At 42.0% G+C, this 72,089-nt stretch overlaps 2 non-coding genes across 2 annotated transcripts; both read right to left on the reverse strand.

Moving 5' to 3' along the window:
• Positions 1–44,360: 44,360 nt before the first annotated feature.
• On the reverse strand, positions 44,361–44,435 carry Trnat-ugu. The gene has a single exon. It is a non-coding gene; the product is annotated as a tRNA-Thr (tRNA).
• Positions 44,436–44,802: 367 nt separating this feature from the next.
• On the reverse strand, positions 44,803–44,877 carry Trnat-ugu. Its single transcript has one exon. It is a non-coding gene; the product is annotated as a tRNA-Thr (tRNA).
• Between the last annotated feature and the right edge of the window lie 27,212 nt (positions 44,878–72,089).

Raw genomic sequence — 72,089 nt, forward strand, 5'->3', positions numbered from 1 at the left:
GTATGCAAAATCCGATGCTTAACTGCAAGATAATAACTAGTACTTCAATTTCGAAAATTACAGTTAATACATACACTGACAGCGTCTCGCCGCGTTCACCTGGGCGGCGCCCGATTTCAGGCGGCGGGTGGAGTCTGGCCGGTGGCCGGTGGCGCTGCAGCGCGAGGAAACGCTCGAGTGTAAGCTGTTATGATGGCGACGCAGCCACGAGCTGTCCTCCGGAACTGTTTCTGGAAGTATTTGTTATTACTGGTTTGTAGAATGTGAAGCGAATTATCTTTGATGTTCACTTCAGACGAGGGCCGAAATGTAGTAAAAAAAAAAAAAAAAAAATACGGTTGGACGCAAATACGCAACTATAAGTTTAGAATGCACGTTGATTGTCACCAGACCACGGGCTCACACACTACGACAACACTTCCTCCTGGCACTTCCCGATATTACAGTGTTGCCATATTGTGCAGATGGACGGACTAAACGTTGTCAGGGGCGGTCGGTTTTATTGAGCACCTAAAGTGAACGACTCGGAATTAGTCTCTGTGGCAGCCAGCTGGCATCAGTTTTTATGTCTAAGGGTGCACTTCTTTACGTGGGAAATACGTGCTTCTGACGGTCATTCTCATTGTTTCAGCGAAGTTGATTAGCCTGACACCGTTCTCATTGCTTGTTTCATGGCTACTATCAGGGCCAATTGTTGGGCGGTACTCCTTTTCTCTTCACACTTTGGCATCGAAATCTCCTATTACCAATACACAGAAGAATGGTAAAAAGAAAATTGAGGATGTGTTAGATGATGATCAGTGTGGCTTCAGGAAAGGTAAAGACACCACAGAGGCACTCTGACATCACGGTTGATAATGGAAGCAAGGCTAAAGAAAAATCAAGAGGCGTTCATAGGTTTTGTCGACGTGAAAAAAGCATTCCACAATGTAAAATGGTGCAAAATGTTCGAAATCCTGCGAAAAATAGGGAGAAGCTAAAGGGAGAGACAGATAATACACAAAGGGTACAAAGCCAAGAGTGGACGATCAAGAACGAAGACCTTGGATTAAAAATGGTCTCAGACAGGGATGCAGTATTTCGTCCCTACTGTTCAATCTGTACATCGAAGAAGAATACAGAACTACAATGCTGCTGAAAAATAAAATAAATAGGAAGTGGAAGGAAGCTAAGACGAAATGGCTGCATGAAAAATATGAAGAAATCGAAAAAGAAATGATTGTCAGAAGGACTGACTCAGCATACAGGCAAGACAAAACGATCTCCGCTGAAATTAAAAGCAATGGTGGCGACATTAAGAGGGCAACGGAAATTCCACTGTGAAATGGAGACGAGAGAGCGGATAGGTGGAAAGTATACATTGAAGGCCTCGATGATAGGGAAGACTTGTCTGATGTGATGGAAGAAGAAACAGGAATCGATTTAGAAGAGATAGGGCATCCAATATTAGAATCAGAATTTAAAAAAAAGAACTTTAGAAGACTTAAGATCAAATAAGGGAGATGAGATTAATAACATTCCATTAGAATTTCTAAAATCATTGGCGTTAGTCACAACAAAACAACTATTCATTTTGGTGTGTAGAATGTATGAGTCTGGCGGCATAACATCTGACATCCGGAAAAGTTTCATCCACACAATTCTGAAGACTGCAAGAGCTGACAAGTGCCAGAATTATCACACAACCATCTTAACAGATCATGCATCCATGTTGCTGACCAGAATAATGCACAGAAGAATGGAAAAGAAAATTGAGGTTGTGTTAGGTGACGATCAGTTTGGCTTTAGGAAAGGTAAAGACACAAGAGACCCCATTCTGACGTTGCGGTCGATAGTGGAAGCAAGATTAAGGAAAAATCAAGACAAATGGTTCAAATGGCTCTGAGCACTATGCGACTTAAGCTCTGAGGTCATCAGTCGCCTAGAACTCAGAACTAATTAAACCTAATTAACCTAAGGACATCACACACATCCATGACCGAGGCAGGATTCGAATCTGCGACGGAAGCGGCCACTCGGCTCCAGACTGTAGCGCCTAGAACCGCACGGCACTCCGGCCGGCAAAATCAAGACACTTTCGTAGGCTCTATCGACCTGGAAAATGCGTCCGGCAGTGTAAAAGGGTGCAAGATGTTCGAAATTCTGAGAAAAATAGCGGTAAACTATAGGGATAGACGAGTAATACACAATATGTACAAGAGACAAGAGGCTATAATAAGAGTAGACGACGAAGAATGAAGTGCTCGGATTAAAAAGGGTGTAAGACAGGGATGTAGTGTACACCCGTACTGTTGAAAGTGTGCATCGAAGAAGCAAAGATGGAAATAAAAGACAGGTTCAGTAGTGGAATTAAAATTCAAAGTGAATGGATATCAATGATACGATTCGCTGATGACATTGCTATCCTGAGTGAAAGTGAAGAAGCATTATATGATCTGCTGTAAGGAATGAACAGTGTAATGAGTACAGAATATAGATTGAGAGGAAATCGAAGATAGACGAAAGTAATGAGAAGCAGTAGAAATGAGAACAACGAGAAATTTAACATCGGCATAGATGGTCACGAAGTAGATGAAGTTAAGGAAATTCTGCTACCTAGGCAGCAAAACAACCAATGACGGACACATCAAAAGGAGGCTAGCACGGCAAAAAGGGCATTCCTGCCAAGAGAAGCCTACTAGTATCGAACACAGGTCTTGATTCGAGGAAGAAATTTCTGAAAATGCGCATTTGGAGCGGAGCATTGTATGACAGTGAAATGTGGGCTGTGGGAAAACCGGAACAGAAACGAATCGAAGCATTTGAGATGTGGTGCTGTAGACGAATGTAGAAAATCAGCGGAAAGGAAAAGAATATGCTTAAAACACTGACAGGGAGAAGGGACGGGATGATAGGACATCTGTTAAGACATCAGGGAATGACTTCGGTGTTACTAGAGGGTGATGTACACTACTGGCCATTAAAATTGCTAACGCGAAATTTAACCGACAGGAAGATGATGCTGTGATATGCAAATGATTAGCTATTCAGAGCATTCACACAAGGTTGGCGCCGGTGGCGACACTTACAACGTACTGACATGAGCAAAGTTTCCAACCGATTTCTCATACACAAACAGCAGTTGACCAGCGTTGCCTGGTGAAACGTTGTTGTAATGCCTCGTGTAAGGAGGGGAAATGCGTACCATCACGTTTCCGACTTTGATAAAGGTCGGATTGTAGCCTATCGCGATTGCGGTTTATCGTATCGCGACATTGCTGCTCGCGTTGGTAGAGATCCAATGAGTGTTAGCAGAATATGGAATCGGTGGGTCCAGGAGGGTAATACGGAACGCCGTGCTGGATCCCAACGGCCTCGTATCACTAGCAGTCGAGATGACAGGCATCTTATCCACATGGCTGTAACGGATTGTGCAGCCACGTCTCGATCCGCGAGTCATCAAATGGGGACATTTGCAAGACAACAACCATCTGCACGAACAGTTCGACGACATTTGCTGCAGCATGGACTGTCAGCTCGGAGAGCATTTCTGCGGTTACCCTTGACGCTGCATCACAGCCAGGAGCGCCTGCGATGGTGTACTCAACGACGAACCTGGGTGCATGAATTGCAAAACGTCATTTTTTCGGATGAATCGAGGTTCTGTTTACAGCATCATGATGGTCGCATCCGTGTTTGGCGATATCGCGGTGAACGCACATTGGAAGCGTGTATTCATCATCGCCATAATGGCGTATCACCCGGCGTGATGGTATTGGGTGCCATTGGTTACACGCCTCGGTCACCTCTTGTTCGCATTGACGGCATTCGCATTGACAGCACTCTGAACAGTGGACGTTACATTTCAGATGTGTTACGACCCGTGGCTCTACCCTTCATTCGATCCCTGCGAAGCCCTACATTTCAGCAGGATAATGCACGATGGCATGCTGCAAGTCCTGTACGGGCCTTTCTGGATACAGAAAATGATCGACTGCTGCCTTGGCCAGCACATTCTCGAGATCTCTCACCAATTGAAAACGTCTGGTCAATGGTGGTCGAGCAACTGGCTCGTCACAATACGCCAGTCACTGCTCTCGATGAACTGTGGTATCGTGTGGAAGCTGCATGGGCAGCTGTACCTGTACACGCCATCCAAGCTCTGTTTGACTCAATGCCCAGGCGTATCAAGGCCGTTATGATGGCCAGTGGTGGTTGTTCTGGGTACTGATTTCTGAGGTTCTATGCACCCAAATTGCGTGAAAATGTAATCACATGTCAGTTGTAGTATAATATATTTGTCCAATGAATACCCGTTTATCATCTGCATTTCTTCTTGGTGTAGCAATTTTAGTGGCCAGTAGTGTAGAAGACAGAAACTATAGGGGAAGACAGAGACTGGAATACGTCCAGCAATTAATTAAGGACGTAAGTTGCAAGTGGTACTGAAAAAAGACAGCTTGAATTCAGAACCAGAGCATGTTTGAGGAAGAGGAAGGTTTCCTCTATGGTCCTGCTATTGCTGGCAAGTGATAGTCGAAGCGATCGCTGTGTCAAAAATCTACAGAAGCCAGTAACTGAATGCTGGTCCCTATTTCGACTGGACCAGAGGTGGGATTCTTCCTACGCATTGATCAGGGGGCCTGACGGTGGCGTATTGTATCGCTGAAACTGTATGCTCAAATAAAATAACAAATGGAAATTTAGACGGCTAAAGGTATTTTGATTCGACTTTCCCATTAAAATTCGTCTAGTATTTTCGGAGAACCGTGTTCAAACAGACAAACGGACAGACGCGACAGTTTCACAGATTTGTTATTAGTATAGACAGAAGATAGGTGATCTACAGATGATGTAGAGGAGGTATTTGGTAAAGATACCAAGGTACTGTGTGAGGACATAGCTAAGTTTGAATGATATTTGTTCCAATGCTTTTCACTTTACTCACATCTTTGCTGGTTCACATATTTTTTAGTGCAGTATAAAGTTTGGCGGTCCATTGCTTTTATTATGTTGTGATAAGAATTTTCTGTTGACAAGTTAATTTTCATTTTTACGTAGGCAATAATTTTAATTTAGCAAAAATCTTTGTAGTGACTTCGATAAATGTAGCGTTTAAAAAGAAACTACTATACGAACAAGGAGAGTCGAGTGCATTATAGAAAGAGTGTGGAACAGAGGGAGTGACCGTAGCCGCTATTTCACGTGTGAAGCACTGAGCAGCGGGACGGCGGTGGAATATATCGTATGGCAAATACTGCCGAATACTTACTTTCCGAAAACTGCTTATATTTAATAATAACATGGTTATAGTGAAAAGAAAGTATTGGACTATTTCGAGCGGTGCGAGCCTTATCAAGCTCTGCAAACTGGATTGATATTCACAAGCGTGCAAGTAGTGATTTTTGTCTGCTGGACTGAATGATTACTGCAGCGTCTGTTCTAAAATATTTCATCACAAACTGTACACTGACAATAATAACTGTATCGTGCATGTACGAATTTCGATCTGTATACCTGTAGTACCACTTGTTTGCGACCAACCTACACTGATAAGCCAAAACATTATGACCACTGCTCACCGTGACGTCGATGCCGCCGGTGGCGTTACGGGCACATGACGCAGTACTAAAAGTATGTAAACGGAGCAGACACGGACGGGGATCACACTAGCGAAGATATAGGCTTAAAATCGGGAAATTAATTGAGATAAGCGACTTTGACAAAGGGCAGGTTAATATTACTCAGGGCCTTGAACGAGTATCTCGAAAACGGTGAAGATGATCGAATGTTCATGTGTTAGTGTCGTGAGCTTCCACGGAAAGAGGCAGAAGGGCAGTGAAACTACCACTAGGCGCTAAATGGTTGGACGTCCATAGCTCTTCACAGAACGAGGAGTTCAGAAGCTTGTCTGCTCTGTAAAATAGGACAGATGCTTATCGGTGACGTCTCTGCCGGAAGAGCACAATGCTGGTGGACGCAGAAATGTTTCGAAGCACACCGTTCATCATACGTTGTTGAACATGGAGCTCCGCCGCAAGATCATCACTATGTGTTCACGTGTTAACCCAAAGACATCGTCAAATACGATTGCAGTAGGCACGGGACCATCGGGATCGCACAACGGACGCAGGATGGTGGGAGCAGTTTTATTCTACCGGAGACATTCTCTTTGCACTTACATGGGACGTGTGGTAGTAATCGAAGACACACTGACAGCTGCGAGCCATCTCCATCCCTTCATGCTTGATGTCTTTCCCATCGGCTACGTCATCTTTCAGCACTGTAATTGTTTTTGTCTTGGAGCCAGAACCGTGTTACAGTGCTTTCAGGACCAATATATTGAACTCACGTTGATGTCTCGGTGACCAAATTCGTCTGATGTAGATCCTAACGAACCATCTGGGTCACTATCGGACAACAACACCTACGCAGATCAGCAACTCGTCGTTTACGCGATTTATATGAATTGCGCGTAGACATCTAATGACACGTAGGGTGTACCTCCACAAACCTACCAACAAACTATCGCATCCCTATACTCAGAATCAGTGATGCACTGCAACCTACATCCTTCTGAATCTCCTTTGTGTATTCATCTCATGGTCTCCCTCAACGATTTTTACCCTCCACGCTGCCCTCCAATGCTAAATTTGTGATCCTTTGATGCCTCAGAACATGTCCTACCAACCGGTCCCTTCTTCTTGTCAAGTTGTGCTACAAACCCCTCTTCTCCCCAGTTCTATTCAATACCTCCTCATTAGTTACGTGATCTACCCAACTAATCTTCAGCATTCTTCTGTAGCACCACATTTCGAAAGCTTCTACTCTCTTCTTGTCCAAACTGTTTATCGGCCATGTTTCACTTTCATACATGGCTACACTCCATACAAATACTTTCAGAAACGACTTCCTGACACTTAAATCTATACTCGATGTTAACAAACTTCTCTTCTTCAGAAACGCTTTCCTTGCCATTGCCAGTCTACATTTTATATCCTCTCTACTTCGACCATCATCAGTTATTTTGCTCCCCAAATAGCGAAACTCCTTTACTACTTTAAAAGTGTCTCATTTCCTAATCTAATTCCCTCAGCATCACTCGACTTAATTCGACTACATTCCATTATCCTCGTTTTGCTTTTGTTGATGTTCATCTTATATCCTCAAGACACTGTCATTCCGTTCAATTCCTCTTCCAAGTCATTCGCTGTCTCTGACAGAATTACAATGTCATCGACGAACCTCAAAGTTTTTATTTCTTCTCCATGGATTTTAATACCTACTCCGAATTTTTCTTTTGTTTCCTTTACTGCTTGCTCAATATACAGATTGATAACATCGGGGAGAGGCTACAGCCCTGTCTCACTCCCTTCCCAACCACTGCTTCCCTTTCATATCCCTCGACTCTTATAACTGCCATCTGGTTTCTGTACAAATTGTAAATAGCCTTTAGATCCCTGTATTTTACCTCTGCCACCTTGAAACGCGTATGTATTCAGTACCAGCGATGTTGGACTCGGTCGGAAGTAGTGTGTGTGGAGTCGGCAGAGCGAGTAGGAAGTTGCGAGCTGCAATGAGTCGGTAGTAGTCAGCCGACTGTAGTAGTGAGTGGACGGTAGTACTGAGCGGGCGTCGGCATGGATCGGCGGCGTGCGCCCATACATCTCTGGTCAAGGTTCGGGACGAGGTATATTGTTAAATAAGGTAATGAAGCAGCATTGCGCGCAGCCAATAACATCTGTTAATTGTAATACATTTGTTCAAGAAATGCCCAAATAATAATTTTGTTTTGAAAGCAATCGTTTTAAGAAAAGAATCATTCCAATTGAAACAATATTTCCTATGCTTTTCCTCCCAGAATCAATTTATCAGGTTAATTATTGCACAGGGCCTAAGGTCAGCGATGCTGCCCTATTATTGTAGGTTTAATGATTGATCTTGATTTTTTTAATTTTTGTGTCGAGTTTACATTTGGGTCATTATTATTCCATAATGTTTGTGGGGAGGAAACATTTGGGTCATTTTGATTATCATAGACTTTTCTTTAATTTTTGCTCGGAGGTTACGTTTAGCACGATGCCCATTCACATTAAATTATTGTCTTTTCAAAATTCTGCGTGGAGGTTACACTTGGCGACATCCGGACCAGGATCGTATTTCTTTGAGAATCTTCTGAAAAGTAGCCAGATATCTGCTCTTATTTACTAAAATATAATTAGCATTTGGAGCAACGCTTTTACTAATTTTGTGACTTTCTTTCCTCAGATCATCGGCAATTCGTTGCTCTTTGTTGTATTTTTGTTTGTTGGATTTTGCATTGTCTTTGTGTCATTAGTGAATAATTGTGATTTGTGTAAAAATGCCGCGAAAAACTATTAATAGTACATTGCGAGGTGTAATGAATGAAATTACAGACTTAAACATCTTCACCGATAGTACTTGTGACACGCAGTGCAACGATGAAAATCCTGCGTTTACTGACAATCAGTGCGTTCCAACCACTAATGATGATTATTATCTTAATGATGAACAAACGAACTCAATTGTGTCCTCTGTTAATTTGACGACAATTGATGATGCGCAGCGTTCTGTTGCAATGAGCGCTGCCCGGCTTAACACAACCGGTTTGCTAAATTCACGTGACGAACAGACAAATTTTTCTAATGAAAATGAACAGTGTACTGAAAGTACGACAGATTTATTTAATTCAGGTGCAGTGACTAACAATGCACATCTGATTAGCACCCATTTTCAAGAATCACAAAATAACCAAATGGTTACAGAAAGCGTGACAATTGTAGGTACGCCATTAAACAACACAAAGAATACAGTAGCGAATTTTGACATGGATCGAATCATAGCATTGATGATACAACTTAACGAGAACAGTCTCAAACAACTTAATGAAAAATTAGACAAAAATTCCAAACAACTTAGTGAACAGAAGAAACAAAATAGTGAAAATTTCCAACAACTTAATGAAAATAATGAAAATCTCAAACAATACTTTAATGGAAAATTAGACAACAATTCCAGACACCTTAGTGAACAGATTAGAGCCGTTGCCGCGCAGTGTCATGACACCAAGGAACAGTTACGCGAGGAAATTGAGGCTTGTTCAAGAAAAAGTAGCAAAGAAATTAGAGCTGTTGCTCAAGAATTAAGGGAAATGCAAACAGCTACAACAGAAACACTTAGAGACGAAATTAGCGGAGTCGCTAAACAATTGCGCGACGAGTTTAAATTAATGACAGCAGAACTTTCGTGCACAATGGATGCAAAGATAGACGCGAAATTCGACCAACAGAACACTCAAATTGACGAATGTTTTAATCTTCACCTACAAAACAATGATACGCGTTTCCGCAAATTTATACAGGATCAAAATAAAGTAAAACGTCAAGTCATGGAAACAATCACTGCACAGAGACAAGAAGATAAACGTAAAATGTTTGCGAAGGCAAAAACATACGTAGACAACAATATTGCTACAGTATCGGACAAAATTAATACCATCGAACAGTTGAACACAGAATTAAGTGATGAAATTTCTGATCTTAAATCAAAAACAGATACACACACAGTAGATATTCAAACAGTGACAGACAGACTCGAACAATTAGAACTAACACAGGATTCCGATGACATCAAAGCTGATGTTAAAAAACTGAACGAAACCACACGTAAAATGCAAAAACAGATTAACGCCTCTGACACTAAAACCGATGATCAAGTAAAAATACTGACTGAAAAATATGATGAATTGGCCAGTCGTATTGACTTTATTGAAAGTAATAATGACAGCAAATCAGACGATACCTCACCGGTTTCATTTAATCAAACACCTGAATTTCAAAATATACAACAGACAATCAATGAGATCGATTCGTCTAATAACACCTTACGTAGAAAATTGTCATGCTTACAACAAGAGGTAACAGAGGTAAAAAATGTTTCAGGGTTTAACACATTACAGCAGACGCCACTTTGTGAACATTTGTCAGACTCAGGCAGCGCATAGAATTTGGGTAATCTACAGAGAGTATGCGACTTAGATTCCGAACAGACACAGACAAATAGATTCTCTTACAATCGTGAACCTGTTCCATCATACAGAGACGATAATTTTGATTACAAACATTTTCTGTCAGTGAGAAAATTTAAAGTGTTTAAAAATGACAGAACACAAATCCATCCGCTAGATTGGATACAACAATTTAGCTTTGCTTTTCCACCGACTTGGCCTGTAACACATAAACTTGAATTTATTTGTAGTTTTTAGGAAGGCGAACCGGCAACTCGTATGAGACCGATCGCGAGACAATGTTACTCGGTAGAAGAGTTTCAGAATGCTTTTCTGTCAGCGTATTGGTCGAAGACGACACAGCGTGGAATTAAAGATCAGTTAATTAGTTTACCAAATTATGAGAACTCAAATTTTCCCAGTGTGACGGAATTTTTTGAGCACATGGTGCAACAAAACCAGTACCTAAGTGAACCGTACAGTGAATCTGCACTCATTCAATTATGTATCTCTAAATTACCATGATCATTAAGACTGTCACTTCTAACGGGTCAGCAAAAAGAAAACATTTCGGCATTCAGAGATCTGTTACAGCTTTTGGAAGTACAGCAATCGGATTATTCCTTTGTAAACAAAAATTTTTCATATAATAACCAAGGTCAACATACATACAGCTATTACGATCAGCCACGTAATTTCAATAGTAAAGGTATTAGACGCTCCAGGAATGACAACCATCAGAACTTTAATAACGGACAAAATTCTAATTATCAATATCGTCAAAATTTTCAGCAACAGGAACCATATTTTGGTAACAATAGACGTTTTCCACCGCAACAGCATGAAAGTCATCCGGTTAGCATACCTAACCAACAATGTAGTGCACAGGGTCAACCAAGCTTTAATGTTTCGCCGCATGCACGTATAGTCCAGGGTACAACAAATGGTAGCGCACGGCAGCAAAGAAACAACTACGTACAGAAAACACAGTACTTCAATTCCTGTCGCAATGCACCATATAGGAATGACTATCACGACAGACGTAAAAACAATGAGCACAATTATCAGCGTACGTATAATAACAGTCGGTCTTAAGAGCAGCAAAATGATCAGCAACAACATATTCTCATGAATGAACCCGACAGTAGGTATCATCCAGAGCGTAATACGTCTGGAAGAAATAATAGAACAGTTCAAATAGTCGAAATGCCACAGAATCCTCCCGTAAATAATAACACATCAGATAGAATTTGACTAGATACTGTACAGGTCGCCTCATCCAGTAACACAAGCACAACTTTAGACACGCAGAATGTTATTCACGAAAATGTTATTACTTTTGACGACATACGAGACACTCTTTTGCAGGAAAGACCAGTTGTTCAGAAAACCATTTCACATCCTGTCATCGAAATTAAAATTGGTTCATCGAAATTTTCAGCAGTAATCGATTCCGGATCACCTATGTCAGTTATAAATGAAGAAACTTTCAACGAGTGTAACAAAGAGAATACCTATCCTACATTACCATTAGGCAAAACGAAAGTGAAAGGAGCAGTATCGAGTAAAGGAGTAGACGTTAAATTACAGACACATTTATCATTTTGTATTGCAGGTCACACATTTCACTCAAATTTTTGGATTGTTCCTTTATTGACAACAGACGTTATTTTAAGTACGAATTTTCTGGTACAACACGATGCAGTCATTGATTTTCAGAATTCCTATTTAATGTTGAAGGATGAAAATGTACAATTGGTTTAGAATTTCAGCACTCTTTATCTGTGGAAGAACAGACAATTAATCGCACAGAGGTCATTTCCGTATCACGTAACATAGACTGTAATCCCACATTGTTCACAGATACGTACGTACACAACTATAATACTCCAGACGAAGCCGACTATGACATTATGCAGATGATTTCTGATAAAGTTAAGCAGAGCAGTGCAAATACAGACGAACGGACGCAACTACACAATATTCTTTTACAGCAAGCTCCAGTTTTTGACAACATTCCTGGCACCATGTCCGGTTTTATGTATGAATTTCAAGTCAAACAGCACGACAAATTTAAAGCAAAGCATTATCCCATTCCATATATCCACAGAGAACAAGTTAAAAAAGAGTTGCAAGATATGCTAGACCAAGGAATTATAGAACCGGCAGTTAGTCCGCACATAAACCCGCTACATATTGTTAAGAAAAAAGATGGCTCACTTCGCCTCGTACTTGATTCACGTCACATCAATGACAAAATTATTAAACAGATCGACCACAGACATTAGAGGAACTTCTACAGAAATTTCACGGTACTGCTATTTATTCTACATTACATCTAAAATCGGGATTTTGGCAAATTCAGCTCCATCCGAACTGTAGAAAGTACACAGCATTTATCTGCTTTGGTGACTGTTATCAATTTTGCAAATTACCATTCGGTTTAACTATTTCTTTTGCAGCTTTTATTCGCGGTTTGAACACAATACTTCCGACAGAACTTAAAGACAGAATCACGACGTACGTAGATGACATTCTTATTGCAGAAGCTAACTGGACGGAACACAATCTGATTCTAGAACAACTGTTACAAACTTCTCGTGCACAAGGACTCACAGTTAACCTCAGTAAATCGCATTTTGGCAAAACTTCTATAAAATTTCTTGGACATGTAATTTCAGCAGAAGGCATTGCGCCTGATCCGGAAAAACTTCAAGCTCTACGTGATATTACTGCTCCTACAACGAAGAAGCAACTACGCAGGTTTTTGGGCTTAATTAACTTTTTTCGTAAATTTGTTCATCACTCTGCTTTAGACACACCTAAATTATGCCAATTGACAGGTAAAAACACTATTTGGTCCTGGGATAAGCAAGCACATTCTGAATTTATGAACCTGAAACATGCTTTGTTGAATGCACCACTTTTATCGCACCCAGATCTTACCAGAAATTTTTCCATTGCCACCAACAGTTCCAACACCGCTTTAGGCGTACATATTTTTCAGGGAATTGAAGAAGATGTCTCTACAATAATTAAAAACATCGCATTTGCAAGTCGCATTCTGTCACCTGCTGAACGAAATTATTCCGTTACAGAACTGGAAACATTATGTGTTGTATGGGCTTTTACGAGATTTAGGCACTTTCTTTATGGCAGACATACCATCGTATACACAGATCATAGAGCGATACAATTTTTACTTTCAGCTAAATTCACTCACGACAGATTAAGCAGATGGAAACTTTACTTGCAGGAATTTAATTTTACAATACTTCACATTCCCGGCACACAAAATATTGTAGCAGACGCACTATCTCGTTCTCTCAGCAACAATCAGCAAGACATCGCAACCAACTTCTGCAAAGCAAATTTCAGCGTCATGTACATTCAACAAGTTGCATTTGAAAATTTTATTTCGTCGTCATTACAGGACATAGCAAAAGAGCAAAATAAAGACAACGTGTGGAAAGAAATTAAACACCTTTGGCAAGATAGGAATAATGTTACGATTAGAAACCATTACACTGTACGCAATGACATTCTGTTTCGCCGCTCTCATCCTGACAGCAACAATTGGTTATTATGCATTCCTGACGAACTGGTTAACAAATTAATCTGGTATACTCATTTAAGTTACGCACATTACGGAGGCAGAAAATGTTTTCTTATACTGAGACAGAACTATTATTTTACCAACATGGAGAAACGTATACGACGAGTTTTAGCGTCATGTAAAATCTGCCAGAAAGCTAAGTCAGACACAACTTCACATATTCCTCCATTATATCCCATTGTACCTGTTAAATTGAGACATATGGCCGCTGTAGACATTTTTGGTCCGATTCCCAGAACTAATAGAGGTTTTTGCTACATCTTTGTCGCTGTTGAACTCACTTCAAAATTTGTTACCTTCACTCCGCTACGCAAAGCTACTGCTAAAACCGTTTCGAAAGCATTTGTAAAGCATTTTCTATTTCATGTAGGGCATGTGTTGAAAGTAATTTCCGATAATGGATCACAATTTCGTTCTGCTATATGGACATGCATGTTACGAGCTAGAAACATTTCTCCGATCTATATATCCAAGTACCATGCTTCTTCGAACCCTTGTGAACGATTAATGAAATAAATTGGTAAACTGTGTAGAATATACTGCCACAAAAGACATATTGATTGGGACACACACATATTCTCATTCCAGGATGTAATTAATTCCATTCCAAATGAATCCACTATGCTATCTCCGTCTGTTATATTGAAAAATGTTGAACCACCTAACAAAATTACAGAATTAGTAAACTTTCCTACATCTCGTCGATTACGACACCACGAAATAATCGACATTGCGCTGAACAACATCAAACGTGCCGCAGAGCGCCGGAGAAGACAGCAAAAACAGGTTTGTACACGCCGTGACTTTCACATTGGACAGAAAATATTAGTACGTACACACTATTTATCCAACAAAGGAAACGGTAGGTGCAGTAAATTTTAGCTTCTATACGCAGGTCCATATCAAATTCGCAGCATTCCTCACCCCAATGTTGTACACGTCGAAACTTTGAGAACCAGAAAATCCAAAGGCAACCACCATTGGTCAAACATCAAACCTTTTATTGAATGAAGACACTTTATGATTTAACATGCTATAATGCCATTTTGCTAGTTTTATGATCACTTATATAATTATATTCACATGACTAATTACTGATGATTATCGTATTTTTTCTTGGCAAGTGCCTGGCAAGGTAAGGTTAGCAGGTCGCTCTTCTTGTCGTTACACACCAGACCGTGCACATTTTTCCAGATGAAGTTACACATTTTATGACTATTTCTGCAATTATATTCACATGACTACTTATTGATGATTATCGTATTTTTTCTTGGCAAGTACCCGGCAAGGTAAGGTTAGCAGGTCGCTCTTCTTGTCGTTACATATCAGACTGTGCACATTTTTTCCAGAGAAACTTACGTATCTTATGGATAATTATGCAATGTTATCTAGTGACATATAAATTTTATTAAATTTTCTCTCCATTAAAGTCTTTAATTCTCGCCTCTATTAACTACACAACATACAAGCTGAACACAACGAACGTCACAATTTTTGTCTTTCTTAGGTATATACGATTGTTTCATGTTTTGTTTGTATGCACTATGAAATAGTTAAGATATAGCAAACACCAGTTGACTTTGACATTTTGCCTTGTGATATCTCAACATCGTGACTACTTTACTGTTACATTGTGATACACTGAGTACATTTTTGCCTCTGAACACTATATAAGTTTTTCACATATTACGTTTTCTGTCATGTTATGCTGTATGCTTAATTATCTTACCATAAACCAGTCATTATTTAATGAGTATATGATTTAAATGCAAGACATTAATCTCTGTTCATCATTTCAGAAAGAAATGATGCGTGAAAGAAATAAATTAAACAGAAATGGGAATTTCACCTTCGGAATGATCGAAAGAAGATGCAAACCTCGTGAGGAAGAGTAAATGGATCAGGATTAACAAGCATTAACAAGAATATACTATACACATCGTGGAATAGCAGTCTTAACTAATTTTTTCTTTCAGAATACAAGGCGATTGATGCAAGCTGTCAGACAGAACTACACATCTTAGTTTTAGTGATGAAATATGCTATAGATAAGGAATAGTTATGTAATGAGTAATGAAGTGAATTTTTGCAGATGATAATGAATGCTGATGAATAATGATGAAGAATATGCTACTATGTATAATGAAGTTTTTCTTTACAGGTGATGATAATAATGGAGTTATGATAATATAGATAAGGAAGTGATGGATAATGAAGTTTTTCTTTACAGATGAGGATAATGTGGAAGTTATGTATTCATGCTATGTAGTTATTTAAGTATTTGTTGCAGTTCGCTTTGACAGCAGGTGTTATATTGCATAGTATAATGACTGAAGGTTTTGGAAAGGACAGCTATGGAACACATCTTTATACACATTTCACTACCTGTTAATTCGAAGTTCACTACTTTTCAGCATAAAATGCGTTTCTTCTTTCAGCTTAATAATCCATTTTTTTAATATATTTTTGCGGGAGAAATTATTTATGAACTTAATGTGCTATAAGCAGTTGTTCATTAAATCTATGTCATTTATGAATGTGATTACATATACTCTACTTGTTTCATAACCTTGCTACAGCTGACTCATGACGAATGACGTTACACATTTTCATTTACAGGAACAATCCAGAAGCAAATTTCTTCTTTTTCTCTTCTTGCTTTCCCCTATAAATACCCAAAGCAATGCATTGCTAACAAAAAAATGTATTACCAGTCCCAAATAATGATACCAGTTTAAGAGAGTTCTGAGTAATTCTGATTAGCTCTGAATAGTATGTCACTTGAATAATGAATGCATAAATACTATGCACATAATTTCATTACTCTATTGAGATGACCAATGATTAATTAATAATGCTTTGTAACTGGGAAATGAATGCTACTGATTACTGTATTGGGATGACCAATGATTAATTAATAATGCTTTAATGAATGCTACTGATTACTGTATTGGGATGACCAATGATTAATTAATAATGCTTTGTAACTGGGAAATGAATGCTACTGATTACTGTATTGGGATGACCAATGATTAATTAATAATGCTTTGTAACTGGGAAATGAATGCTACTGATTACTGTATTGGGATGACCAATGATTAATAATCAGCATTATTCTGTAATACTATATTATTGACTACCTCCTGTTTTAAGTAATGACTTCTGATGATTTGTAATTAGAGAATGAGTGCCAATGTTCTCTGTAAAACAATTAATGAACATTTTTCTGTAATACTACATACATGGTACAGAAATGTTCAATAACTGGACTATGAATGCCGCAAACTACTAATGTAATTCCCAATGAAGACTAGTATGTGAGTTAATGTCCTTCACCTTCTGACCTAACTACCCTGAATTACTGCAATATCCATTTGTCCTGTATATCCTCTTGATCATGGATCACTATATTTGGTTTTTGCACTAATTCTACGTTGGTGTGCCTTGTAAGAGCGTGGTGTTGACACGACATGCTGTCCACCACCGTGAGCGATGGAGATGTTATTATGGTCCCACTGTTTGGTGTACCTGATGTACTGCCAAAATGATAACATGGAATATTAATACGACATTTTAGTGTTTTGGCTACGCTGATAAACACTTCTGGGAAAAGAACTTCAGATTATCTCACTTGGTGTTGTACTTCTGTGGAAAGATATGGACTTTCAGTGCAGCTGCGTGCAACCTAAAGTGCTACAACCATGATGCAATCCTTCCCTTTCCTATCCTAATTCTTGTAACATAGTGAAAATAATTTTTTTTTGCTAACATCATTTGTATTCATGGCCTATACATTTTTTCGATATATTCTGAACTACAGTGCGTGTGCACTTTTGTCATTTTTCTACCATGATTTATACTTATTGTATATACATTTTGTGATTTGCTGATATATTCTGAATTTCAGTGCGTGTGCACTTTTCTCATTTTCTAACATGATTACTACTCATTGTATGTACATTTTGATTTGCTGATATATTCTGAACTACAGTGCATGTGCACTTATGTCACTTGTCAACATGATTTTTTGCCATTATGTTCATTTGTTGTGAAAATACTAAAGAGTTTTTCAGTGCACGTGCACTTATGTCATTTGTTAATATGTTTTGTACTCACATTTTGTTATTGTCTAATATGTTTTGTACTCGGTGCATGTGCACCACATTTACTTCATGTTCTACATCTGAATATTCTGTGATTGTAAAGTTAATTAGTTAAGAAAAAATTTGTTGCTCATGGCAAGTCCAAATGACTCACCATCGCTGCCAAATTTTTGCCCCCCCCCCCCCCCCCCATTGGAGGATTACGAAACGCGTATGTATTCAGTACCAGCGATGGCGAGGCATGACAGAATCTCTGATCAGAGAGTTGTTTATCGTTGCTAGTCTGCGCTTGACCGCGCGAGAGTTCAGTTGCGAGTTGGACTCGGTCGGAAGTAGTGTGTGTGGAGTCGGCAGAGCGAATAGGAAGTTGCGAGCTGCAATGAGTCGGTAGTAGTCAGCCGACTGTAGTAGCGAGTGGACGGTAGTACTGAGCGGGCGTCGACATGGATCGGCGGCGTGCGCCCTTTACATCTCTGGTCAAGGTTCGTGACGAGGTATATTGTTAAATAAGGTAATGAAGCAGCATTGCGCTCAGCCAATAACATCTGTTAATTGTAATAAATTTGTTCAAGAAATGCCCCAATAATAATTTTGTTTTGAAAGCAATCGTTTTAAGAAAAGAATCATTCCAATTGAAACAATATTTCCTATGCTTTTCCTCCCAGAATCAATTTTTTCAGGTTAATTATTGCACAGGGCCTAAGGTCAGCGCTGCTGCCCTTATAAAATTTATCAGGTTCACCTTAACGTTAATTTTGTGGGGACTTAACATTTTTGCACATTTTTATTATCACTGAGTTTTATTACTGTGGGAGGCTAACATTTGGCACTATTTGCAATTCTATTCAATTCTTTTCATTTTCGATATTTTCACGGGGAGGTTACAACCTTCAGAATTTGAAAGAGAGTATTCCAGTCAACATTGTCGAAAGCTTTCTCTAAGTCTACTAATGCTAGAAACGTAGGTTTGCCTTTCCTTAATCTTTCTTCTAAGATAAGTCGTAAGGTCAGTATTGCCTCACGTGTTCCAACATTTCTACGGAATCCAAACTGATCTTCCCCGAGGTCGTCTTATACCAGTTTTTCCATTCGTCTGTAAAGAATTCGCAGTAGTATTTTGCAGCTGTGACTTATTAAACTGATAGTTCGGTAATTTTCGCATCTGTCAACACCTGCTTTCTTTGGGATTGGAGTTATTATATTCTTCTTGAAGTCTGAGGGTATTTCGCCTATCTCATACATCTTGCTCAAGCTGCTGCTGGACATGCAGCTATTAAATAGGTTGTCATATTGTTTTGACTCATCAGTGTATAACCAACGGGAGTCGACGGATGAATAATAGTACTTCCAAGTGGTCACACATCCGACAAGAGGATCTCTGTTCAAGAGTCACAAGAGGAGGCGGTATACTTGGAAAAGCCCATGAGGTACGGGAAGATTGTGTTGGTTTACATCATGGTCAGACAGAGATTCCCAAATCAGATATTGGATTGTAAGGCGTATCCAGCTGGAGATATAGACTCAGATCACAATTTAGTAGTGATGAAGAGTATGCTGGAGTTTAAGAGACTAGTCAGGAAGAATCAACGTGCAAAGAAGTGGGATGCGGAAGTACTAAGAAACGAAGAAATACGCTTGAATTTCTCTGAGGCTATAGATACTGGGATAAAGAGTAGCTTAGTAGGCAGTTCGGCTGAAGAGGAATGGACCTATCTAAAGAGGGCAATCACAGACGTTGAAAGCGGTTAGCACATTGGACTCGCATTCGGGAGGACGACGGTTAAAACCTGTGTCTGCCCATCCTGATTTAGGTTTCCTTCATTTGCCTAAATCGCTTGAAGCAAATACCGAGATAGTTTATTTAAAAGGGCACGGCCGACTTCCTTCCTCATCCTTCCGTAATCTGATGGGAACGGTCCTCTCCCCCAAATCAAACCAACCAAATAACAGAAGTTGGTTGGAAGAACATAGGTACAAAGAACGTAACCGCAAAGAAACCGTGGGTAACAGAAGAACAACTTTACTTGATCGTTGAAAAAAAAGAAATACAAAAATTTTCAGGCAAATTTAAGAATACATACATACAAGTCGCTGAAGAATGAAATAAATAAGAAGTGCATATAAGCTGAGACGAAATGGCAGCATGAAAAATGCAAGGAAATCGAAAAAGAAGTGATTCTCGGAAGGACTGACTCAGCATCCAGAAAAGTCAAAACAACCTTCGGTGGAATGAAAAGCCAAGATGGTAACATCAAGAGTGCAACGGGAATCCCACTGTTAAACGCAGAGGAGAGAGCGGATAGGTGGAAAGAGAACATTGATGTGACAGAAGAAGAAACAGGAATCGATATACACTCCTGGAAATTGAAATAAGAACACAGTGAATTCATTGTCCCAGGAAGGGGAAACTTTATTGACACATTCCTGGGGTCAGATACATCACATGATCACACTGACAGAACCACAGGCACATAGACACAGGCAACAGAGCATGCACAATATCGGCACTAGTACAGTGTATATCCACCTTTCGCAGCAATGCAGGCTGCTATTCTCCCATGGAGACGATCGTAGAGATGCTGGATGCAGTCCTGTGGAACGGCTTGCCATGCCATTTCCACCTGGCGCCTCAGTTGGACCAGCGTTCGTGCTGGACGTGCAGACCGCGTGAGACGACGCTTCATCCAGTCCCAAACATGCTCAATGGGGGACAGATCCGGAGATCTTGCTGGCCAGGGTAGTTGACTTACACCTTCTAGAGCACGTTGGGTGGCACGGGATACATGCGGACGTGCATTGTCCTGTTGGAACAGCAAGTTCCCTTGCCGGTCTAGGAATGGTAGAACGATGGGTTCGATGACGGTTTGGATGTACCGTGCACTATTCAGTGTCCCCTCGACGATCACCAGTGGTGTACGGCCAGTGTAGGAGATCGCTCCCCACACCATGATGCCGGGTGTTGGCCCTGTGTGCCTCGGTCGTATGCAGTCCTGATTGTGGCGCTCACCTGCACGGCGCCAAACACGCATACGACCATCATTGGCACCAAGGCAGAAGCGACTCTCATCGCTGAAGACGACACGTCTCCATTCGTCCCTCCATTCACGCCTGTCGCGACACCACTGGAGGCGGGCTGCACGATGTTGGGGCGTGAGCGGAAGACGGCCTAACGGTGTGCGGGACCGTAGCCCAGCTTCATGGAGACGGTTGCGAATGGTCCTCGCCGATACCCCAGGAGCAACAGTGTCCCTAATTTGCTGGGAAGTGGCGATGCGGTCCCCTACGGCACTGCGTAGGATCCTACGGTCTTGGCGTGCATCCGTGCGTCGCTGCGGTCCGGTCCCAGGTCGACGGGCACGTGCACCTTCCGCCGACCACTGGCGACAACATCGATGTACTGTGGAGACCTCACGCCCCACGTGTTGAGCAATTCGGCGGTACGTCCACCCGGCCTCCCGCATGCCCACTATACGCCCTCGCTAAAAGTCCGTCAACTGCACATACGGTTCACGTCCACGCTGTCGCGGCATGCTACCAGTGTTAAAGACTGCGATGGAGCTCCGTATGCCACGGCAAACTGGCTGACACTGACGGTGGCGGTGCACAAATGCTGCGCAGCTAGCGCCATTCGACGGCCAACACCGCGGTTCCTGGTGTGTCCGCTGTGCCGTGCGTGTGATCATTGCTTGTACAGCCCTCTCGCAGTGTCCGGAGCAAGTATGGTGGGTCTGACACACCGGTGTCAATGTGTTCTTTTTTCCATTTCCAGGAGTGTAGAATAGGGGATCCAGTATTACAACCAGAATTTAAAAGAGCTTTGGAAGACTTAAATAAAAGGGGTAGATATCATTCCATAAGAATTCCTAAAATCATTGCGGGAAGTGACAACAAAACCATTACTCACATTGATGTGTAGAATGTGTGAGACTGGCGATACACCATCTGACTTGGAAAAATATCATCCACACAATTCCGGAGACTGCAAGAGCTGGCCAGTGCACAACCAGCTTAACAGCTCGTGTATCCAAGTTGCTGACATGAATAATATACAAAGAATGGATAATGAAGTTGAGGATGTATTAGATGAGTATCAGTTTGGCTTTAGGAAAGGTAAAGAGGTAATTCTAACACTGCGGGCGATAATGGAAACAAGACTAATCAAGACACATTCATAGGGTTTGTTGACTATGGAAGAGTCACTTGACACTGTCAGATGGTGCAAGGTGTTCGAAGTTCTGAGGAAAATAGGGGGTAAGCTTGCAAAACAAAATGGTTTATTGTATTGTCGAACGCAGACACCTCTGCATGAAGTCAAGATACAGTAGCTGTTGGGAACCTGTGAAGCATTTTAGACGCCGTTAAAAAATTGTTGGAGTTCAGCCTGAAAACATTACTAGAGAACAGTCATTTATTCAAGATGTTTACAAGTCTTTGTTCTTCCACACCAGACTTGACTGTTGCTCATTTAGATGTGTGTTTGATTCTATCTGACATCCGTTTAGCGAGCTAAATGTCTGTACACCCAGAAGATGATGTCAGTGACCCTGGCTCCTCAAGGGGCAGCCAGCTGGAATGCATGGTCATTGCCCAGCGCTAAATGATACTTGCATTGGCTGCTGGAGTGTCCTCGGTACCACTCCAAATTCTATGACGACTCTTGATGACTCATCCGTGACGTACCTGGTATCCGTAGTCGTGTGGTTGGTTGATATCCTCCCTACCCCTGGCAGGTTTCAACACTCTAGGGTGCCTGACTCTTGAACAGGAACGTGGAATCCAAGAGGCGCTGTTGCTGGCTTCCACGTCAAAGTTCCATAATGGCAACACACTGTAATGTGGTATTGTTAGAAGACAATCAGTTTCTCCATTAGTTGATGGTAGGTAGCGATCAGCATGAAGTTCATTAGGTGGAGGCCATCATCTCAAGTACATTTTCGCCTAATTCATATGCTGCACTGGTGCCTCCAGGACATAGATTCGCTAAAGTATCATAACCATGAAATCGAGTGCTATTAGTATCAACGCCATCAATCCTAATGGTAACTGATGACAAGAGGTGAAGAGCTGGGGTATTTAAAGGGAGCTAGCATGAGGCAGTGACACAAGGCTTGGTTTGGAATGACCACACGTATCCTCCTTATTCTGCCATATTCACTTAACAGGCTGTTAATTGCTGTGTCAGTTCCTCGCTATATTCTCTCGTGATAGAGATACGAGTTTCTTGCACCTTATGTTATGACCTAACGAATAAGTTTATCTCACGTCCTTTGTTTTTCTGACACAATTTACTTTTTGCCGAATCCATATTTTCACTCTACAGACAGTGTCGTAATGTGTTGACGACCCAACCCACTTGCGACATATTGGCTTGATTCCTGCTTCTACCTCTGTCTCTAGCAAGACTTGATTTTATCTGCGGTAATGGGCATGAGTTTTAATAAAATTTTTCTAATTTTCATCACCTTACTATTCTGTGTTGTAGCACATCCATCCTCATTAAAAAATATTCATGCCAATATCCCGTTTCTTTCACTTATTACTAATTAGTCTATACCTGCCTTTTATTTTAAAACTTACCCTATCACTGCTTTCTGGGTTGCTTTTTAATCTAGGTCTCGAATGTTAGTCAGCTTTTTTCATTCTCTACCGGTTGCATAGACTATTTACAGGTTCCATTTACATTATCTATTACAAGTTTTACTGGAGGTGGACCCTCTCTAAAAACATACCTGTTATTAGTTCGTATCCACTCCACAGGTATCTGCTGGATAGTTCCCTGATTTGAACGAGATATCTTACGCTTCACACAAAAGTAAGTTGCGCATATGGACACTAGAACCAAGCTTATGCTCATCATTGATACATTGAAAATAACTGTATTTTGTCTATGTTTCTTGCAGTATTGTATCACATGTTGCGTTATTTAATTGACTGAAATTTGTTCTTTTTTGAAGTTATAATTTGGCTAGCAATTGTAGCAAAGTGGGATCTAAGGTTTCTTTAATAAAAGTTAGGTTTATTTTAGGTCATATGTGTGGGTCCTCTGGTCAATGGATGATGATCTGGGACACGTGAATCATTGTTGCGCCTGGTATGGTAGCTAGAAGGTGGAACTGTCTTCCTGATATTTTACGACTAGTTCCATTAATCAACAATCTGTTGCCCTGTGGTTCTAGTTTCAGGATAGCTGGTTTACCGTTTCTACAGCCAGTGACAATTACTGTTTCAGATGCAAATATGAAGTAAATCCAATGATTTACTATTTTCTGTTGCTTCCATTTTCCTTAAGAAGAATTACATTTCACATAAATGACAGGTTATTCGTTTGTTTCACCCTTATTGTACAGATAATAAATTTCCTTCGATACAATCTTTCAAATCTGTTACAGACATAATGATATGAACATTTCTCCATCTAGAAACTAATAATACTTTATGAGTTTGTATCTGTATCTATTTCCCAATTACGCTGTTGAAATTTTGGTGTCTTCATTATACACTATTTCAAACAAAGTTCTTAGCAGTTTCCCTCTTGGATCTAACCAATCTCGTTTTTCATGTATTAGCATTCGTGGTACTAATTTTGCTCACTGTTGTAACTCAATTTGCCATACAAGAGCTTCAATTCCTGAGAGAAAAGGAAGTACCATCAATCCCCTCCCTCCTTTATACGTGTAAATAAACATAGACCATGACAAGTAGAGAAAATTAAGATTAACATAACTAACAAATATCATTTATGCATTTTATATTAAATTTATACCATTTCCTAGACCTAAGTGCATAATGTAGGGGAACTCGGGGTGGAACAGGATACTTAATGTTTAACAATTTCTATAAAATAAGGGAACACAAGGAAACACTTCTTCAAGTGATAAACAGACACCTTGTAGTGTAACCTAATGTACCTTATTTTAAAATCACTTAAAACAATAGAGTTTGCGTTTTTTACAATTTTTCAAAGAAAGTCTTGCATATTTATAGCCCTTTCGACAATAGTCACAAATCAGTATTTCCTCTTCATCTTCCTGTCTATGCCAGCGCATGAATTGTGTGCCCACTTGAAACACCTCTGGCATGAGACCCAGCCCTCATTAGAAACGGAGTAGAAGTCCCCACAGTAGAGACACTCAGCATCCTCTCTCTCTGATTCTCTCTTGTCCATCATCTTCTTCCTTTTATTTTTCTTAAGGTCTTTGATGTCCTCTGTTTTGGTTTTTTTGGATGCGCAGTTTGATATTTTTGCCTTAGTTGCATGGCACCTGACGTCTCTGTCCTGACAGTGTTTATATTTGTGCACCCTCCTCCTTTTGTAGGCCTACTTTATGTGCAACAGCATTCTGCAGTTCCTTCTTATAAAGAGAATCTGTTAATACGACTGTTTTTCCTTTTCGTCTTGTAGTCCACCTAGTATTTTGACGGATTAGTGGGATTAGAATGATAGCCTCGGGCGATAACTGGAAAGCTGAGTTGTTCGGCGAACATAGCTGGTTGGGAGAGTCTGGCATCCATGAACATCCAGGCTGGGTTTGCTTTCTACTTGCATAAAAATATGACGGTGCAGAAAGGGACACTATCCCATTCTGCCCCGTCCCGTTCCGCCCCAAGAGCACTTTTGTGGTTAATAACTTTTATGGAGTGTAATAACTGATGTATTTAAACGCATTAAATAACTAAAGAATAACAAATGCCATGTACTTTAAGGGAATGTGTCATTTTAGGGTTTACAGGTAACAATTAATAGCTTACCTGGCGTTGAAATTCACCAAACATTAGAACAACGCAAGCGGAAACGTAACGGACAACAATTCACTTAGATCTCGCACTTCAAACTAAATCAGAATGGTTATCCTCACTTCCCTTCCATTCGGAGAAATAGTTACATGTCCATACAACAGGTTGCAACGCTGTCCAGTCTAGAAAAGAGCAATTTCCCATTGTGCCCCGCTATCCCGTTCTGCCCCGAGTTCTCCTACTTTTCTCTTCTTTATTTTTCTTTGGTAATTCTTCTTTTCCCAAAACGGTCGGAGGAATCTGTGACAAAACATCAGTCTCACGTCTGTACTGTTTGACTCTACTTACATGGACTATAGAAGCTCTATTTGGCAATTGTAGTTTGACACTGACTGTCGAAATTATTTCGATAACTTGGGAAGGTCCATGATATTTTCCTAATAACTTTTTCGTTTTGTCCTTCCGTGTATACAAATTAGCTAGTAATAACCACTGTCCTATTCTACACTCCTGGAAATTGAAATAAGAACACCGTGAATTCATTGTCCCAGGAGGGGGAAACTTTATTGACACATTCCTGGGGTCAGATACATCACATGATCACACTGACAGAACCACAGGCACATAGACACGGGCAACAGAGCATGCACAATGTCGGCACTAGTACAGTGTATATCCACCTTTCGCAGCAATGCAGGCTGCTATTCTCCCATGGAGACGATCGTAGAGATGCTGGATGTAGTCCTGTGGAACGGCTTGCCATGCCATTTCCACCTGGCGCCTCAGTTGGACCAGCGTTCGTGCTGGACGTGCAGACCGCGTGAGACGACGCTTCATCCAGTCCCAAACATGCTCAATGGGGGACAGATCCGGAGATCTTGCTGGCCAGGGTAGTTGACTTACACCTTCTAGAGCACGTTGGGTGGCACGGGATACATGCGGACGAGCATTGTCCCGTTGGAACAGCAAGTTCCCTTGCTGGTCTAGGAATGGTAGAACGATGGGTTCGATGACGGTTTGGATGTACCGTGCACTATTCAGTGTCCCCTCGACGATCACCAGTGGTGTATGGCCAGTGTAGGAGATCGCTCCCCACACCATGATGCCTGGTGTTGGCCCTGTGTGCCTCGGTCGTATGCAGTCCTGATTGTGGCGCTCACCTGCACGGCGCCAAACACGCATACGACCATCATTGGCACCAAGGCAGAAGCGACTCTCATCGCTGAAGACGACACGTCTCTATTCGTCCCTCCATTCACGCCTGTCGCGACACCACTGGAGGTGGGCTGCACGATGTTGGGGCGTGAGCGGAAGACGGCCTAACGGTGTGCGGGACCGTAGCCCAGCTTCATGGAGACGGTTGCGAATGGTCCTCGCCGATACCCCAGGAGCAACAGTGACCCTAATTTGCTGGGAAGCGGCGGTGCGGTCCCCTACGGCACTGCGTAGGATCCTACGGTCTTGGCGTGCATCCGTGCGTCGCTGCGGTCCGGTCCCAGGTCGACGGGCACGTGCACCTTCCGCCGACCACTGGCGACAACATCGATGTACTGTGGAGACCTCACGCCCCACGTGTTGAGCAATTCGGCGGTACGTCCACCCGGCCTCCCGCATGCCCACTATACGCCCTCGCTCAAAGTCCGTCAACTGCACATACGGTTCACGTCCACGCTGTCGCGGCATGCTACCAGTGGTAAAGACTGCGATGGAGCTCCGTATGCCACGGCAAACTGGCTGACACTGACGGTGGCGGTGCACAAATGCTGCGCAGCTAGCGCCATTCGACAACCAACACCGCGGTTCCTGGTGTGTCCGCTGTGCCGTGCGTGTGATCATTGCTTGTACAGCCCTCTCGCAGTGTCCGGAGCAAGTATGGTGGGTCTGACACACCGGTGTCAATGTGTTCTTTTTTCCATTTCCAGGAGTGTATATTATGTCAATTTACTCATGTGTTGCCCAATATGTCCTTCCTTCTGTACAGCACGCTTTACCCTTTGCAAGTTTGTCTCAATTTCTTCACAAAAGTTTTCAGTGGTTCTCCATATGAACCCAGTTTAAGTTGGACTACATCAAAAAGTTGACAGTATTTTATTCCTTCATACAAGGAGAGGCCATTTGTGGTATGAATTTTTGAATGATATGTGCTAATGACAAAACTTAAATATATCTCCCTGTCTGAATACAGTGCACTTACATAATGGCTTAACATCTTGGATGAAGTATGGTGAACTCATTTTCTCTCCCTGTTTGTTTGAGGATGGAACGGACTGGTGTATGATTTCTTAACTTTCAATAGGCGACATAACTGTTTCATTAGTTTGGACACAAAGTCACTTCCTTGGTATGTAATAATGGTTTCTGACATGCCAAATTTCACTAACCAGTAGTTTACAATTGTCCATTCTATCATACTCACCTTTTCATATGTGATGGTTACCATAATTAAATACACTCCTGGAAATTGAAATAAGAACACCGTGAATTCATTGTCCCAGGAAGGGGAAACTTTATTGACACATTCCTGGGGTCAGATACATCACATGATCACACTGACAGAACCACAGGCACATAGACACAGGCAACAGAGCATGCACAATGTCGGCACTAGTACAGTGTATATCCACCTTTCGCAGCAATGCAGGCTGCTATTCTCCCATGGAGACGATCGTAGAGATGCTGGATGCAGTCCTGTGGAACGGCTTGCCATGCCATTTCCACCTGGCGCCTCAGTTGGACCAGCGTTCGTGCTGGACGTGCAGACCGCGTGAGACGACGCTTCATCCAGTCCCAAACATGCTCAATGGGGGACAGATCCGGAGATCTTGCTGGCCAGGGTAGTTGACTTACACCTTCTAGAGCACGTTGGGTGGCACGGGATACATGCGGACGTGCATTGTCCTGTTGGAACAGCAAGTTCCCTTGCCGGTCTAGGAGTGGTAGAACGATGGGTTCGATGACGGTTTGGATGTACCGTGCACTATTCAGTGTCCCCTCGACGATCACCAGTGGTGTACGGCCAGTGTAGGAGATCGCTCCCCACACCATGATGCCGGGTGTTGGCCCTGTGTGCCTCAGTCGTATGCAGTCCTGATTGTGGCGCTCACCTGCACGGCGCCAAACACGCATACGACCATCATTGGCACCAAGGCAGAAGCGACTCTCATCGCTGAAGACGACACGTCTCCATTCGTCCCTCCATTCACGCCTGTCGCGACACCACTGGAGGCGGGCTGCACGATGTTGGGGCGTGAGCGGAAGACGGCCTAACGGTGTGCGGGACCGTAGCCCAGCTTCATGGAGACGGTTGCGAATGGTCCTCGCCGATACCCCAGGAGCAACAGTGTCCCTAATTTGCTGGGAAGTGGCGGTGCGGTCCCCTACGGCACTGCGTAGGATCCTACGGTCTTGGCGTGCATCCGTGCGTCGCTGCGGTCCGGTCCCAGGTCGACGGGCACGTGCACCTTCCGCCGACCACTGGCGACAACATCGATGTACTGTGGAGACCTCACGCCCCACGTGTTGAGCAATTTGGCGGTACGTCCACCCGGCCTCCCGCATGCCCACTATACGCCCTCGCCCAAAGTCCGTCAACTGCACATACGGTTCACGTCCACGCTGTCGCGGCATGCTACCAGTGTTAAAGACTGCGATGGAGCTCCGTATGCCACGGCAAACTGGCTGACACTGACGGCGGCGGTGCACAAATGCTGCGCAGCTAGCGCCATTCGACGGCCAACACCGCGGTTCCTGGTGTGTCCGCTGTGCCGTGCGTGTGATCATTGCTTGTACAGCCCTCTCGCAGTGTCCGGAGCAAGTATGGTGGGTCTGACACACCGGTGTCAATGTGTTCTTTTTTCCATTTCCAGGAGTGTATCAGGAAAAATGATCTCACATCGTAAGGAGATATTTTTCACCTACTTGTGTTCCATTAAAAGGTTCTAAAACATCCAATCCTAGCATAGAAAATGATTTTTCAGCTTCTGATATTCTGTAAATGAATTTTACGATGATTCTAGTCTGGTCTTTGTGCTCACGGATTACAGTTTCTTACATATTGTTCTACATCGCTGTGATTTGTTTTCCATCAAAATCTTTCAGCTACATGTCTATCAGTTGTTCTTTTCCCTCCATGAACTGATAACATGTGGTCATGTGCTTGGTGTAAGAAATACTTTCAGTCACAGCGCTGCACGAATTGCAGCGCGAGGTCTGCATTTCGTAAATCTGCAAGGCACGCCTTCTTGTGTTTCAAACTGAATTTGTGTTCGAGCCGGCCAGTGTGGCCCAGCGGTTCTAGGCGCTTCATTCTGGAACCGCGAGACCGCTACGGTAGCAGGTTCGAATCCTGCCTCGGGCATGGATGTGTGTGATGTCCTTAGGTTAGTTAGGTTTAAGTAGTTCTAAGTTCTAGGGGACTGATGACCTCAGCTGTTAAGTCCCATAGTGCACAGAGCCATTTGAACCATTTTGTGTTCGAAACAATTGACACTCACTGTCAGCTGGTTGTCCCTTTACCCAATCTGTCTGGCTTTCACCAACCAATCATAAATTGCAGAGGTTGAAAATACCAGTTCACTTGTAAGTTACTTTATTTTCACACGACCGGTTTCGGACTGTTATAAGCCCATCCTCAGGTGTCGTAGCTGTGCTGTGGTCCCCGAGCGCCGCGTATACCAGGCGCTGTGTGCTGCCTATGAGCGCAGAACAGGCCCCATCGGCGTCTACAGACACCCTGACTATCTTACCTTTAACAGCACGTTCTTCATCATAGGTGTAACCAGTTCAATTGGTGATACCTTAGCAATCAGTGTACCGTGTGACATGGGAACATTTATCGCTGTTGGACTCATCGGATACAAGTTCCCACCAAGTTCAACTGTGCACTGTGAAAGATTAATTTTTGCGTGATATCTATCCAGGAAATCACGTCCGAGAATCACGGACTACCCTTGTCCCGCAGTTGACAACAGTTCCATGTGCTAACGAAACTCTATAATTTCAATCCTAAAAACGAACTGTGTTGTTCTTCATGACACCAAATCATTATATACGACTCCACGTTATGTATACCGTGAAGCCCCTAGTTTTCTCCTACCCACGAGGTCTAGACTAATCACAGATACAAGTGCACTCGTATCGACTAAAAATCTACGTTTTTTACCATTTACAAAGCCCATCAAACAACAGTCCGTCCCAGCAATAGTGTCTATAACAGTGTGACGCACTAGGAATGCCTCCGAACAGAAGAAACAACCCCATTTAAGTTTAACGTTTCCCGATGCTTAATTCCGTTACCATGTGTTCTGTTCCAACATTCGTTTACCTTATGACCTAAACACCCACATCTGTAACATTATGGTTGATTGCATTGCCCTTTCAAATGCTGTTTCATTACAGAAAGATTACAATTCTTTTTTTTCAGAAGCAAACACTCGCTTATCATTGCGCACTCGTATAGCAATACCTGTTTCCTGCAGATGCATGGCAACACATAGTGCTGTAGCCACCCCCTCTAGATTTTCCATTCGTACTCTTGGCGCTCTCACCGCAGAAATTCCTGTCAAAAACACATCGAGAACTCTGTTTTCTGCCTTCCTGAGGGACGCGATCCGCTTCTTGATTCCCTGTCAACTCGTATGTACGCGCATTTACTTTATGGATTCTGGGAGAAAAATTTTCCACATTCTCATTTGCGTTCTGTGTCGACTCATTCAGCCTTTTTTCTGAAAAACTTAGCACTATTCTGCTTACGGCATTTCTGACGCAAACACCCCGCTAATTGTTGAAATATACTTGCCTTGCTCAGCGTTTCATGATACATCACGTATGTCTTTGCTTCACCCATAAGGCGTCAATTGGTCATCTGTAATTGCTAATTCCGAATGCAGCTAAAATATCATTACTGAATACCGTTTTGCATCCTGTTGTTGTGGCAGAGAAGAATGTCATTAAGTTAGCTACTGAAGGACCTCCGGAAAAGCGGGGCATTGCTACTGGAGACTTAAATTCACACCCACCTGACTGCAGCTTTTGTGCATCCCGCAAAGATTCTAATTGAACCATGAGTTCTTCATGGCTTAACTTCTGAGAGCATTTTCCTATAACAATTGTGACACTTCCTCCGTCAGAGCGGTTATACTATCACTAGTAGTAGCTGACTTACCACTAACTTACACTTATACTGAAAATACGCACTTCCAACAAAGCAACGTATACCGAATAAGAAAAATACGACTTACTTTCCCTGAATTCCGATAAATCAAGAGTTCCTTAGGATTCACAAAAGATACAGTAGACACAGCACGCCACTCAATACGCCTAAACTCGGCCATCTTACACCCACAGAAAGAAAGATGTCTTTTGAGCTAACCGCATTGCGGTAACTGCTGCGGGGTGTGAACTTTGTAGATGCAGACCACTGTCTTCAAATTCCATGCATTGGAGTCGAACACTTCCGATGGGAAATCATCTGATGAAGATGTTGACACCAATTTGGAGAGGGTTGAATGGAGACACATCTGCGTGAAGGCAGGATAGATGTTGGGAACCTGTGAAGAGTCTTAGACGCTAGTAAAACATTACCCAAATTCGGTCTGCCTCGTGATGACTGGGTGTTGTGTGCTGTCCTTAGGTTAGTTAGGCTTAAGTAGTTCTAAGTTCTAGGGGACTGATGACCATAGCTGTTAAGTCCCATAGTGCTCAGAGCCATTTGAACCAACCAAATTCGGTCATCTATTCAGAATCTTTACAAGTCCTCGTTTTATCCGCACCAGCCTTGATGTTGTTCATTTATCTGCGTGTTGGATTCTAGCTGATGTCCATCGAGTCAGCTCAATATCTCTCAATGTCTGCATGCCCAGGAAATAATGTCAGCGGCCCTGGAACTGTGGCATGTTGCCAGCTGGCCAGCTGGCAGGTGCAGACATTGCCCAGCGTGAAGCGACTGTTCTCACTCCCACACCGAATTTTTCGATAACCCATCCGCGACGTACCTGGTGGCGGTAATCGTGTGGTCGGTTGGTCTCCTCCCTACCCTTGGTAGGTTTCGATACCCTGAGGCAACTGAGTGTTGAACATGTGGACTCTCAAAAGAGTCACAATGAAGTTCCGTGCTATCAGCACTCTGTGATGTGTTATCAACAACAATCAGTTTCTCCAACAGTAGATCACAGATGATGAACAGCATGAAGCTCACAAAGCGAACGCCATCTTCTTGGGTACACCTTTGGTTAGGTCACAGAATGTGCTGGACCATCTAGGGCATAGATTCACAACAGTAACCTTGGAATTGAGAGCCATTAGTGTGGGTGCCATCAACTGGAATGATCAACTCATGATGAGAGCGGGAGGGCTGAGGTATTTAAAGGGAGCTAGCGTTAGGCTATGACATAAGGCTTCGTTCATAATGACCATGTATCCTCCTGACGTATTCACTTAAGGGGAGATCCGGAGCAAAAAATGGAAAAAAATTGATTTTTATGTTTTTGTTTCATTGAAATCTACGGAATCTCCTGAACGTTCTGATATATTATTTATTTGGTGGAAATATTATCTTGTTGGTATTATCGTCCTTTACTGTACATCTGCATTGTCAGTTTTCTTCCTCGCGACTGACATTGACTCATTTGAACGGTCATGTTTCCGAAACTATTTCTTATAGAAGGCTGTGGTTTTGTAGTTTTGTAGTTGACAGTCTGCTCTACACAGTGTATTGTTTCCGTAGCTCTTTGTTTGAATGGCACGAAGTGTTAAGTCAATAACTTTCTGTTTAGTGGGTTTTAGGTCGTGCAGCAAGCAGACATTGACAGCATTTTGCAGAAGAAAAATGACAAAAACCCGCGGAATATTCAAGAAGCGAAGAAACAAAGATAACAGGTTTTACCGAAAATGTGTAGCTGATGAAGCTTGTTTGAGTATATCACAAGGAACTACAAGCGACAGCAGTGACAAGAAAAGTGCAGTGCCTACACCCAGTGCTTCAAAAAGGAAAGTTGACATTAGAGTTCATGAAGAGCTCAGTGTATAAAAAGACATGGATACGAATATAATTGTGGAGTTCGGTATTTTCGCTCGTGTTCTAGGTGAAGCAGCGAGTTGTCCTCTTTGTGGTGGTGCAGTAACACTGTCTGAAGATGTATCAGATTGGAACGGAATTGTTTGTCATTTACGTATTTCCTGTCAGAACTGCGAATTCTCTAAATCGTTTTGCACATCAAGCAAGTGCCAAAACAACTTGTATACTAATAACGTAAGATTAGCTGGGAAAATGTTGTGCAGCATCATGAAAATTTGCCAGGTCCTCCTACAGAGTATGAACACTACACAAATGTCATTGGTGATTGTATAAAGGAAGTGGCTACAGATTCCATGATATCTACAACAAAAGAAGCAGTGGAAGCAAATGATGGTTCACTGATATCAGTATTGCCTTTGATGGTTCCTGGCAACGGCAACAAGTGTTGATACAGGAAAAGTCCTGGATCTTGAGATTTTGACAACATATTATCAAGGATGCACATGTGCTGGCGTGGATAGATAGAGAGTTGAAGCCCATAAGCTAAACGATGGAAAAAATTATGAGGGAACAAGTGGAGGGATTGAAGTGGTTGTTGCAGTAAATATTTTTCAGCGATCTGAGGAAGAAGGGGAGTTAGGTACATCCAGTTCTTGGGAGATGGAGACAGCGAGTCTTTCAATGCAGTGGTGGAAAACAAAGCTTACAGTGTGCCCATAACTAAACTAGAGTGTGTAGGCCATGTGAAAAAGAGAATGGGTACACGTCTCAGAGAGTTGAAAATAAAACTTGGTAACGCAAATCTATCAGATGGTAAAACAATAAAAGGTGCTGGCAGACTGACTGACAAGGTGATAGATCAGTTTCAAGATTATTGTGGCAAAGCTATCAGGGACAACACCAACGATGTGCACAAGATGGTGAGAGTGGTGTGGGTTATCTACTATCATAAAGTTTCAACTGACAACAACCCCAAACTTGTTTGTGTCCTCCTCCTGAGACATGGTGCAAATATAGAAAATTTGAAGCTGCAGGATCTCTGGCAGATTTTTAAGCATAAAATCAGTGTGCTTCGAGCAGTAATGGAGGCTCTGAAGCCTATATTTAGAGATCTGGCCCAACCAAATCTGTTGAAAAGGTGTTTGCATGGGAAAACACAAAACGTCAATGAATCTTTCAATAATCTCTGGACTGGCATACCAAAAAGTGTATTTGTTGGGATGAAGACCCTACAGCTAGGAACGTATGACACTGTAATCACATTAAATAATGGATGTAGTGGCAGACTGAGAGTACTTGAGAAGCTGGGAGTGATTTTAGGGAAGCATACAGTGGAAGGTCTTCACAAAGTGGACATCAGAAGAGTGAAAAAAGCTGAGGTGGGAGTGGCGTGGGCTATCTAATATCATAAAGTTTCAACTGACAACAACCCCAAACTTGTTTGTGTCCTCCTCCTGAGACATGGTGCAAATATAGAAAATTTGAAGCTGAAGGATCTCTGCAGTGAAAAAAGCTGAGGTTTCAGCAAACTATGTGACCAAAGAGGGAAGGAAAAGGAGAAAGCAACTGTTACTTGATAGAACTGGTGGTGAAGATGATCTAGAATATGGAGAAGGGTGTCTTTAGTAACATCATGTAACAATAAAGGTGAGAAATTTCATATGAAACCTTTAAACGTCCTTTTCTCAGTTTATACATTTTTCACTACAAATGCCCCGTTTCCTCAGAAACTATTCATCCTATTGCACTGAAACTTTTACAGGGTCCTGCACAACTATCCAGTAAGCCATGGATCAAGAATATACGTTCAGCTCAGCTATTTTTATGTATATTTATGTTAACAAAATTTTTACAAAAATACAGACATTAAGTAAAAAATTTGTAAATCCTTTTGTTTTTATGCAAAACCTTACATCATAGATCAGTAGAAAAAAGAGTCAGTAGTTAATATATGGCAGAAAATCCAAATCCGTATCTACAACAGTCTCTGAGATAATGGGTCATTAACATTGGTGAATCAACATGGGCGAGATAGGGGCCCAGGTCTCTCCTTAAAAGGCTGTTAACTGCTGTATCAGTTCCTCACTATGTGCTGCTATGAAAGAGATGAAGTTTCTTGCAGCATAGCTTGAGACCTAACAATTATGCTTGTATTACTTCCGTTGGCTTTCTGTCACAATTCCTCTCCTGCTGATTGCATATTCTTTCTCGACAGATGGTGTAATGAGTCTGTAACTCAACCTGTTACACCATACTGGCTCTCTCCCTGCTCCTCCTCTGTCTCTGTCATGATTGGGTTTTGCCCGTAGAGATGTGAGTGAGTTTAGAAAACATTTCTAATTTTTACCCCTTACTATTCTCTGTCCTAATAGAGCAGTTCTCAATAGATGGCGAAAATTCGGTTGTGTGCTAAAGATAAATTACAAGAACTGATGCCAAATGAACTATAGCTCATAACTTTTGTTTTTGAGTCATCAGCCATCTGACTGGTTTGATGCTACCTCCCAAGATTCCTCTCCTATGCCAACCTCTTCATCTCACCGTAGTTACTTCCAACCTACATCCTCAATTACTTGCTGGATGAATTTCAATCTCTGTCTTCCTCTACAGTTTTTGCCCTCTACAGCTCCATGCCCTGATGTATTAACAGATGTCCTGTCATCCTGTCCCTTCGCCTTTTCAGTGTTTCCCACACATTCCTTTCCTCTCCGATTCTGTGCAGAACCTCCTCATTACTTACCTTATCAGTCCACCTAATTTTCAACACTCGTCTCTAGCACCACATCTCAAATGCTTAGATTCTTTTCTGTTCCGTTTTTTCCACAGTCCATGTTTCACTGCCATAGAATGCTGTGCTCCAAACGTACGGTCTCAGAAATTTCTTCCTCAAATTAAGATACTAGTTTGATACTAATAGGTTTCTCTTGGACAGGAATGCCCATTTTGCCAATGCTTGTCTGCTGTTGATGTCCTCCTTGCTCCATCCGTCATTGGTTGTTTTGCTGCCTAGGTATCAGAATTCCTTAACTTCATCTACTCCGTGACCATCAATCCAGATGTTAAGTTTCTCGTTGTTTTCATTTCTACTGGTTCTCATTACTTTCGTTTTTCTTCGATTTACTCTCAATCTATATTCTGAACTCATTAGATTATTATTAATTCCATTCAGCAGGTCATGTAATTCTTCCTCGCTTTCACTCAGGATTGCAATTCGTCAGTGAATCTTATCATTGATATCCTGTCACCTTGAATTTTAATTCCACTTACTTTTATTTCCATCATTTCTTCTTCGATGTACAGAACTGTAGGGGGAAAGACTACATCCCTGTCTCACACCCTTTTTAATCCGAGCACTTCGTTCTTGGTCTTCCACTCTTATTATTTCCCCTTCCCTTTTAACCTATTATATATTACATGCCTCTCCCTATAGCTTAACCCTATTTTCCTCAGGGTTTCGAACATTTTGCACCATTTTTCACTGTCGAACGCTTTTTCCAGGTCGCCAAAGCCTGTGAACGAGGCTTGATTTTTCTTTTGCCTTGCTTCCACTATCAACCGCAACGTCAGAATTGCCTTTCTGGTGTCTTTACCTTTCCTGAAGCCAAACTGATCGTCATGTAACACATCCTCAACTTTCTTTTCCATTCTTCTGTATATTATTCTGGTCAGCATGGATACATGAGCTATCAAGCTGATTGCGCGAAAATTCTCGCACTTGTCTTCTCTTGCATTCTTCGGTATTGTGCGGATGATATTTTTCCGAAAGTCAGATGGTATGCCACCAGACCCATACATTCTACCCACCAACTCCAATAGTCGTTTTGCTACTACTTCCGCCAATAATTTCAAAAATTATAATGGAATTTTATCTGTCCCTTCTGCCTTATTTGATCTTAAGTCCTCCAAAGTTCTCTTAAATTCTGATTCTGATACTAGATCCTCTGTCTGTTCTAAATCGACTCCTGTTTCTTCTTCTATCACATCAGACAAATCTTCCTCCTCACTGAGACCTTGAATGTACCATTTCTATCTACCCGCTCTCTCCTATGCATTTAACACTGGGATCCCGACGACCTCTCAATGTTACCACCCTTGCTTTTAATTTCAGCGAAGGTCGTTTTGACTTTTCTGTATGCTTAGTCAGTCGTTCCGACTTCCGATATTCATTTCTTTTTCGATTTCTTCACATTTTTCATGCAGCCATTTCGTCTTAGCTTCCCTGAATTTCCTATTTATTTTATTTTTCAGCGACTTGTATTTCTGTATTCCTGACTTTCTCTGAACATTTTTGTACTTCCTTCTTTCATCGATCAGCTGAAGTGTTTCTTGTGTTACCCGTGGTTTCTTCGCAGTTACCATATTTGTACATAGGTTTTCTTTCCAACTTCCGTGATTGCCCTTTTTTGAGATGTCCATTCCTCTTCAACTGTACTACCTACTGAGCAATTCCTCGTTGCTGTATCTACAGACTTAGAGAGCTCCAAGCTTGTCTCATCATTCCTTAGTCCTTCCGTATCCCACTTCTTTGCATATTGATCCTTACTCTTCATCGCTGCTAAATTGTGATCTGAGTCCATATCTGCTCCTGGGTAAGCCTTACAATCCAGTCTCTCATTTCGGAATCTCTGCCTGATCATGAGGTAATCTAACTGAAATCTTCCCGTATCACGCAGCGTTTTCCAAGTGTACCTCCTCCTTTTGCGATTCTTCAACAGAGTATTCGCTGTTACTAGCTGAAATTTATTGCAGAACTAAGTTAATCTTTCTCCTCTCTCATTCCTTGTCCGAAGCCAGTAGTCTCCGGTAACATTTTCTTCTACTCCTTCCCCTACAGCTCATTGCAGTACCCCGTGACTATTAGATTTTCATGACCTTTACATACTGCATTAACTTTCCAATATCCTCATATTCTTTCTCTATCTCTTCATCTTCAGCTTGTGACGTCGGCATGTATACCTGTACTATCATTGTCGGTGTTGGTTTGCTGTCGATTCTGATCAGAAGAACCCTTTCACTGAACTGTTGAAAAAAAAAAGTTCAATTGTGTGTGAAATCTTATGGGACTTAACTGCTAAGGTCATCAGTCCCTAAGCTTACACACTACTTAACCTAAATTATCCCAAGGACAAACACACACACCCATGCCCGAGAGAGGACTCGAACCTCCGCCGGGACCAGCCTCGCAGTCCATGATTGCAGCGCCCTAGACTGCTCGGATGATGCCGCGCGGCTTGAACTGTTCGCAGTAACTCACTCTCTGCTCTACTTTCCTATTCGTAACGAATCCTGTTCCCATTATACCATTTTCTGGTGCTGTTGATATTACCCTATAGTCATCTGACCAGAGATCCTTGTCTTCTTTCCATCTCATTCCACTGATCCCTAACATATCTATAGTGAGCCTCTGTATTTCCCTTTTCAGATTTTCTAGCTTATTCAAGCTTCTGATATTTCACACCCCGATTCGTAGAACGTTATCATTTCATTGATTATTCAATCTTTTTGTCATGGTCAGCTTCCCAATGAGGAGATCCGAATGGGGGGTTATTCCGGAATCCTTTGCCAGTGGAGAGATCGTGATGACACTTTTTCATTTACAAACCACATGCCCGTGGATACACGTCATATGTCTTTAATGCAGAGGCTTCCATTGCCCTCTGTATCCTCATGCCGTTGATTATTGCCATTCTTCCGCCTTTTGGGGGCTGTTTCCCATCCCATGGACAGGAGAGAGACCTGAACCTCTGTCAGCTCCTCCGCCCTCTTTGACAAGGCCCTTGGCAGAATGAGGGTTACTGCTTGTACAGGAAGTCTTCGGCAGCCAATGCTGATTATAATCAAAATTTAAACGGTGGGAAGTTTCGAACCCAGGACCGATGAAGTTTTGGTTACTAATAAAAGGCGGTACCCCTGAACCACAGGTGCATAGCTCATAAAAACAAATACAGTAACAGTAATAGCTCAAAGTCTACAAAAAACAGCATTTTAATACAATTACCCCCTGACCCCCCCCCCCCCTCCTCCGTCCCCCCGCCCCCCCCCCCAACACACACAAACTCTGTGAAACATATGTACTCACTCTTCATTCATTCATATCAAATTGCGAACTTATTCTGCACAAAAACATCTAGATTAGTTTCGCCGAAAATAAGAAAATAGCAGAAAAGTCTAGGTCATAGCAGTACGTAACTTCAAATTAGATAAATAAACCGACGAAAAAAAGTCACACTACCAAGAAGGAGTTGTGCGATATAAACGGAAGTGGTAAAGAGCGTTTCTACATCTTAAAGACGATGTCTCTTCACATCTCATGCCGGTCGCATAAGAGTAGTGTTAGTAGCTCCGCTATGAGGATGCAAATCAGTTTTGCTTTAAATACACGCTGTAATGGTCGTGAACGATAGATACCTTTGCAATTGGACGTAGTGAGTTGATATCAGTCAAGAACGCTTTTAAGGTGGCAAAGACGTCATTAGCAGTACCTCACCGAGTTTGAACGAGGTCGTGTAATAGGGCTATGAGAAGCTTGATGTTCCTTCCGTGATATTGCAGAAAGATTGCTGGCATTGGTGGTCAGGGGAATGTACGGTCGCAAGAAGACGGGGCTCAAGATGGTCACGTGGCACTACCGAGAGGGACGACCATCATGTTCGTCGTGTGGCTCTGAGCACCATTCTGTATCTGAAAAAAAATCACAAATCGGTTACTTCAAGGACAGCTCGGAGTCAGATGTCCTGCAGCGTGCATTCCACTGAAACCAGACCACCGCCATCTATGGCTTCAGTGGTGCTAAGGGAAAGCTCGTTGGAGAGCTCGGTGGAGATCTGTTTTTTCTTCTGGTGAAAGTTGGTTCCGCCTCGGTGCCAATGATGGCTGTGTGTTGGTTAGAAGGAGGCTGGTTGAGCCTGCAACCAGCATGTCTGCGTGCTAGATACAGTGGTCCTACACCTGGAACTATGGTCTGGATTGCGATTTCCTATGACAGCAGGAGCACTCTCGTGGTTATATCACGCACCCTGTCTGCAAATCTGGGCGTCAGTCTGGTGATTCGAACTGTTGTGCTGCCATTGTGAACAGCATTACTGGGGTGTTTTCTAACAGGATAACACTCGCCCACATACTGCTGCTGTAACACAATATGCTCTACAGAGTGTCGAGAGGTTGCCTTTGACTGCTCGATCACCAGATCCATCTTCAATCGAGAACATATGAGAAATCATCAGATGACAACTTCAGCGTCATTCACAAACAGTATTAACCGTCTCTGTATGGACCAACGACTTGCAACACGCATGGAATTCCACCCCACAAACTGACATCACGCACCTGTACAAGAGAATGAATGCACGTTTGCATACTTGCATTCAACATTCTGGCGCTTACACCGGTTATTAATGTACCAGCATTTCACATTTGCGATGGCTTATCTCGTGCTTGCATTAACCTACGATCTTGCAATGTTGATCACTTAAATGTGTAACCTAGACAAATGTATTCCCAAAATTTCATTACTCTACATTAATTATTTTTTGCTGTTGTGAGTTTTTTCCGTCACTGTATTATGGCTGTCCACACAGATCCCTCAGTTCAATCATCGTACATATATAGTGTAAACGTAACACCAACATTCGATCTTATCATCTGCATGAGTTGGCATATTCTCATATGAGAGAGAACTTCAATGAAGTGCTGGCTACACCAGAGAGATAAAAAATGTGGTTCTAAACTGCGCTTGAGTATAAAATTTTTAGTCATCATCGTTACAAATCGTAACTTGTCAAAACCATGAAGATAAAATATACAAGTATGCAAATGAGATCAAAAGTGTTGCATGCTTGCGTAATTTATCTTCCTAGTTTTGACAAGTTACGATTTGTAACGTTGTTGTTGTTGTGATCTTCAGTCCGAAGACTGGTTTGATACAGCTCTCCATGCTATCTTATGCAAGCCTCTTCATCTGCGAGTAACTACATCCTTCTGAATCTACTTACTGTTCTCATCTCTTGGTCTCCTCCCTCTACGATTTTTATCCACGACTCTTCCCTCCAGTACTAAATTGGTGGTCCCTTGATGTCTCAGAATGTGTCCTACTGTACCCCATACAAATACTTTCAGAAAAGACTTCTTAACACTTAAATCTATATTCGATGTTAGCCCCAAAGTTTTTATTTCCTAATCCAGATTTTTCTTTCTTTCGTTTATTGTTAGCTCAGTGTACAGACAAACGAACATTGGGAAGAGGCCACGTACCTGTCTCAGTCCCTCCTCAACCACTGCTTCTTTTCAATGGGCCTCGACTCTTATAATAGCCATCTGGTTTCTGTTCAAACTGTAAATAGCCTTTCCATGCCACCGTCAGAATTTGAAAGAGAATATTCCAGTTAAGTTGTCAAAAGCTTTTTCTAAGTTACAAGTGCTATAAATTTAGATTTTCCTTTCCATAACATATTTTCTACGATACGTCAGAGGGTCAGTATTTCCTCGCGTGTTCCTACATTTCTGCGGAAGCCAAATTGATCTTCCTCGAGGTCAACTTCTAACACGTTTTTCATTCTTTTTAAGGAATTAAACCGGTAGTTCAGTAATTTTCACAATGTCAGCATCTGCTTTCTTTGGAACTGAAATTATTAAATTTTTCTTGAAATCTGGGGGTATTTCGCCTGTATTATACATCCTGCATACTGGATGGAAGAGTTTTTTCGTGGCTGGCTCAACCAAGGCTATCAGTAGTTCTAACGGAATGTTCTCTACTCCCGGGGCCCTCTTTTGATTAAGGTCTTTCACTACTCTATCAAATTCTTTAAGCATAGGATCTCCTATCTCATCTTCGTCTACTCTGTCAAATTCTTCAATGTATCATATTCCTGTCTCATCTTCATCTACGTCCTAGTCCATTTCCATAATATTGCCCTCAAGCACATCTCCCTTGTACAGACACTCCCCTTCTGTACACTCCTTCCACCTTTCTGCTTTCCCTTCTCTTCTTAGGACTGGCTTTCCGTCAGAGCTCTTGATATTCATACAGGTGGTTCTGTTTTTCCCAAAGGTCTCTTTAATTTTCCTGTAGGCAGCATCTATCTTTCTCCTAGTGATACGTGCTTCTAAATCCGTACGTTTGTCCTCTAACCATTGCTGCTTAGCCATTTTGCACTTCCTTTCGACCTCATTTTTTTGACGTTTGCATTCCATTTCGCCTGCTTTATCTACTGAATTTTTATATTTTCTCCTTTCATCAATTAAATTCAATATCTCTTGTGCTACCCAGGAATTTCTACTAGCCCCAATCTTTTCACCTACTTGATCCTCTGTTGCCATCACTATTTCATCTCTCAAAGATGACCATTCTTCATCTACTGCATTCTTTTCCCCTGTTCTTGTCAATCGTTCCCTAATGCTCTCTCTCAAACTCTCGACAAACCCTGGTTCTTTCAGTTTATCCATGTCTCATCTCCTTAAATTCCCACCTTTTTGCAGTTTCTTCAGTTTTAATCTACAGTTCACAACCAATAGATTGTGGACAGAGTCCACCTCAGGTCCTTACAATTTAAAATCTGGGTCCTAAATCTCTGTCTTACCATTATATAATCAATCTGAAACGTTCCTGTGTCTCCAGGTCTCTTCCACCTATCAACCTTCTTTCATGATTCTTAAACCAAGTGTTAGCTACTATTTTTCGTTCTCTTCCTTTTCCTGCTATTGAACTCCAGTCCCCCATGTCTGTTAGATTTTTGTCTCCCTTAACTATCTGAATAATTTCTTTTATCTCATCATACAATTCTTCAATCTCTTCATCTTCTGCGAAGCTAGTTGGCATATAAACTTGTACTAGTGTGTTGGTTGTGGGATTCGCGTCAAATCTTGGCTGTGATTATGCGTTCACTATGCTGTTCATAGTAACTTATTTGTTACTATTTTTTACTCTTTATTAAACCTACTCCTGCATTCCCCTATTTGATTTTGTATTTGTGACCTTGTATTCACCTGACCAAAAGTCCTGTTCCTCCCACCCACCGAACTTCACTATCTCCAAGTATATCTAGCTTTAACCTATCTATTTATTAATTTAAGAAAGGGAATTTTCTAAGCTACCTGTACGATTAAAGGATCTGACATTCCACGCTGCGATCCGTAGAACGCCAGTTTTGTTTCTTCTAATAACGACATCCTCTTGAGTAGTCCCTGTGCGGAGATCCGAATGGGTCCTATTTTACTTGAGGTATATTTTACTAAAGAGGGTGCCATCATCATTTATCCATAAAGTACAGCTGCAAGCCCTCGGGAAAAATTACGGCTGTATTTTCGCCTTACTTTCAATCGTTCGCAGTACCAGCACAGCAAGGCCTTTTCGTCTGATGTTACAAGGTCTGATCAGTCAATCATGCAGACGTTACTCCTTTAAGTACTGAAAAGGCTGCTGTCCCTCTTCAGGAACCACACGTTTTACTGGCCTGTCAACAGATAACCCTCTGTTGTGGTTGAACCTACGGTGCGGCTGTACGGACGTATGTATCCTCGAGGCACTCAGGCCTCCCCACCAACGGCACAGCGCATGGTTCATGGGAGGAGGGGGGGGGGAGAAGATATGTAAGATGATATTTAACTCTTCATTTGTGTACTCAAGTGCAATTTAATATGTGTTGTTTAGAACCACTCTTTTTCTATATCTTTGTTGAAGTTGTCTCTTATATGAGAATGTGCTAAGATATGCAGACGGTGCTATCTGACCCTGCCATATACGTTGACACTATGATTTCACCATGACTAATCTAAGGTAAGTTGTATGAACAACGGTAGCTAGTTATCAAATTTAATGTTATGATAATTAAATGGATACCCTAGCTGCAAACAGGCGTTGATGTACTTCATTGGGGACATGTTGAAAATGTGTGCCCCGACCGGGACTCGAACCCGGGATCTCCTGCTTACATGGCAGACGCTCTATCCATCTGAGCTACCGCGGGCACAGAGGATAGTGCGTCTGCAGGGACTTATCCTTTGCACGCTCCCCGTGAGATCCACATTCCCAACATGTCCACAACATTACATTCATAGTGTGCCTAATAGATGTTTGCCCATCATACTCATTACTCGTGGCAGATTAATCTACCAAGTCCCGTACGAGTTCGGGCATAGCGTGTACGTTCGCACACAAGAAGGTCAATGGCCGGGAAGCCATATTTTAACTATATATGACGGTAGTATCTGTTCCTGAAAGAACAGTTACCGTGGATGACCATGCAGCTTTGCTAGGAATGAAATGATAATTAAATGGACACCCGAGCTGCAAACAGGCGTTGATGTACTTCATTGGGGACATGTTGAGAATGTGTGCCCCGACCGGGACTCGAACCCGGGATCTCCTGCTTACATGGCAGACGCTCTATCCATCTGAGCCACCGCGGGCACAGAGGATAGTGCGTCTGCAGGGACTTATCCCTTGCACGCTCCCCGTGAGATCCACATTTCCAACATGTCCACAACATTACATTCATAGTGCGCCTAATAGATGTTTGCCCATCAATCTCATTACTCGTGGCAGATTAATCTACCAAGTTTCTAGATATGTAGGTATGTAGATCTGACAACACTCCAGGACACAAAGTGTATAAAAATCTGCTAAAACATATAGTTATTTAGATGCCACTTCGCACCACCACCCAGCTCTGAAGCAAGCAGTGTTCAGCACTCTGTCTTCACGTGTCTTCCCTGTCAGCGATGATGGAGTTGGATTTTTTTAAAGAAGTCAGAGAAGGCCAATGGGTATGACAGTTTGTCGAAACACAATAAATTTAAGCGAAATAATAATTACGCTAATAGGAAGGACGAGGAACCGCCTTCTCACTCTGTTAAGCTGGGGTCTCTGACGGCATAAGCAGAATTCTAAGGAAGAATGGTATTCAGACCACTTTCTTCAGCCACAAAAAAAAAGTAAAAGGCTTTTTCCAACGGAAATCGGATGCACCTGATTGCCTCCAAACTGGGGCGTCTGTGAAATAACGTGTGGCTGCAGCAAATTGTATAAAGGCGAAACGGGAAGAACAGTTAAAGAACGTATTAAGGAACACGAACGCCACACTCGGCTGAAACAAAGTATGAAATCGGCGGTAGCGGAACATCAAGAGAACTGTGGTCTTGACATCGGTTTCAGTATCGTACGTGTGCTGGCTAAGGAAACCAACATTTATAGAAAAAAATCCGAGAAGCGGTAGAAATTTCCTAGAACTCACGTAACTTCATTAGAAGGGATGGCTATAGGCTTCCGGCATCGTGACTCCCCACCGCGGCCGCGGCATGCAAGGAATAGAAACATCCCACCTCTGTGGACAATAATATTTTGGATGGCCATTCTCTCCTGTCTTGCTCTGCCTGTTTCGCTTCTAGCCAATGATGTGGGCCCACAAATAGCAGCAGGAGGAATTTTAACCAGTAACTCTTCTCCACCATAAGTGCGGGAAACTCCCCTTTATAAGAGATGGCGATACTGGTCTTTGACAGTTCTCCAGATCCTGAAGAAGACCGCAGCAGAAGGGTCGAAAAGTCGAATATTTGAAGAAATATGACGCGGCTTAACAACCCAGAATATCTTAACTTCAATGGTAGGTTTCATTTAAGTTCTCGAGTTATGAGTGATGTTTCTTACTTACAGGTGACTTGAAAACTGGTGGAGTTGGCACAAGCCGAAAGCACTGAGATCATCCTGGTGTCAGGAGAAAGGAGCACTTACGTTATCGCAGAGGATTTCAGCCAACTCCATCTAGAACGAGCACCCATTACCAACAGTGCGATGGTGAAACCTCCGAAATTCCGTGAAACTGCCTCTGTCTGAGACACGCCGAAGGCTGAACGATTGAAAACTGCTCTGGATGAAGCAGCATCAAGCGCTGTTCTGGCATCGTTCAGTGAGAACCCAGAATGCTGCTCTCGCAGGAAGCTGGAGTCAGTCGCACATCAGTAATGAGAATTTTGGTACCCTTACAAAATTCATGTGTTACAACATCTCACCGAGGATGTTCTAAATCGTCGAGTTCATTTTGTAGAATGGGTGCTACGCAGTCTGGTCGAAAATCGTCGTTTACCCTACGGTGTATTTTTTACTGATGAAGCTAATTTCTTTGTGAACGGAGACGTAAATGAACCTTATTACAGATACTCTCACTAGATGGAAGCATCTAAGGTAGATGACACATCGAAAGTGATGGAATGGTGTGGTATATGGGGTTCTTGTATTTCTGAGTCCTTCTTCATTCAAGGTACACTAACAGAAGCGCAGATCTGCAGTTGTTCCACGAAGACCGGCTGCCATCGCTAATGTCTGAAGACGGCAGATTTTCAATCTTCTTTCAGCAAGATGGTGCTTCATCTCATTAAGTGCTAGCTGTCAGGGAATATCTGGGAATCTAGTATTCCACCAGATGGATAGATCAAAGAGATTGTGTGGAGTGTCCTCCACGTTCCACGGATTTTAGCCTATTAGATTTCTATCTGTGGGGACAGTCATTTATATTATCCGAGACAGATGAATTTCAGTACACAACAGCCATTGTTTTCTCCTCAGGCAGTATATAACGTCTGTGAAAATGTCGTATCTCCGCTCAGCTACACTATACAGATACACAAATAACAACAGCACCTCACTGCGCTTGTGCTGTTTAAAAGTAAACAGCAATTACATCAGCAGCCATTACTACGGATACACTTCCCGTAAATATACATGCTGGAGAGAATCCCTGCGTTACATGGTGTATTAGACAAACTAGTGTTACTCACCTCTAGTTTCACACTAAAAGCTGCATGTTAAGCTCGGTGAGGCTCTACATTGTAATCAGCTTCCCCGATGAGAAAAAAGTTTCAGTTCTGCAGCCAGCTATACAAAACAGTAAGTTACATAATTGTAGCCTAACACACATTTACTGAAACGATACAGTACTCCCGTCACTAGAGTATTGTAACGCCGGCCGCGGTGGTCTAGCGGTTCAGGCGCTCAGTCCGGAACCGCGCGACTGCTACGGTCGCAGGTCCGAATCCTGCTTCGGGCATGGATGTGTGTGATGTCCTTAGGTTAGTTAGGTTTAAGTAGTTCTAAGCTCTAGGGGACTGATGACCACAGATGTTAAGTACCATAGTGCTCAGAGCCATTTGGACCATTTGAAGTATTGTAACTTAGGGCGCGAGTGACTTTTTTGTCTTGTCAGATTTTGATCGCCTGTTCAGAGGAAGAAAAGGAAAAGGGAGCAAAGAAGGCACTCAGTCTGTTAAACTTATTTGGAAAGAGAAAGGATAAGACTCAACGTTCCGTCGACGATGTAGCCAATTGTTATCTATCACAAGCTCTGACACGGCAAAGACGGGGAAGTTAGTAGGCCGACGCCTTTGCAAATGGGCCAGCCATTCCAGGATAGGGGAAACTATGGAAACTTTATTTTAGGATGACCGAACGACGATTTGCATGGAAAACCTAAATCTGGGTTCTCGGACGGGGATTTGAATGCTCTATCCTCCAGAGTGCCAGTCAAGTAGAGAGTGGCACGTACACTTGTAGTTATTATGTCATTTCACCTGGATCCGTTGTGAGTCGTCGTGCTGCACCGTCCAAGTATATGCCTTTACTGCCCTTGCCTTATTCCTCGTGGGAAGGCGAGTCTTTAATGCAATTATATTTAGAGTGCACGGTTGAAGGCTCTGTATTTATAGGAGTCCAGCTGCCACCACCCTTCGCAATATATGAGTATACTTAAGACTTTGACACATAGAGCCCACGTAACATCTGATGGTAACAGCCCACCAAACAAACTGGTGTATCTGGAAGAGTTATTCAGAAAAACAGAATTGCAAAACATTGGATTATGAGCGTTCTGCGAGCGAAAATGTCAGGCCAAAAATAAGAGAAATGCAAAAGAGATGAGAGATGTAAAATTTACGTTCTATCTTCTGTATGTGGGAAGCATTTCTTCAAAAATTGCCAAGCTAATGAAAAAGCATAAAGTAAGTACGATCTACGGACTTACAGCGTGCTGGGATGTTGAAGGGTCAGCAACTTGTTATATAATTTTAAAATGACAAACAGTTAAAGTTGCAACAGAGCTCTTTTTGTTACCTGATGATGACTAGTTTCGGATATTCATTCATAACTCATTTTAAGATCATCCTTCCAATTATAATAAATGTTGTGTGTATTGTGCATTGTGTATTGAACCGAGGACCTAGAAACGACGGGGAGGCTTCGTCCCGCCGTAGCCCTCAGTGGTTCACAACCCCACAACAGGCGACAGCAATCCATCCAGCCCACCCCAACCGAACCCAGGGTTATTGCGGGGTTCGATCCCCAGTGGAACACTGTAGCGCCTATAACCACTCGGTCACCACGGCCGGCGTCTGAAAAATAATCGCAAAAGACAGACGCAGTGTATGTGTTCAGATTTTACTAAACAAGAACAGAAAGTCAAAAACTTAGTGAATGATCAACCAATATCAGTATCTGCTATTTCGTGAGTTTCATGCGAGTATCTTGAACCGAAAACCTGATGCGTTTCAGCTCATACTTGTGTGAAACGAACCCTACGTTCTTGAACTGATATTTATAACGTCTCGCCTTTGGATGGAAATCTAATACAGAAGGTTCCGAGAGTTCCGGAACTCATAAATAAAATTGGAATAGAGATCAACATAAACATCATTCCCATCCTTTTCATTGCCAGTGAAAACCGCACATAGTGTGTTGTACCACCATACAGCGAGACATTCAGAGGTGGTGGTTCAGATTGCTGTACACACCGGTACCTCTAATACCCAGTAGCACGCCCTCTTGCATTGATGCACACCTGTATTCGCCGTGGCATACTAACAACAAGTTCATCAAGGCATTGTTGGTCCAGATTGTCCCACTCCTCAACGACGATTCGACGTAGAACCCTCAGAGTGGTTTTTGGGTCACGTCGTCCATAAACAGCCTTTTTCAATCTGTCTCAGGCATGTTCGATAGGGTTTATCTCTGGAGAACTAGCTAGCCACTCTAGTCGAGCGATGTTGTTATCCTGAAAGGAAGTCATTCACAAGATGTGCACGATGGGAACTCGAATTGTCGTCCGTGAAGACGAATGCCTCGCCAATATGCTTCCGATATGGTTGCACTATCGGTCGGAGGATGGCATTCACATATCGTATAGTCGTTACGGCGCCTTCCATAACCACCAACGGTGTACGTCGGCCGCGCATAATGCCACCCCAAAACATCAGGGGACCTCCACCTTGCTACATCCGCTGGACAGTGTGTCTAAGGCGTTTAGCCTGACCAAGTTGCCTCCAAACACGTCTCCGACGATTATCTGGTTTAAGGCATATGCGACACTCATTGGTGAAGAGAACGTGTTGCCAATCCTGAGCGATCCATTCGGCGTGTTATTGGCCCATCTGTACCGCGCTCCATGGTGTCGTGGTTGCAAAGATGGATTTCGCCACAGACGTCGGGAGTGAAGTTGCGCATCATACAGCTTTTTGCGCACAGTTTGAGTCGTAATACGACGCCCTGTGGCTGCACGAAAAGCGTTATTCAACATGGTGGCGTTGTTGTTAGGCTTCCTCCGAGCCATAATCCGTAGGTAGCAGTCATCCACTGCGGTAATAGCCCTTGGGCGGCCTGAGCGAGGCATGTCATCGACAGTTCCTGTCTCTCTGTATCTACTCCCTCCTCCATGTCCGAACAACATCGCTTTGGATCACTCGGAGACGCCTGCACACTTCCCTTGTTGAGAGCCATTCCTGACACAAAGTAACAACGTAGACGCTACCAAACCGCGGTATTGACCGTCTAGGCATGGTTTAAGTACAGACGACACGAGCCATGTACCTCCTTCCTGGTGGAATGATTGGGACTGATCGGCTGTTGGATCCCCCCTCCGCCTAATAGGCGCTGCTCATGCATGGCTGTTTACATCTTCGGGCGGGCTGGGAGACACCTCTGAACAGGCACAGGGACTGTGTCCGTGATACAATATCCACAGTGGATGTCTATCTTCGGGAGTTCTGGGAACCAGGGTATGCAAAACTTTATTGATGTGTGTACAATCATTTAAGAGAGATTACTCAGTAGAAATTATGAAGAAAGAATCCTTTTATTTTGTTCTTCTGTTTCCTTCGTTATCTCTCATATTATTTCAATACTAGGCCAATAGTCATCTTCGTTGTACTAATGGCGATGCTCAGCTCTTGAACAGTTTCGTCATTTCTCCACTATGGCGTGGTAGTGACTTTGGTAAAGCAGTCTTCAACCGAAAAGTTGGTTTTAGCACCCTTGTGCTTTACTATACTTGATATAGTACCATCTTCCTCTGTACGGACTCATCTAGCCAGTTGTAGGGGTATCTACACTTCAATGTGGATTCTGAACCACGAAGGAACTCACATTTTTGACATTAACAAACACTTCCAGAGGCAAAAGAAGTGAATGGTGACTGACAAAAGTCCTAGGAATGGTCGGGGATTAGAGAACCTAAACTTTTTGGTCAGTAGTGTGCCATCTGACGAGTAACCCAGCAAGCCACACTCTCAATAAATACCAGCAGTACAAATTAAACTTTACCTAAATAAATTCAAAATAAATTGCAGAATAAGGTTTGAATACAAAGAATCATTAAAGGCAACATGCTTAGATGGACATGCGTTTCTTTCTGTGTCATGCTATGTGACCCTGATCATTCCCAACTTAATATTCACTGATCAGCCAGAACATTATGAACACAGACCTGCTATCGATATAAACACGTCCAGGCGATAGCAGCGTCACCTGGCAATGAACGACTGCTAGTCAGACACACCCATGATGCCTGTAGATCAGTGAGCGTGCTGTCTGTGTGTAGAACGGGGAGGCGTGCTATCTATCTGAGTTTGACCGAAGTTCGGCACGAGCATCTCGTAAACTGCGCGACTTGTCGAGTGTTCGAGGAGTGCTGTGGTGAGCGTGTTCAACACTTGGCGAAACCAAGGTGAAACCACGTCCAAACGACGTGGGGTTGGGCGGCCACTCGCCATTACAGATTTCGTCGTCGTAGGCTGGGCAGACTAGTAAAACATGACAGGCAGCGAACTGTGGCGGAGCTAACATCAGACTTTAAAGCTGGGCAGAGTGCAAGTGTGTCTGAACATAGTGAACCGAACACTCGTAACTATGGGCCTCCGTAGCTGACAACCCATGCATGTGCCAATGTCGACTCCATTGGCAACTATGACTAAAATGGGCACGCGACCATTTGCAGTGGACGTTGGCGCATTGACAGAGCGTTGAACCCGGTCGAAAGCATCTGGGATGCGATTCAACGCGTCGTCAGAGCTCATCGCCCACCTTTCTGGCCTCATTGCTTCCATGCCACTTAGTGTCGCCGCTGGTATCCGTGCCAAAGGTGGACATACCCGCTATTAGGTAGATGGTCATAATATTCTGGCTCATCAATGTCCATGTAATACACAGGTGTTCGATTTAACAGACTGAGAAAATCTTACTGAATAAAAGTATGACAGATCGGAAACATCCAAATGAACAATTGGAATCAGTTTCTCTGTTAAACTTGTCAGTTCTTTGCCCTTTGCGGCTCTGAATGCTGGGCGACGCGGAACCCACAGAGCTCAGATAAACTAATGCTAGCATGTCACACATTTCCATACACCTTACAGCGGAAACAACCGCCAGGCATAATCTCACCATAATGGAGTACACACGCATTAAATAACTCACTGCAATGCACGAGCCCATCAATGGTCTATGAAGGGACTTCAAAAAGTATGTTAGGTACAAATTATTACGGCAGGCCAAGTAACTTTTATTTAATGCTGCACTACGCTTAAAGTGAGATAGATACCTGACACTATTTTCCAAAGCAGTAAACAAGTCTCTGGAAACAACGATCGGAATATTCTATCAAACCTTTAATTCCTCGACAGTGGAAATCCACTCTTTGATCAAGTAGTAATTCGACAACCTCTGTCTGAACGTTTTCTAGTCGGAAAATCTGCGATTGCTATGAATCATTTCGTCTATTGCCTGGAAATTATCATCAGTGGTCTACGTCGACGGCCTTCCTTCCCGAACAGCATCACGCACCTCCATGTTACATTGTTGGTACCATTTGATTACGGCATTGCGTTTGGTCCACATACCGGCAGAACGTCTTGGTGAAACTGTTTGATATTTATACGTTTTATCCACAAGAATTACACTGCCATGCGTATTTCATCTCTGGAGTACGTTTACAGTTGCCGCACCATTACACTGTGATTCACACGTTATCCGTACCACAGCACAGTCGTGCCTGCAGCAAAACCCCTCTTCTGACAACGCCCCATCTTGTTGCGACGAAATAGTGTGTGACTGATTTACGAAGCCCCTGTCTGATCACCTGCATCCATTCATGTCCACTGTGCATTCGACGGACTTGGGCAATTCCAACAGGACAATGCGATACCCCGCACGTCCAGGATTGCTACAGAGTGGCTCCAGGAAGGCCTTCCTGAGTTTAAACACTTCCGCTGGCCACTAAACCCCCAGACAATATTATTGAGCATATCTGGGATGCCTTGCAACGTGCTGTTCAGAAGAGACCTCCACCCTCGCGCTCCTACGGGTTTATGGACAGCTCTGCGGGATTCTTGGTGTCAGTTCTCTCCAGCAATACTTCAGACAGTAGTTGAGTCCATACCACCTCGTGTTGCGGCACTTTTGCGTGCTCCCGAGAGCCCTACACGATATTAGGCAGGTTTCTTTGGCGCTTCAGTGTATATACACACATACAAAACAAATGAAAGACATTGATTTTTTGAGAATTGCATTAAATTTGAAAATGTTTATTCAGGTGCTTTGAGTTATGAAATATTTGTGGTATTTGCGTCTTCTGCAAAAGCAAATAAATTAAATAAATTTTTCGGCAGTTCCACTCTTGAGGATGCAACATATAAATATACGAACATGTCATCGTAATGGGTGACTTGAACATAGACCTGCTAAGAGACACTCCCTCCGCAATAAACCTAAGAAGACTGTTTAGCTGCAATAGCATGAACATTCTTACATTACAACCTACACACCATACGGCGCACAGTCATACTCTTATAGACGTAATGGCAACGAAACAGACTGACAAAGTAAGAGATGTTGGTCAAACATCGGCCCTTGGCCTCTCAGCACATGATGTAATATTCCTGGCCTACTCTGTGCAGCTCCCAAGGATCAAATCGCGTTACATAACTTGTAGGAACATGAAACGTATTGACCTTGACGCTCTAACAGCCGATTGCTCAGAAATCCCATGACATTAAATAATCAGAGAACCTACAATCGACGGCAAAATTAATGAACTTGGTGATAAACTCACTGCCCTCTATGACAAACATGCACCTGTACGCACAACCCGTGTAAGAAAATCTCCTGCTCCATGGCTGACAGCTGAATTACGTCAAATGATGACTAATAGGGATGCTGCCCATAGGCGTTTCAGGGCAGGTCGGAAACCCGAGCGTTTCGAAGAATATAGAAAGCTACGGAACAGAGTGAAACAATGCATTCGCAATGCTAAAATCAGGCACGCTCGCTCCCTTGTATGCAGCGATCTGACGCCCACGACTCTATGGAAGAATCTCCGTAGCTTGGGGGTCGGAAAGGCAAAATCGGAAACTACTTTTCATGTGTCAGCTAACGAATTAAATGAATTCTTCTCTGCACCTCTGAATACCCGCACGGCTGATAACTACCGTCCACAAGAATCCCCAAACAGGATAACTAACAACGATACCTTCCATCTAAAACATGTAACAACAAATACGGCAAGAAAAGGAATAATGAGAATCTCTTCTGATGCAATAGGCAACGACAGTATCGGTATAACCATGATTAAGAATGTTGCCGATATCTTAGTACCTGCCTTAACTGACATATTTAATTTTTCCCTCGTTAACGGAATATACCCCACTGCATGGAAAAGAATCATAATTCGACCCATCCCTAAGATCGAAAACCCGCGACTGCCTAGTGATTACCGACCGATTAGCATACTCCCTACTGTTTCCAAAGCACTTGAATATATTGTCCATGACCAAATCACTGAACACTTGCATGAATTCAGCCTATATGACAAATTTCAATCCGGTTTCCGTAAACATCATAGCACAAACACTGCTCTGATTAAGGTAACTGATGACCTGAAATATGCCATCGACAATCGAAAGGCAACAATATTGACGCTACTGGACTTCAGCAAAGCTTTTGACACTGTTAACTTTGACATATTGCTCAGAAAAATGCAACAGCTTAATTTCTGAGATAGTGCAGTGAGATGGTTTGAAAGCTACTTAAAAGACAGACAGCAATGTGTTGTCTGCGTAAATGAAAAATCTTCCTGGAAACATGTTTCCTCGGGAGTGCCGCAAGGATCAGTCTTAGGACCACTTTTGTCTTCTTTATATGTCAACGATATTTCGTCGGTTCTGTCCTGTAAATATCATTTCTATGCCGACGACCTCCAGCTCTACCTAAGCGCCAGACCTGAAGATGTAAACACTGCAATCGCTCAGATGAATGATGATCTGTCTTCAGTAGTGACATGGGCGAAAAACCTGGGGCTTAAACTAAATGCAAAAAAGACGCAAGTAATCTTAATAAGTTCAGATTTCCGTGAACGGCTACCTCCTATTCTGCTCGACGGTACTCCAATACCATATCAGAAACTTGGGTGTAGCTTTGGATGAGCATTTCAACTGGGCAGAGAATACAGTCGCAGTGTGCCGAAAGACGTCTGCTTGTCTCTATGCTCTCAAAAAGTTTCGGAACATATTTCCACAGGACTTGAAACGCCAGCTCGTGCAAGCACTCGTTCTACCGAACCTCCGCTATTGTGATGTAATTCAACAAGGCATGAGTAGTGAAAACAAAAGACGGCTAGAACTAACCATGAATGCCTGTGTGCGCTACACCTGCAACATTCGCCGGTATGATCATGTTAGTGCTTCATACTCCGAGCTAGGGTGGCTGCGGCCGGACAAATTGCGTGACTACCACACTCTATGTCTACTTCACCGACTCCTCGTCGCGCAAGCACTCCAGTACCTTGCTTCAGAGATTAAAAACCTGTCATGCCATCATAATCGAAACACGAGGTCACTCTTATTTGTTATCCTAACTGTGCCCACTCACAAAACAAAAACTTTTGCAAACTCCTTCTCAGTTGCCGCTGTCCACCTCTGGAACAAACTGCCCCTTACCTTGCGCAAAATTCAATCTCCTGCTGCTTTTAAGAAGAAGCTGAAGCATTTCCTACTATCATCCTCATAACGTTCTCCACAAAATTAATGTACAAGGCCAGGCCTCTCATCTGTCAAATAGCAAAGCTAGCGTCTCCTATCTTGCTCCTGAGATGCCTTCCTCACCTATCTCTATTAGCCACGCAATCTTCTTTTCCTATGTCTTTCCTTAATTATGTTTCATCATGTCTCTCTATTCTTCTCCTCCCTTCACCATGAGTCTCCCTCATACTCCCTGCTGCTAGCACTCCTTCGAAAATCTGTCTCTTCAAGAATGTCTAATTATAACAGTACTTATGATCTACGAATATAAACTCTATACAGGGTTATTGCAAATGATTGAAGCGATTTCACAGCTCTACAATAACTTTATTATTTGAGATATTTTCACAATGCTTTGCACACACATACAAAAACTCAAAAAGTTTTTTTAGGCATTCACAAATGTTCGATATGTGCCCCTTTAGTGATTCGGCAGACATCAATCCGGTAATCAAGTTCCTCCTACACTCGGCGCAGCATGTCCCCATCAATGAGTTCGAAAGCATTGTTGATGCGAGCTCACAGTTCTGGCACGTTTCTTGGTAGAGGAGGTTTAAACACTGAATCTTTCACATCACTATGCGTGAAACTTGCCCGTACGCGTTCAACCGTTTCTTCACTCACTGCAGGCCGACCCGTTGATTTCCCCTTACAGAGGCATCCAGAAGCTTTAAACTGCGCATACCATCGCCGAATGGAGTTAGCAGTTGGTGGATCTTTGTTGAACTTCGTCCTGAAGTGTCGTTGCACTGTTATGACTGACTGATGTGAGTGCATTTCAAGCACGACATACGCTTTCTCAGCTCCTGTCGTCATTTTGTCTCACTGCGCTCTCGAGCGCTCTGGCGGCAGAAACCTGAAGTGCGGCTTCAGCCGAACAAAACTTTATGAGTTTTTCTACGTATCTGTAGTGTGTCGTGACCATATGTCAATGAATGGAGGTACAGTGAGTTTATGAAATCGCTTCAATCATTTGTAATAGCCCTGTATGTATGTATTTTTCCAGGTGTGCCTTTGTAATTGTTTATTTCACTTTTTGTACTAGATGTAGTTTAACATGCCTACTAAAACATATGAACGTAAAATAAGTAGAATGCCTGGTTAGATGTAAGAGAGGGCCTGATGGCCCTGATCTTGCCAGGTTAAATAAATAAATAAATAAATAAATGACCATACGAAAGGTAAGGATTTTACAGATTTAATACACAATTGAAACGATTGACCTTGTGCCCTGTTGATGGTCATTGGGAATGCAAGGGGAATGGGAAACTGCAGATTTATGAAATCAGATGACGTATTGGTGGGAATGATGGGAATACGTTGCATCAGTACATCTTCTACTTTCGACTTGTCTTACAGAACAGTCACTTCGAAGACATTTGGTATCAGTTTTTTGACCGTGGCTTTTCCCGCGTGACAGAATTATAGGCACCCAGCAGTGGTGAGTAAGAGACAGGATGCTCTTCATACTTTTAAAGTATTCCAAGTCAACCAACTACAGGAAAGAAATACCGACAGGTCGTTTTCGAAGTGTTTTTACTGTCACCACTTCTCATTCCCCCCCCCCCCCTCCCCCACTAGTCGTTTTAATACAAATAATGAGTTACGTACTTACCAAGTTTGCTCCATGAGTTATGCTTTTATTTCACCCTTTTCGTCTCCACACTCAGGCATAGGTATGCTAGGTACTGTCAAAGTAATTTTTTCCAGTGATACTTGTACCAAGTTAGGTAGAAATTGCTTCAGTACGTCGTACAAACCCACACTCCTAGGGGCGGTTCTTACAACCTCAGTGTATTTTCCGGGTGTGCACACGACTCTCCAAAATCACATTCTGATGAATGGTATATAAGGGCATAGAAGACGAACAAAAATTTTTCATTTTTATATATTACATGTGAAACGACAAAGACACATGAAGTAACTTTAGTTCTTATCCCTTTCTGACGTTTGATGTTCATAAGTAATATACTCGCAGCTCTCAATATACTCGATGCAGTCACATTCACGTCACATTCGACGTCAACATGCGATAACCGCTCACAGTCGTCGGAAAACTGTGCAGTCGTTGTCGTAACAAACGGAGCGATTTATCTGGCGTCCAAAAGGGCATGATCGTTGGCTTTCGCGCTAAGGATGAAGCATTTCCAAAGCGGCTAAGTCATTAAACTGTTTGCGAGCCACCGTGGATACCGTGCATGGCAAAATGGCGCTCTCCAAAACCGGCACCAAGGCAACAGTGGTGTACCATCGGCTTTAGGTTATAGGGTGAACGACAGCTACGGTGACATGTACGGGAGAACAGACGTGCAACTATTGTGCGTATCACCAGCCAGATAAGCAAAGAGGCTACCAATAGCGTCTCATAAATGACCATTCAGCAAACGTGGGTTGTGTATGTGCCACCATAGCAGGTGCCTTGTTCATACACTCAAGCTGACTTGTTTATCGGAAAAGAAGGCTGGGATTTATACGCCATTTCCGCAATTGGACGTCCACTGAGAGGCACTAGGCGGTCTTTTCGGATGAATCACTTTTTATGCTCCATCGAATAGATGGCCGTTGGCGAGTGCAGCGTGAAACATCTGTAAGCAGACACTCTGCAACCAGGAGGGAGCATTGTGGTCTGGGGAATGTTTTCATGGCATACCCTGGCTGATCTAGTTATTCTGAAACGCACAAAGGATGAACACAAATATGCATCTATCCTTAGGGACAACATCCACTGCCACATGCAGTATATGTTTACCTGGCATGACGACATCTATCAGCTGCACAATGTATCGTATCACACAACTCGCAGTGTATGTGCGTGGCTCTAAGAGCACCAGGATGAGTTTATCGTGCTCCCCTGGCCACCAAAATCCAGATCCAAGCACAATCGACAATCTGTAGAACCACCTCGATCGGGCTGACCTCAGCCGAGAAATCTAGTGCAGCTGATCGCGCACTGTAGTCGGCATGGCTCCAAACTCCTGTTGGTATCTTGCAGAACCTCACTGACTACCTTCCTGCACACCTCGCTCTGCAAAAGTAGGTTATTCAAACTTTTGACTGGTGTTCGCATTAATGTGGCGGGACAGTGTACAATAAGTGGTGAAAAGTCACGGGAAAGCACAATGACACGTGTTGGTCGTCAGATGCTGAAGTCTATGCCGTGCAGCCCTGGTAGAAGTGGGTTCTTGACATCCCACATTCAAATCGGCGTGATCTGATTCGCCGCAGTAAGTCGATTTCCGCTCACGACTCTGCGGATGCGAGTCGGCGTCCGTTTCTCACACGTGTAGCCAACCTGTGCAGCACTTCAAGCCTGTGGAAATGTGGTCTCTGCGACACCGAAGATTCGCTCCAGACACTGTTGCACTCAGACACTCAATTTCTTGAGCAAAATTTTACGCGTCTTGCATCGATTATCATCCCACGTTTAAAGTAGGTTGAGTCGCGGCGTGCTGCCGTGTTCACTACACATACCCATCTGTAACAGACCGCTCAGGTATCACGCCTTCACTTGTGGTTGGTTGGTTGATATGGGGGAGGCGACTAAACAGCGAGGTCATCGGTCCGAACGGATTGGGGAAGGGTGTGGAAGGCAGTCGGCTGTGCCCTTTCAAAGGAACCATCCCGGCTTTTGTCTGAAGCGATTTAGGGAAATAGCGGAAAACCCTAATCAGCATGGCCGTGAACGGATTTGAACCGTCGTCCTCCCGAATGTGAGTCCAGTGTGCTAACCACTGCGCCACCTCGCTCGGTGCCTCCGCTTGTGCTGAACCGTGCGACTGCTAGGTTCGAATCCTGCCTCGGGCATGGATGTGTGTGATGTCCTTAGGTTAGTTAGGTTTAAGTAGTTCTAAGTTCTAGGGGACTGATGACCACAGCAGTTGAGTCCCATAGTGCTCAGAGCCATTTGAACCATTTGAACCTCCGCTTGTGACGTTTCCCCAACTGTTTTACTAGGGCAGTGCAAATTACCAAAATGCACTGGCAAGTACGGGACGACTGATTTCACAGGTACATTATTTACGCCAGTTATCGCAGGTCGAGTTGGGCGCTTACTCCGGTGGTACTCTGCTGATGTGTAGGTGCTTTTGAATTCTGTGCGCGGTAGCGACAGGCCATTACACATAAATTAGATGTTGTTTCACTGCAGTGAGAAATATATTTTCAGAAAGCAACTGCGGAGTTTATATTCACGTTAACTGTTTCCACAGAAATACCTTCTGCTGGGAGAAAGAATAGCGCGCTGTGTGTGGTTTCGCAGTGTGGGACGATATTTATAGCATTGCGGCCGCATCTGCAGCGTGCTAGTTGCGTGGTTAGCCGGCGCGTACCGCCACCGTCGCAGTACCGCCAGGGCCCCAATGCGCCACTCTGAGTGTTTTTACTAACACTAGCCTGCATAACGGAAGTATACTAATCTTTTATTACCCAATTCGATCAACAAACTTTTTCCATTTCTTATAATGAGAGTGACGTATGACTGAATAGGAAATTGGCAGGAAAAACCACGAACAGTTCAGCATGCGAGACTGACATCCTCTCTGAGTAGTTCATGATAACTGAGGTTTAGTACACATTCAAATATTTCTGACCTGGTATTTCGTATTAAGATAAGATTTTTAAATACCGCTATTTCATAAGAAAATCGACAATTGCGTATCCATCATCTTCGCCTATGAAACTTCACGGGTTGTTAGGCGATTGGCATCGTCTTCTAGTCGCAATGTTTCAATGGTTTGCGTATCTATCATATTCGCCTGAAGATGATGTACTGGTACTGCGAACGGCTGAAAGCAAGAGGAAACTACAGCTGTAATTTTTCCCGAGGGCATGCAGCTTTGCTGTATGGTTATGGCATCCTCTTGGGTAAAATATTCCGGAGGTAGAATAGTCCCCCATTCGGATCTCCGGGCAGGGACTACTCAGGAGGACGGTATTATCAGCAGAAAGAAAACTGGCGTTCTACGGATCGGAGCGTGGAATGTCAGATCCCTTAATCGGGCAGTTAAGTTAGAAAATTTAAAAAGGGAAATGGATAGGTTAAAGTTAGATATAGTAGGAATTAGTGAAGTTCGGTGGCAGCAGGAACAAGATTTATGGTCAGGTGAATAGAGGGTTATAAATACAAAATCGAAAGGGGTAATGCAGGATTGGTTTAGTAATGAATAAAAAAACAGAAGCGCGAGTAAGCTACTACGAACAGCATAGTGTAAGCAAGATAGATACGAAGCCCAAGCCTACCACAGTGGTACAAGCTTATATGCCAACCAGCTCCGCAGATGAGGAGATTGAGGAAATGTATGATGAGATAAAAGAAATTATTCAAATGGTTAAGGGAGCCGTTAATAATTACGGGGGACTGGAATTCAGTAGCAGGAAAAGGAAGAAAAGGAAAAGGAGTAGATGAATATGGACTGGGGGAAAGGAATGGAAGAGGAAGCCGCCTGGTAGAATTTTGCACAGAGCATAATTTAATCACAACTAATACTTAATTCAAGAATCTTGAGAGAAGGTTATATGCATGGAAGAGACCTGGAGACACTGGAAGATTTCAGATAGATTATATAATGGTTAGACAGAGATTTAGGAACCACGTTTTAAACTGTAAGACATATCCAGGGGCAGATGTAGGCTCTGACCACAATTTAATTGGTTATGATTAAAACTTAAGAAGCTGCAAAAAGGTGGCTTTTTAAGGAGATGGGGCGTGATAAACTGAAAGAACCAGAGGTTGCAGAGAATTTCATATAGAGTCTTAGGAACCGATTGACAAGAGCGGAGGGAAGAAATACAGTATCGTAACCCTTTCCTCTGTTCTTGGCAATCGTTCTCTAATACTCCCTCTGAAACCCACTGTAACCTTTGACTCTTTCAGTTGATCCAGACCCCCAGGAGCTTGTCAATATCACCCATTGGTCAATTCTATATCCGAGAAACTTTGTAATATGCCATCCCATTTTATCTTGCTGCAAGAGGACCTTAGTAGGAGCACTTTGTAACCGTTCCCATACACTCAACGTTCTCACAATACTCTACATTTTTCTTAATCTTATACTGAGGAATTTCGAAAGGTGATATTATCTTCCTTGTATACACCATCACGTACAGTGGAGTCTAACACTATCATGCTCTTATGAACCATGTGCAGGCATAACATTCCAGATGCTGTCATGACTATTTATGTAGTAGCTTAACATTTTACTGATGGTATGGGGAATGTGTTCAGTCCTATTTCCTTGCAGGTATATGGAACACTTTATCAGTTTCCACATTTGCAATAGGCAACTTAGTTGTATCATTACTTGAGACAAAAAGCTGATACCAATCTGCAATTAACGTGATGTGGAATGCTAAACTTGATAACCAGTTATTTGCCGTTGCTTGTGCTACTGTGCTTGCTCGCTGATTTGGAAAGGCAATCATCATGGTTTAATCCGAAAAATGGTCTATGATTTTAACATGTATCTGTTACTTGACAGTGTTTGGTTAAATGGATCCGAGATATCCATCCACTATTTAAAATGACCTGGGTGCCTCTGGCAATCTCTGAAGTGGTATTTGTGATTGCTCAAATCGTCACATTGTGCAGATATTGAGTGATAAACTTCTCCACTGTTGGCTGCAAATGGTGAGGTATTTTGCAGTTTCCTATAAACAGGAGATCTGTCACCCATTGGAATTCTATTTGCTGTTACGGGTGTTGCTGGCAATGAACAATATTGTGCCTTTATTAACAGTTCTAATTACACAATGCATCTCCATGTAGTCTTAAATGTAAGTGTCATGCTAACTTTGCTTTATTTTGTATGCAGTTCATATTCTTAGAATTTGCTGTCTTTTGTATTTACTGAAATGTTCAATCTTTCTTTGCTAGAATACAGTTTTCATAAACTGTGGACAAGGTCACTATAATTTGTGACTATTATTATTAGTGCATGCCTAAAGCATTTAGTTGAAAATCAGACTAAATCAATCATATAATATGGTCCTTAATTGTTTTAGGGCCTTAGCAATGGGGAACACTTTTGAGCATCATTTTCTTCAGGGCTGTATCCACCACACAAGTATCACTTCCGTGCATCATTGTCCATCAAAATATAAATCAGTAGGATCACTAGGAGATCTTGGGTTTACATTTTCCACTAGCTCGCTGCAGAAACCAAATGTTACCGAAAAAAGACGAATGAAAATATTTTAATAGCTCCATGTGACATTGTCAGAGGTGGTGTCATCATCAAGATGATTATTGTCATCTGACATTTGACTTCCATTGCCGGATACAGCCTCCTCTAGACTTTTGTATGCATTACAGTCTTCAGCTATACACATGCAGGTAACTCTTGTATAATTTTTAATGTCATATACCCATCGTAATTAGCGATTTTTAATGATTCAGAACCCAGAAAATATCTTCCTTGATGTATTTACAATCCATCCACCTGGCTGCAAACCATTCACATCTCATTTTCGTTATGTTTCAATCTTCCACTTCAGCGTATCCCCTAATTCATTTGTTGATTTTCCTGTCTCCTACCATAATTACCAAACTGCACCTCTGCATCGCTCGCTGAGGATACCTAATTTTCAAAATTGTTTTGCTATCAAAGTTCATGTCTCACAGTCACAAGTAAATTCTGATTGTTAACTTATTTTTCCAGATACGTAGGAAGTTTACCAAAACTATATCAGACTTTTTTCTCTTCTATCGATTTCTTTTTCTTTCGATCCATCCGTTTTCAGCTGGCCTCAGTACAGAACTTCATCATCTGATTCTACGACATCACTGTTAATTTTTACTATTTTCTTTTTGATGTACTGATTATACACTATATTCGTCAGCTTACTATTGATTTTCAGGACTAATTTCCATTTTATTCTGCTACATTCTTCCACTAATTGGCGAAGTAAACCTGGAGCAAACTAAAAGATTACAATCATTAGCAAAAGAGCGGACATTGGGATATCTGACATCGTTTCGCCAGTTTATGGATTGGAAGACTTCCTGTTGGAAATAATTTTGATTATATGGAATACCACTGCGCCAATCCTCATTCAATTCTGAGTTTATAACAGTCCTGAGGAGGCGTCATGGCAGTTGTAGTAGGGGAAAGTGTTGTATCTTGGGACACTTCCCAGACTTTTTTCCTATAGCCAGCACTGTAATAGACGTTTAACATTATTTTTTATTCTGTTTTAAATGACTATATTCCATTTTTGTGTGCTGCAATCTTTTTCTGAAAATTTACTCAAGAAAACAAAGGTTTTCCCAAATGTGATCATATGTTTCAAGATACAACATGGTCATCTAACACAGAACAAATTTTCTTTAGCAATTTAAAAACGTTGCAAATCGAGAATGCCTTGTCAGTACTGTATTTAGTCATCTATTACATAATTACAGTGCTGCATACCAATAAGTAATAAATGAAATCAAATGAAGCTGAAGTATTACCAGAAGACTGTTACAACTTAAATACATTTCGAAATAGAAGCTGGTGGAAACTAATACAAATTTCCATTTTAAAAATAGGTAAAATTTTCGAGAAATTAACAGAACTTATTTAATAGGCAAATATCCCTTGTTCCACAGTAAAAGACTTCTACTGTTTCAAGGTACAAGGCGGTGCATGACCAAAGAAGTACAGCTTTAGCATCCACATGTTAAAGAAATAGTGTAAAAAATATATGGAATATTTTAACAGTATATACTAATTAGCTTTTACATATCATACAGCACTTAAATATATAGAAACGAAGTATCTGTAAGTTATTTGTAAAAAGAGTATTGTATACCAGGAGTAAATCTAATTATTGTCTCTAACTAGAAGTCTGTAAATATATGGGTATACAAGTTAGGTTATTTTAAATTGATCTAAACTTGTAAATACTTTGACATGTCCTATGTCCTTGTAAAAAGTGAACTACGAATGAATAAAGCTACTACTGCTACTACTACTACTACTACAAATGCTGCATAAACCACATCCCCATGTCTAGCAATAATAGAAACTGTATTAAATGGCAGGCAATGCTAATGGCGGATTCTGGTGCATATTTTTCACGCGATTCTGAATGAAGTCACTAGAGTGATCACTTCTTTCTAGGTATAGACCAGATACAACAGTCTTCCCTAACTGATGAAATTATTTTTGAATCTACTAGCTTTGATTGAATCCCCATTTTCTTCAAATCTATGAATTGCAGTAAATGGGGTAATATAATTGTTCCGTTTTACAATTTCGCCCACGACTTGCAAAAGACTCGTTACTAATATATTTCAAAAACCACCTTGTTTGTTTTGATGATTAATTTTCTCTAGTAAATTTTTCTATATGATTGGTGGTATCTTATACATTAAAAAGAGTGTGCTAACAGGTCTAAAGTTATTAATATCTTGTCTGTCACCTTGACCCCTTTGCCTAAGCAGTTTCCATTTCACCTTTAGATCTCAGTTTCCAAGATGGAGAGCTTGTTAGTTTGTGACATCTCCCTGTTATCTAAATAAATTCTCATTATTAACTGATGACACTAACTGTTATATTGCACTAGGTTGAAATGTTTATCTGGAAATAAAAACACTACACCAAGGCGACCCTTTGCTACCACGTCCTCAGTATCAGTGCTTGATATGTCAATGAACAGCTATGACAATGTGAATCAGATATGGCTGCAACTGCTAACAGTCCTACTTTGCCGAAATATAGCGTTGATCATGTGTCTAACCATACTTTTGTGTCTGACAGGCTAGTGTAATGTAGATAGCGGTGTAGTGTTCCTTGTAGCTTCGTGCGGATTCCTGGAATATCGATATTTCTACCTTGTTAAAAGCCACGGCTAATTTTTCTTGGGCGCTACCGCCAGAAATATCATACGTATCTCAACGTGAATGGCAGTGTAAGTATTTATAGATATTACTATTAATAAAAAACTATACCTCTGACCTAATATTAATCGGAAAATATTACAAGTAGCTGTTTCCAATTTATTGAGATTTTTTAAAAATACTTTTAGCATTAAATGTCTGTTAAAAGATCTTGTATAATTTTTGTCATCAATGAAGTCGCTACAATAATGAGCCTACACAAAGTGGTCAAGGCAAAATTTAATTATTACATACTGAATCATATGCAGCATAAGTTCTCACTACTGACAAAAACACATATTACAACTATTAATTTCATATATATTCAACAAAATTCTGTTACTACTACAGATAGTTGTATCAGTTACAGACCGTGAACAATTAGCGTCCGTCCGCTGGAACATCAGAATCGATAAGATAATGAAACAAAAATACGCTCATTCTTCTTGTACAAAGGGACAAATATAATAATAATTGCGATTCTAATAGCGCAGATAGCACTTCTCCATTGTTGAATATCGACGACTGATTTACACTCTTTTTTACCGGAACCTATTCTATAGTGAAACCATGTGGGAAGCAATGGAATAAGGGGGCTCAGTGCATTGGACGCACGGCGCACGATCAGGAACTTCCCATCACGCTAGTCAAGTTTAGTTAAAGTAAAATATTATGGGTCATAAAGACATAAAAGCGTCTGCCATATTCCTTACAGGCATGTCCGCAGCTCGTGGTCGTGCGGTAGCGTTCTCGCTTCCCGCGCCCGGGTTACCGGGTTCGATTCCCGGCGGGGTCAGGGATATGCTCTGCCTCGTGATGACTGGGTGTTGTGTGATGTCCTTAGGTTGGTTAGGTTTAAGTAGTTCTAAGTTCTATGGGACTGATTACCATAGATGTTAATTCCCATAGTGCTCAGAGCCATTTGAACCTTACAGGCAGCATAAAGTGAAGAGCTTTCAATATCGTATTTAATCTGCTATAACTCTAATCTGAAGTAAATAACACGATGGATGCCAGGAAGGAAAGATAAGCTGACCTGCAGGCAGGAAATTAATGTGCAACAGAGGCATCAAACATGGAGGATACTCTGTTTTGCACCTAGAGGATAGTGTATCTAGGAACACATGATGATTTTTGGTCTACATTTCAGTCTAATGATCTTAGAATCACATAAAGGAATGCTCACTACAGACCGCCATAAACAGTTTTCGCAATTTTCTACGGTCTTTATTGTTGCTATACAGGAGTTTTTGTTTTGTACAGCATTTGTAAATATTTCGAGTTTTACATATTTATGTATTGAATAATGTATTAAAGCTAATTGGTATACATCGGTACATCTTCGGTTACAGAATTTTGTGGCAGGAAAAATTATATATATTTTTACAACTAGTTGTATAAAGTGTAGACATTAAGCCATACTTCGTCGGTCGTGTACCAGCTTGTACCTTGAAACAAAAGAAGCTGTTTTACCATGGAACACGCGATACTTGAAAATTAACTGCGTTTCGTTAACGTCTTAACGATTTCACCTGTCTTGAAAATGGAAATTTGTGTTACCTTCCAGCATTTCAGTTTCAAAATGTATGTCACTAGTAACTGGTTTTTGATAGTACTTCTGCTTAATTTAATTTCATTTACCGATTATTGGTGCGTACTAGAGTAATAACATAATAAACAAGTGACTAAATACAATATTGACAAAAATTTCTCTACTGCAACGCTTTTAAATCTCAGCAGACTATTTATTCATAGGTACGTGAACATGTTATACATTGGAACATGTTTTCACTTTCGGAAAAGATTTAACTTTCCGGGGTATTTTTTATAATAATTTATAAAGGCTGCAACACACAGTAAATGAATGCTGTAATTTAAAATTGAGATAAGGAAATGTGTAGAACTTCTTTTACAGGACTGGATAGAGTCGAAGGTGTGAGAAGTGTTCCAAGGTAATGCACTCTCTCCTGCTGAGTATTGTTCTTATCAAGGAAATAAAAATGAAAGTAACATATTGTGAGAACATCAGACGAAACGTCAAGAATTCTTTAAAAAATATAGAAGTGTTTACAATTTTCCCCTTTTTTCCTACTCTGATCAGGAAGTTACAGATCTGCGTGAGAAACTACCAAAACTGTTAGCAGCGAATTGTACTGCAGGAGTTTCATTAATGTGTGTCACGGCGCTGTTAACCTCGGCGTTGAGCGTCCGTCAGCTACACACACACACTCACACTCAGCTGCAGGATAATAAAGAGTGGCTTCAATATGATAGCTGCGAAAGGGATGAAAAAGAACTACAAATAAAACTTTTCCGGGCTGATATGAAACGACAGCCTTTCATCGACAGGACCAGAGATTTTCACCTTGCCCCCTTGTTATAGTCCACATACGAGCGACAGCAAGTGCCTTGGGAGATTTTGATGCCTCACTGAATGTGAAATGCTATAAGTACGGCAGGACGAGATTTACAAACTGATCACCTCGAAAGTGAATTAAATTCCTTAATCACTGTAACACCTTGCACGTCTCCTTCTCTACACTGTCATTTGTAACTACTTCTAATTTATTCTCTGTAGGACAGATGTGAAATACTGAAATGACGTCAAAATTATATCATTTTAACGACATGTTATTGATTCGAGCTATCATTAAGAACAAATTACCACTCTGTAAATTTAATGAGCACACCGTACAAAAGTTCCTCACTCACAGGAGACATCGCGCTAATACGGTGTAACGCTGCCTCTTCCCATGATAACGCCCTCACTTCGCGCAGGAAGTGAATTCACAAGTTTTTCAGGTTTTCCATACCAATCTGAAGGCATTCATTTATTTTCGTGTGGGGAAAAGGTGAAAAAAATAGGCAAGTGAGTTGCAACGGTACAAGGTTTATTGAAAACCCTTTACCTAGATTTCGACGTCTTTAAAAATGTCTTATCCACAAGGATCAATGATTAACACTGGTTATATGATGATTAGATCCAGCAGATCTACCAGATAGGGTGATTTATGCTACGTTCACTCGTTGATCCATATTGTCCCAAACATTATCTATGGAATTAAAATAGGATTATTTAGCGGGCCAATTGGGGTGCAGTGCGGTGCCTGAGTGTTCTTTAACTCAGAAAATTATACGTGCAGCCCTGTACAGACGGGTGTTCTCATGCTGGAGGAAAGGAATTATCACAGAAGTTTTTTTGACTCTTCAGTCTTCTGATCGGCTTAATGCAGCCCGCCACCAATTCCTATCGTGTCCCAACTTCGTCACTTCAGAGTAACACTTGCAACCTACCTCCTCAATTATTCTCTGGATTATCCCAGTCACCGCCTTCCTCTACAGTTTTTATCTTCTACAGCGACCTCTAATACCACGGCAGCTATTCCCTAATGTTTAAACAGCTGTACTACCATCCTGTCCCATCTTCTTATCAGTGTTTTCCATATATTTCTTTCCTCGCCGATTCACCGGAGAACCTTCTCTTTCCTTACCTTATTAGTCTACCTGATTTGCACATGCCATCAGAGAATCCTGTCATTTATATACTTTCACCTTTAATTTTAATTCCACTCTTGAACCTTTCTTCTATTTTCATCATTGCTCCGTCGATGAACATTTTGACCAGAAGGGGCGAAAGACTACATTTCCGTCTTACACCTTTTTTAATCCGAGAACCTAGCTCTTGGCCTTCCAGTCTTATTCTTTCCTCTTGGTTCTCGTACATTACTGTTATTTTTGTCACAATATCGAATACCTTGCACAATTTTATATTATCGAACTCTTTTTCCAGGTCGACAAATCCTATGAACGTATCTTGATTATTCTTTGTTCTTGCTTCCATTATCAACCGCAACGTCAGAACTGCCTCTCTGGTGCCTTTACCTTTCCTAAAGAAAAGCTGGTCGTCATCTGACATGTCCTTGGGTTTCTTTTCCATTCTTCTAAATATTATTCTTGTCAGCAACTTGGATGGTGAACTGTTAAGCTGACTGTGCGATAATTCTGACACTTGTCAGTTCTTGCAGTCTTGGGAATTGTGAAGAGGATGTTTTCCCGAAAGTCAGTTGATATATCGACAGACATTCTACACACCAACGTGAATAGTCATTTTGTTGCCACTTCATCAAACGATTTTAGAAATTCTGATGGAATTATTTCTCTCCCTTCTGCCTTATTCGATCTTAAGCCTTCCAAGGCCCTTTTAAATTCTCATTCTAATACTGGATCCCCAGTCTCTTTTAAATTGACCCCTATTTCTTTTTCAGTCAAATCAGACAAATCTTCCCCCTCAAAGAGGCCATCAATGTATTCTTTCCACCTATCTGCTCTCTCCTCCGTAGAAGAATTCTAGTTGCACTTTTAATGTTGCCACCCTTACTTTTAATTTCACAGAAGGTTTGTTTTGACTTTCCTATACGCTGAGTCAGTCCTTTCACCAATAATTTCGTTTTCGATTTCGCCACATGTTCTATGTAGCCAATTCATCTTAGCTCCCCTGCACTTCCTATTTATTTCATTCCTCAGAAACTTGTATTTCTGTATTCCTGAATCTCCGTGAACATTCTTGTACTTCCTTCTTTCATCGCCGGCCGCTGTTGCCGAGCGGTTCTAGGGGCTTCAGTCCGCAACCCCGCTGCTGCTACGGTCGCAGGCTCGAATCTTGCCTCGGGCATGGATGTGTGTGATGTCCTTAGGTTAGTTGGGTTTAAGTGCTTAGAGCCATTTGAACCATTTTAACCTTCTTTCATCCATAAACTGAACTATTTCTTCTGTTATTCGTGGTTTCTTCGCAGTTACCTTCTTTGTACCTGTGTTTTTCTTTCCAGTTTCCGTGATTGCATTTTTTAGAAATATCCATTCCTCTTCAACTGAAGTGCCTATTGAGCTATTCATTATCGCGGAATCTATAGCCTCAGAGAACTTCAAACGTACCTCTTCATTCTTCGGTACTTCTGTATCCCACTTGTTTGCGTATTGATTCGTACTGACTAGTCTCTTAAACTTTGGCCTCTTGTTCATCATTACTAAATTGTGATCTGGGTCTACATCTGCTCCTGGATACGCCTTACAATCCAATATCTGATTTCGGAATCTCTGTCTGACTGTGATCTAATCCAGCTTGAATCTTCCGTGTCTCCGGGTTTTTGCTAGGTATACCTCTTTCTCTCGTGATTCTTGAACAAAGTATTCACTATTACCTTCTGAAATTTGGTGCAGAACTCAGTTACTCTTTATCCTCTCTTATTCCTACCACGAAGCCCGTATTTTACCCTAACCGTTTTTTCTTATCCTTCCCTTACAACCACATTCCATTCCCCCATGACTATTACATTTTCATCTCCCTTTAGGTAATGAATTGCCCGGTCTATATCCTCATATATTTTCTCTACATCTGCATCTTAAGCTTGCGATGTCGGCATATATACCTGAACTACTGTTTTGGGTGTTGATTTGCTGTCAATTCTGATGAGAACAACCCTATCACTGAACTGTTCACTCTCTGCCCTACCTTCCTATTTATAGTGAATCCTACTCTCGTTATGCCATTTTCTGCTGCTGTTGATATTATCCTGACCAGAAATCCTTGTTCATTTCTACATCTAAATTGAGCCTTAGCACTTCCTTTCCAGTTTTTTTCTAGCTTCCGTACCACGTTCAAACTTCTGATATTCCACGCTCCGACTCGTAGAACGTTATCTTTTTCATTAGCTGTTCTATCTTTTTTTCATGGTCACATCCCCTCGTCAGGCCCCTCTCGGAGATGCGATTGGGGGACTAATCTGAAGTATTTTTCCAACGGAGAGATAGATCACCATGGCAGTTTTTCAATACAGCCCACATGTCCTATGGATACACATTATGTGTCTTTAATGCATTGGTTTCCATTACCTTCAGGATCTTCGTGAAATTGATCGTCGCTGATTCTTCCGTCTTTAGATGCAGTTTCCCACTCCAGGGGCAAGTAAGTGCCCTGATCCTCTGTTCGCTTCTCCACTTTCTTTGACAACGCCACTGGCTGAATGAGGGTAACTTCTTATGCTGGGAGTTTTCGTCCAACATTGTTGATGGTTTTATTCAACATTTAAGCGGTGGCGCGTTCGAACACAGAACCAACAAAGTTTTAATTACCAATCAAAGACGGTACCCGTAGACGACAGTGTTCACGACTTACTCGTCCTGAAGATATAGGAGAAAGGGGATTACTTGGACACCGAGAATTATGAAACAAATATTTTGGTTCATGTTAATGGTAAACTGAATGAGTCAGAACAAGTCTCCAAAAATAGACTGCTCCAAAAACATGTACTTTCTGTATACCGATGCACGTATGACTGCTCAGCTTCAAGCGAAGCGGGGAATAAAATACAAATTCTTGTTGTAGTCTCCAATGCAAATACAAGTTTGATGCAGCTATGCATCCCGTTCTATCTTGCGGA

This window comes from Schistocerca americana, chromosome 4, assembly GCF_021461395.2.
Source record: "Schistocerca americana isolate TAMUIC-IGC-003095 chromosome 4, iqSchAmer2.1, whole genome shotgun sequence".
In the NCBI taxonomy this organism is placed as follows: domain Eukaryota; kingdom Metazoa; phylum Arthropoda; class Insecta; order Orthoptera; family Acrididae; genus Schistocerca; species Schistocerca americana.